Genomic DNA, 72,089 nt, shown 5'->3' with positions numbered 1-72,089 from the left:
TAGGTAGACTGCACAGCACCCATGTCCCAAAGGGCAAGGAATAATTGTTAGGAATGACCTTCAGGATTCCAGAACAGAAGGACTCATCTGGCAGTGATGCCACCTTTGGAGGTGAACTGGAGGTGACCTATACTAGGAAGGAAATGAGCTAAATTATGAGCTTAATCCTCCCTCAGAGACTGAGGTAGTATGGGGGAAATGGGAGGGGGTTGAGGAAAAGTTGTGCCTCCAAGGGGTTTTGGAAAATATTTCTATATTCTTGCTATGTCTCTGAAATAAACATCTTTGTAAAAGCCAAGTGATGTCAAGTGGTTAAAAGGAACTTGAGTGCTAGTCAATGGACCCCTAAAATAAGGGGAACATACCAGGTAAAGGCTTGAGCTAATGGCAAAGGATAGAACCCCCTCAGTCCAAAAGAGTATCTAAGAACCTTGAGGGGGAAATGTATCAGACCTATCCCCGAGAGAATGGGGCCAGTGCATACGTTACAATTGGATCTCAGAATTTTCCCCCATTCCTTAGAAAACATCCAATAACTAGGGACCAGACTGTGGGGCTAGCTTGCGTTTTTGATCAGTTCTGTAGCCCTTCACAGTACAACTGCTCCCAAAGCTCCAGGAGAGTCCTTTACAAACAGCAAGTACAGGAACCTGACCTCTCAGACTATCTCCTGACATTATGGCAAAAAAGGTGGAGGGGGGGGGCTCAGAAATAGATCTGATGGACCGCAGCCACAGGAAAATTCCAAGCAAGGGAAATTAACTGGCAATATGGTACAAAAGAATGTACTTATCCTTATTCCTCTTCAGGGAGTTCTTGCCTGTGTATCTTCATCTCACTTCTGACACCAAAACTGTTAAGGAAATAAATCCATAACATTGAATTTGTCAAGAACCAGCCTTTACTGTAATAACGCATGGAAGAAAGATCAGAGGCTATGCTTTAGACTAGACGGTCTCTCCCTAAAGAGGGAGGTTCACAGAGAAGTTTTTATACATTCCAAGAGAGTTGAAGGCTATCACTTAACACCATTAACAGTTTACAGAGAAAAACCAGAAACAACATAATTTAAAGAAAAGAAGAGACAACTGCAGTTAACTCCCTTAAATAGCATATGACATTGAAGATAAGCAACACTTGGAACATGTGATTAAAACAATGAAGCATCCTAAGTTTTAAATAATAGTCTAAGTTCCGTAAATCACCATGCCGTTTTCTCAAGGGGAGGCTTCCTGCTCGTTAAGAATGACAGCTTTTCATTTTTCTCTGAGTCTGAATGCAGCTTGAGATGGCAATGAGAGATATCACTCACTCTACTCCAAGGGAGACTGGAATTCCTGCCTCAAGGGGAGCAGAAGGATTACCAAATTGAGTGTGCTTTCCTCAAGTCCTCTGAAAGGGATACATGATGAGAGTCTGGAATTCTCTGTGTCCTCAGGAAGAAAAAGGAAAAGAAGGAAAAGCTCTCAACACAGGCACATAGCTTTTTGTTAGTATATTCTCCACCAAATCAGATGTCAAGCCTGTGCTTGACACAAGCACACAAAATACTCCTGGTTTGGAAAAGTCTGTAGGAAGATGCTGATGCAAATAGTAGGACGAGGAGGCTTGTCTGAGTTTTCTATTTCACGGAGAAGTTGTGTTTTCAGGAGTTACTGGGGCTGGAGGGAGGCTAGCAGAACTGAAAGAAGCTACAGGCTGAGCATGGGCCTGACCAGGTGAGCTACTCACTCCGATCACCTCATCATGGGTTTCATTCTACCAAGTCTCAGTGATATCTATGAGGTCCAATTTTTCCCTTTGCATTAGAGTCTCTAGCTCATCTTGTCCAGATCTAACACCCTGCCCAGGGTACCATACTAGAACCCAGGTCCAAGCAAAGAAAAAAATGTTTCCCATCATCCTAGGTTTCCCTTTCAATCTTTTGTTCAAGGAATTTTATAATTCAATCAGAAATGATTGGAGGTTTTCATGGAGAGTTTAGAAATGAAATAATTAGAATGATTACTACCAAGAGATGCTGTGCATCACGGTTTGCTATTCAATAAAAGCAAACCTCACAAGTCAGTCCAAAGCGTCATTCTTTGATCTAGAACAATGAGATAGTATCTATTATTTGGAAATGACTTCGGGCCCACACAAATGGTTTGGAGATCCAAGTGAAGGACACACACTGGAACTCCAAGTTTAACAAGGAAATGAAAGGTAGACATTTCAAGAATTTTTGCCATGCTTATGGCTCTGCCTGTCAGATGTCCTTTCAGAGTTAAGAAGATACATTATCTTTTCCTAGCTTTATTCCTCAGTGCTTTTAGGGCAAAACACCACTATTTTTTATTGCACTTCTCTCTTTCCATCCTTACAAGAGCTTCACTTCACTTCTCCCTCTAGAAAACTGCTCCAGATTAGAATACTAATCTGTTTTGCAAAGTTCAGTGGAAGTCACAGAAAAGTAGAATGTATATGTGCAACATAAAAATTCCTCATCATGTTGTGGCAGACTAGACACAGCCACAGACTAAAGCTGGACTGATGACATTTCATGCTCCTAAGGGCTTCCAGGAGCATTCATGTCATCTCTGAGGGAATTCGTCTGTGAGTTCAAGCTCCCAAAGTAACCTAGAATAAATGGTGGGCTCTCAGTGACCTAACAAACTCAGTTTAGCCTTGTCTAGACCTCCAGGCCTATCACCTCACATAACTAGGGGTGATCAAAATCAGAGAGGGGAGTCAATGTTTATGCCCTTATGTACGCTTAATTTACATTATACCAGACCTTGAAATACGTATTCTGGCTGGCATTTGCTGGATGCTAGGAGCTGGTTCGAAAGGAGAGAAACTCTTTGGGTATTTGAGTTTACAGGTGAGCAAACACCAGGATGGTCAAGACCTTCACTTTCAGTAGCCTTTTGTCCATTAGGGCTCCGGGTTTAGGAGTTTACCATTAGCAAGTCAATCAGCAGTAGTCAAAGATTTGCAATTTCTGTGCCATGGCTTCATGACTCCAAAGCCAGTCTTTGATGCTGATTGGCTAGGTGATTCTGGGTAGGTCACTTTCCCTCTGGGAGCTCAGTGGGGAACCCTCTAAAATGGATCTCCTAAACTCAGATAGGTTGCAATCTGTATGTGTGAAGTGAATTCCCACACCAAGGAAATCACAAATCCTTGACCAGTGAGAAAGAGAGGGAATGTTTCAAATAAGGAAAATCTTTCTTTGTTATTTAACACTACAGGGGGCTTTATAAATTAAAAGGCAGAAGAGTAGATAGTGCTAGATGTAGAGAATCACTTGAGATAATATTTGGAAGGTACTGTGAAAACCTTAAAGCATTTCAGACATTTACTAGTTGTGTGACCCTGGGCAAGCCACTTCACCTCTGTCTGCCTCAGTTTCCTCATCTATAAAATAAGGGGGTTAGCCATGAGGATTTTTAAGTTTCCTTCCAGTTCTAGTCTACGAACCTATGATAACTCATCTGTATGTAGGAAAATATTTCTACCAGCAATTTCAGGGGGTACAAAGAACTAGTAACAAAGACATGATAATGAGCGTTAACATGTATCTAGAGCTTGAAGATTTGCAAAACACTTTACCTATATTATCTCATTCTATTCCTACTCCAACTCTTATTCAGACCATTTTACAGAGAAAACTGAGGGTCAGAGAGTTTCAGGTGTAAAAGTGGGGATTTGAAGGCAGATCCTCCAGATTCTAAATCCAGCCCCCTAGACACAGGACCTCTCAATAGGTATCCATCCAATGAGACATGGCTCAACCAAACATGGCACATAAAAGTAATAGATGATCATGGAGTCACAGAAAGAATGAGTTTGGGAAATCCAGGGAGGCCTGGGGAAAAGTTGTATGAACTCTACAAAGTGAAGGAAGCAGAACCAGGAAAACCAGATACAGAACGATTGCAACTCTATAAATGGAAAGAACGACCAAAAAAAACCCAAAAACACCCAAACCTGTCAAGTTATAATGAGTAAGGTAGGCCCCGAAGAAGAGCTCTGCAAATGTTCCTCCTTTCCATCTTTGATGGTGATGGACACAGACTATTCTGCAGGATGTTTCCCCATCTTTTTTATTTTTTGGTATAAAGGATTGCTCTATGGATTGGACATGGGATGTAAAAACAGAAGAGATCAACAAATGTGGTTTTAAGGGACCTGCCAGGCATTCTTTTAGGAAGAGAGATGAGAAGTGAGGTAAAACAGGGCATTTCTCCCATAAACCTGGAGCTCACTTTTTAACAAATACTTATAACCTCAGAGGGCAGAGATCACATGTAAGGTGTACTCAGGAGTCTGCTGGAGTCAGCTCAGCTAGAGAGCTGATTGTTAAATTTGCATCAGGGCTTGACTGATTATCTTGTTGACTGTTTAGACTTAGGAAAGTGTCGGAGAAAATGTCGATAGAGCAGATTAAGCTTAAAAGTATGTCACATTTCTTTTCTTTTTTAGGTAATTACTAAACTGGTAGATCATGGTATTTTTGTTGATAAAATTTACTCAGGTATCATCAAAGCGTGAGAAATTTTCTTTTCTTTACTAGCTGATCACTTCACAAATCTGCATTTCTCTTTTAAAGTCCTTATCATGAATCATCCATCAGCGGTAGTGAAAAGAATAGACACCTGCGTCTTTAAAAAAAAAAAAAAAGTGTGTCACAGAGCTGATTATTAAACATTTACGTGCACACCCCTGAGCATGCTCCTGGTAACCAAGAGTGATCAGAACACTTTCATGAAGGGCACTACTCTGAAGAATCAATCTTTATAATGCCTTCTTATATCAGGATGGGGCAGCTAGGTGGTGCTGCAATGCAAGGACTGCTGGACCTTGAGTCAGGCAGACTTATCTTCTTGAGTTCAGATCCAACCTCCCACACAAATTAGCTTTGTGACCAGGGCAAGTCACTTCACCCTGTTTGCCTCTGTTTCCTCCTCTGTCAAATGAGCTGGAGAAGAAAATGGAAAACCATTCCAATATCTCTGCCAAGAAAACCCCAAATGGGGTCGCAAAGAACCAGAAATGACTGAAACAACTCCACAACAGCAATGCAGGCTAGCATTAGCCTCTATGGTTACTTGATAAGTGCATAGCATCCATCAAATGTCGCTATTATATTTTGATGGATTGGTTGTGCACAGTGTAATGACAAATCACATTTTAAGTCTGTATCTTACTAATAAATGGATTAGAAATAAACTACTAAGTGATATCCAAATTTCCCTCCCCTCCAGTTTTGAGCATACACCAATACATTCTCTAAGAGATTCTGAAATTCAATATTTAAAGACTTTCTCTTTAAATTATTAAGTTGATGTTGTGGAAGCTCATTTTTACTGAATAAAAGAGCTCTTCCAGAGGTTTCTCCAGAAGCACTGCAGTGGACACTCTTTGATGAATGTTATACTTGGTCCTTTGGCTATTTACCTAGGGCTTAACACTCCATTTTCAATCATTCTGATTTCCACTTTTGAAAGTTCCTGAATTCCCTTTTCTACCTTTAAACTATTTGTGTGGCACATTAAAACAAGTAAGATGTTCATACGAGACATGAACTTTAACATCAAGGTATTGTACCTTTCAAAGTAATAAAACGAATCACTGTTAAATATCTAGTACAAGTCATTTTATCACATTGGGCCTCAGTTTCCTTATCTGTTATGTGAGAGGGTTTAAATAAATCTCCCCCAGGATTCCTTCCAACTCGAACATTATTTGAGTTATTGGACCATATATTCATGATTAAGTATAGGAAAGGACCTTTGAGGTCATATAGTCTAGACCTTTTATTTTGTAGGTGAGAAAACTGAGGCCCAAAGGGGTTATTCTGTGCATAACTCTGTACAAATCAAGCTGATCTTGTATGTTACCATAGAAACATCATTAAATAAATGAATAGATTGGACTAGATAATTCAAAGTTTCCCTTGATCTCTGATTTCATAATCTTAGAATATCTTTGACCTGAGTCTTTGAAAAATAGAAAGATAATGTTCTTGAATTTTTTTTAAACATCTATATAGTGCTTACTGTGTGCCAGGCTGAGCAAGTTGCAATTCTTTTATCATTTGTTCCTTACAACAACCCTGTAAGGTAGATGCTGTCAGTATCCCCATTTTACAGATAAGGAAACTGAGGCAGACAGAGGTGAAGCGACTTGTGCAGGATCACAAAGCTAGCAAGTGTCTGAGGCTGGATTTGAACTCATCAGATCTTCCTAACATCAGGTTCAGTGCTCTATCCACTGCACTATCTAGTTACAATATTTTGTAGAAATATGCTCAGTGGATCATAGGTAGGAAGAAAGTTATGATAAATATGCATACCTTACATACATATATGTATGTCTGTATACCAAAATATTTATAGGAGCACTTTCTTTGGTTGTAGAAAACCGGAAACATGGCGTGTGTCCCTTGAGCAGGCAATCGACGCAAACACTGTGGTATATGAGTATGAATGTAATGGAGAGCAATAAGGGTCTGGTACATGGACGAGGTGTCTTAGGGGGCCCCTCCACATGGAAGACTCGGGGAACAGATAGGTTCTCTCTACATAGAGGACACCAGAGAACTGCCTTCAGAGTTGTAAGGAGGTTTAAGTTAAGTAAGTATTGTGACTATGACTGTGGAACATGTGTGGACGTTCAATGACCGACCAGCTGACCACATGGTGAGGGGAAGCTCTCTGATTGGTGATGTGGGATGGTGTCCAGTGAAAAACTATGCTATCAGGGGGAAGGCCTCAGGGTCGTCTTCCCCCTGTAAGGTCATATGGCCTTTGCAAAAGACCTTCTTGTCTTTTTTGTTACTCCTATTCCATTCTATGTACAGGAAATGAAGTCGATGTCTCTTGTGGCTGCCAGAACAAGCCACAGGAATCTGGCAGTCAGAATGCAAACTGGGTTTTGTAGTGGGAATCAATCTCCCTAAGAGGAAGGAGCAACCTTCAAGTGTGAGCTTTGGGACTCCAGCACAGTGGAAGGGTTCATCTGGCAATGATTCGGAGGGACCAATGCTATCTAGGAACTGAGCTAAATTGTAAGCCTATTACACAGACTGAAATGGTTTAGGGAGGAGTATGCCCTTCAGGTATTGGGGAAAACATATATTTATTCTTGCTATATCTTTAAAGGAAAAATCCCCTTATTATCTGGTTTAAAGTTGTTAAATGGAACCAGGGCACTAGTTACTGGCTCATTAACACAATGGAAGAATACACACAGTGGGAACTTGAGCCAAGGGAAATAGAAAAGAGAAAGCCTCTGTTACCCTGGAACCCTGAGGGATGGAGGGAGCAGGCCTGCCAACGAGAGAGAGGCTCCGAGAGTAACTTGTTAGAGAACTCTTATTTATTGGGCCATAAAAATGGACAAATATGGGAAATTCAGAGAAATATAGGAAGTCCTGTATAAGCTGAAATAGCGTTAAGTAGAATCAGGAGTACACTCTCTACAGTGACTACAACAATGCAAATGGAAAGAAATTTTAAACAATTCAATGGACAAATTAGAGTGGTCGAATTTGACCCCAAAGAAAAGAGGAGAAAATGTTCTTCCTTCCCTTCTCTGCAGCTGTGGGGGTGAGAAATATTTTATGTATCTTCAGATTTGTTTGATATGTTGCCCAGATTTGCTCAAATCGTTTTCTCTTTTTTAATTCCTTCTTATAAAAGATGGTAAGGACTCAAAAGCCTCTCCACCCCACTGCTTGAAGAAGCCACCAGAGAGGCTCAAATCCTCTGGGTCATCCTGTCTAAGTAAGGCCTGGAAATCTCCCGTTCATGCCTGAGGGGACTATGAATCAAATAGCCATCGTTTCCCCAACTGTTCTCCTTCAGTTAGCACCAATTCCCAGGTCCAGCTCCCATCCCCTTCTCCCCAGTGTCTGGTCCTGGTCTCCCCAGACAAGAAGCCTATTACCCCCTACCCCACCCCCTCACTGTACTGGTTTCTGCAGGCTCAGTTTCACTCCCAAAAGTCCTCTTTCCGTCTTCTCCACTGTCCCCTTCAGATTGTATTTACCCTCAATAAAGCTGCCTGGCCTCCCTTTCTCTCTTCTGACTGTCTTGCTGGACTCCATGTCTCTTTGTACTGTACTTTGGGATCCCAAAGCAAGTGCCAAACTGCATTGAGAAAAGGATGGCACCTTAGGATGTGGAGGGATATGAAGGTAATACAAATAGAAAAGTTGTTAATAAAAATTTAAATAGAAGCTAAAGTTTAGCTTAAAAAATGGAGGCTGTCCCTTCCCTGGGATGAAATTCCCAGTCTTAGAAGCCTTGGACTTTTGCCCAAAATGTGTTTGTTCAAATCTTTCCTCTAATAGGACAAGAATATTCCCTTTTAGAATGACAGCAGTCCCTACCTTACTGAAAACTAAATATTGTAATTAAAATTTAGTCACCAGCTTCTCCTGCTCAACAACCATTAAAGGGAGGACATTATCATCGCAGAACACCTCTTTCAACACTAAGCTGCAACTCAATGGAAAGTAGCCAGGAACTCATCATTTCCAAAGGAGCCAAGCATTCCAAAGGGTCATGGTGCCTTGGGAGTCCCCTGGAATTTCCAGAGAGGCTCCAGTAGCCCCTATTGGTCAATGAAACTCTAATTCTCCAGGGAACGAGTGAACTGCAGATAGGAAGGACCAGGTGTAACAAGGTGAAAAGGAAAGAGATGAAATATCACATATGAAGAAAAGCCAGGGAGCCAATTTGACTAGAAAAGAGGGAGTTAAGAAGGAGTAATATGAAAAAATTCAGCAGAATGTAAACTCCTTAAGGAAAAGGACCGCTTAATTCTGTCTTTCTATCCACAGTGTCCAGCACACTGTTTGATCTCTAATAACTGTTTAATAATGTTTACTAGATTGAAATGAAATAAAAACAAAACTGAAGGGGTAGATGGGAGCCAGACTGTGAAAGGTTTTAAATGGCAGGCTGAGGATTTAGTATTTTAATACATTATTTCCTACATTGAAAAGGGGAGAGGAGCTGCCATGACTAAGGAAGCATTAGGTTGGGTGGGGGTTTTTGTTTGTTTTTAGAGATTGATGCAGTTTATGAAAAGAAATCTACACAAACATTGACATACAGACCATGAAATTACACTGATAGTTGAATTGTATAATGTTTAGAAAAATCTATAATTCCATGTCACTTGATTTGGTGGTGATGCGGTAGCTAAACAATCCTTTTTCTATCCCTTTCCAGTGTTGAAGGTATTCTAGCAGTTACAGGATAATAAAGTTCCCATTTGGATCATAGTCATCTCGTATTTATGGTTTTCCCAATGATATAATCTCACTTTCCATCACTGCCCAACAAATATTTGCTTGTGATATTTCCTAGCATTATGTCTTATGGATTACTATAAATAAGTCATATTTGAAAACACAGTATGAAGTCAACTTGAAATTACTGAAATTTACTAGAATAAAGCACACACATTAGCTGGCCAGCTGTATTTCCAAGTTCTCTCTGTCTGGTAAAAAGTCAACATTTTTAAATCTCAGGAAAAGCTGTGTGGCTCAGAATGCTTTACTATTCTGAGCAATAACTTGAAGGCTGCAGTCACAATGCTATTTGATTCTCCTGTGTTTGATATGTAGAGAATCCTTTTCATTTCCATTAAAAGTCCTGGTAGGCACAAAAAAGGTTACTATATAGTCATAATGAATGGCACTCCTTGGACTGGTAACAAGATTTCAAAGCATTTAAAGAATGACTTTTCCTCTCTGATTATCATCCCACATACGATCTACACATGTGTGGTGGGCCCAGTCAACACCGGCTCATGACTTTCTTCATATTCATTCAGCTGCACACGAATAGGAGCAAAAGTAGCAGACAGTGGGAGTAATTCAGGACTGATACTTGGTGGGGCAAAAGGCTAAGGGACCAAGAGACTCAAGAGAGGAGGAGAGCATAGAGTTGAACTAGTTTACAAAGAGGTCAAGATGAGGAAGAGAGGAGTATAGTAAGTGCAAGAGTAATAGCCTGGGAAAAAATGAGGGGGTGGAGGGATGAAGGTTGTGTTGAGGACAAAGAAAAGTTTTGGGTGTTGCAAAGCAGAAATCACAACAGACTATGATCAGAAAAGAATTTCAGAATTCATAAACATGGAAGGAGTACATTTGTGGATGATGGAAAAATCAAAAGTATAACTATTAAAGGTATGTAGCTGAGAGAGGGTGGAGGGGTAGGTCACAGGAAATGAGCAAACTGAAGAACTAGGAAGTCAAGGTGTTTAAAGGAACACACACACACACACACACACACACACACGTGTCCATTCATACAAGGGCAGTTCGGAGGAGGGAAAGACTGTGAACCAGGCACTTAAGTCATTGAGGAAGAAAAGAGACCATCATGGATATCAGCAGACAACAACCTCCAGAGTCTTTTTTGAATGAAAAATAGGGATTTAACAATTATCCAGGTTATCCAGCAACTCATAGCTACCCATGATAGGTGAGTTGGGAGCATTAGTGAAAATGTAACCCGTGCTGGGAAAGTTGGCCAGTGAGACTGTGTCATGAGGAGGGAGCTAGAGGTCAGGAAGAACCAGGGTTTGGATCCCTGCTCCTTTCTTGGCATTTGCCTCAAGTGAACCGCAGGGGGTGGGGGTATGTCTCTAAAATTCTTCTTCCTACTTTGTAGCTACTAGCACTTGACTTTGTTTTGAGTGAGGGAGGGCTGTGCAGGTCACCAGCCTCACTTCTCCTCCAGAGCCATCTGAATTCAGTGACCAGATACTCATCAGGATGACTGGAGATGACCCAGGATGAGGCAACTGGGGTTAACTTGCCCAATGTCACATAGCTAGTGAGTGTCAAGTGTCTGGGGTGAGATTTGAACTCAGGTCCTCCTGACTCCTGCACTCGTGCTCTATCCACTGCACCACCTAGCTGCTTCACTACTATATGTGGTATGTAACTTGATGAATGCACATAGACAGTTTTCCTTCTCTCCACCCTTTCCATTTAAAGTCTTGTTGACTGGATTCCTAAGATTCAGAGAAATATATTCCCAGTAGGTACACTCCATTCCTGTTTCAGCATCTGTCATTCATATACTGTAGGCTATGGTCTAGAAATCCAAATTCCCTCTTCACAACCAGATGTTTTAAATGTCCTTTTTTGCTTCATATCTCTGCATATGTGTCAAATGGGGACAAATCCAAGTTGGGTCTACCCCCGATTCCAATCTTCCCCATGGTTACAAAAGCAATTTATAAAAAAAAGGTATCTTTACTCCTCAGATGAGGTTTTCTGACCATCAAAGGTTGGAATGAAAAGTCCTGGGAGGAGCAGGACCTTGGAGGACAAACCTAGTAAAGATGCTAGTGATCAAGAGGAATTCATTTCCCCAGCTGCATCCTCATTTACTGCAAGGATACAGTACTATCATTTGATGTAGATGTACATGGAGGGTTTGTGGACAGATAAAACAGCTCTGTTTTCTTGCTTGGTCCCCTTGGGAATCTGGGGCATTCACATGTGCAATAGCTGGTCAAGGTTCAGGGTGGTGTCTGCAGTCATGGTACAGGCCTGGTTGGTTTCTTAGCACTTCCTCTACCCAACTACAAAGCACAAAGAATGGGGAGTTTTCAATTAAAAAAATGATAAGATATTGAAATTGTTTAAAATGTTATTAAACTATTTGGACCCTGTTTACTCTTTGAGGCTTAAAGATGTTAATCTCTCAGAGTTTCCATACTTTTCCCATTTGTCAAAAATTGATTTCCCCCTTGTTTTTGGAACCATAGTGTAATTCAGCATGACTGGTTTTGTTTAACAGGAGCAAATTCAATTTCTAGAATGTCTTATCTTCGAAAAACATCTTTGTGAGTGCCTTGACATCCTCAGTATACAGCTGACACCACTTTGGAAATGGTCACTTGTACGTTTGTTATGGCTGACTATGAAGAAGGAGAGTGTATAAGTTGCCATGGGTCAGCTTCATAATCCTTTGGGCCCTAGAGAAAAGTATTTTCACCTCTTTCTTTTAATTCAAGAACTGCAATTTAGAGTAAGAGGACCTGAGTTCCAATCCTGGTTAGCCACTTACTACATGTATGACTTCTTTGTCCCTCAGTTTCTTGATCTGTAAAAATGGAAGAAGAGTCTAAAGGAGGGATCCTTAACCTGGAATTCATGGATTATTTTCAGAGGGTCTGTGACCATGAATGATAAAAAAGAATTAGGGCCAGCTAGATGTCACAATGGATAGAACACTGGCTCTGGAGTCAGGAGGACCTGAGTTCAAGTCCTGCCTCAGACACTTGACACTTACTAGTTGTGTGATCCTGTCTGGGCAAGTCACTTAACCCTGATTGTCTCATCAAAAAAATAAAATAAAATTAGATCATTGTGTCCATTAATGTCTAACAGAAATTTACAATTTCCTTCAGTTGAAAATTTTGAAGATTCTGAGAAGGGGGCCATCAAACCAAAAAGGTTAAGAATGTTTGGATGAGAGGATTTCTATAGGTCCTAGCAGCCTCAAATATATGATCCTGTGATCATATAAAATCATGAATGAAATTGGGATGAGGAAAATAAGAATTGGAGCCCAAATTTGAGCACTTTAAGAGAGGAGTGAGTGTGTCACACACTTGACCACCCTTGATTTCCACTCCCCATGCCATCCTCTTTCTCCTATTTATAGAATACCATTGACTTTCTACCTGTTCTAGCACACGGGCTATGTTTGGTTCTCTTATCAAAGTTCAGGGTAACAACAAGTCCAGGTTTTCTTGCTTAAATTTTTAACTTTGAATTCTAAAAGAGAAATGCTATGGTATGATGCCAGATATGGTTCTAAGTGGGTCCAATCCATCAAATCAAGTCTTTTGAACCTGGAGTTATAGATGAAACCTTTATGTATACAAGCTATAAATGTCACCCAATAACTTCTAGATCAATACAGCTCAAATGATAATCTACTACTCTGCTGGTTTTTATCCTTTCTACCATGTGCATTTAAAATAGCGATGAATCTTCATGGCTATACATGTTGCTATTTCAGTATCTATTTTCCTTGAAGGTAGAAGCTTCACAACTTGTAAATAAGTACTCTTGAACCCCAGGAAGGGGCTATTTTATACAAAAGTCAAATAGGCAACTGCCTCCAGGTTGTGTGATCTGAGGGTCTACAGGCCCTCCACTCAAAAATTTCCCCTCATCCTTCCCATGGTTACTGCATACCTAAAATCATCATCTCATCTGAGCATATGCAAATGTGTTATCAGAGAAGGGTAACACATGAATTTATCATGTACATGTATCCTGCTACTGTTAGTGGTTATGGAGTTTTACAGTTTTTAAATCCATTTTATATCTTGTATCTCATTTTATCCACATAATCTTCCTCATGGAGATGTACAAAATGAAGAGAAAGTAGATTAGGAATGATGAAAAGGGGAGAGAGAGCCAATTAGGGAGGAGAAAAAGGATTGTCTTGTTATAATATGGGCCAAATTGAGATTAAATAACAATTTTCAGCATGGTTGTTTGCCTTATTTCAGTTTTCTTCAGAACCTCATGAGTAGGAGTAGAGAAGGCCCAATAGGATCAAGGGAGCAAGAGATTAAAAAATGGAGGATGGGTGAGGGTGTGCTGGTACATGTTTAACAATCAGTTCTTCAGAGGGAAAAATGTAAATAAGACACACTTTCAAGTTTAAACTTCATTCTTAACATTTACTCAGTCACTTTCTTAAATCTGTACAATCAACAAAACAATAAATCAAGTTTAGATATTTTAGATATTAGCTATTTTACATTTTCTTCTATCTTTTCATCCTTTACATTTTGTTTGACAGATTCTTGATGTCTCATGGAATCATTAGCTTCCACTTGTCCAATTCTTATTTCCATCAAATTGTTTTCCTCAGTTAACTTTTGCATCTCCTTTTCCATATGTCCAATTATTCCTTTTAAGGAATTATTTTCTCCAGTTAGTTTTTGTACTTCCTCTTCCATTTGTCCAATTTTTCCAGTTAAGTTTTATGCTTCCTTTTCCATTTGTTCAATTTTCCTTTTTAAAGATCCGTTCTCTTCAGTGAATTCTTTTTTCATACTTTTAGAATCATTGGCCATTTTTTCCTCTTTTTCCTTCTTCAGCTGTTCCAGGAATGCTCTCTGTGCATGTGAGCAGTTTATAGTCCCTTCTGAAGCTTCATATGGGAGCACAGTCTCAATACTGACCTCTTTGGTATTAGTTTTGGCCCTTGTACCCATAGAAAGATTCTATGGTCTTTCCCTTCCTCCTTTGCTTCTTGCTCATAATGGTGAGGCTTTGTGTGTTGTGGCCTCTGGTTCTATCAGCTAGACTCTAAAGAACTTGGGACTGAACTGACTGGTGGCAGAAAGCAAAGACAGGTAAAATCTGTTTGTATTTCCCTGGATTAGCCCTGGAGTTAGCTTGTTAAGTGCAGGGGAGGGATGGTCTGGTTACTGGACATCTCCTCAGCTGAGCTAAAGCAAAGGCAAGATCAGTGCTTGGTGATCCTAGCTATCTTCCCATTTCCCCTGGAGCACTTAGGCACACCTGGGTCCTAGTGCAAGGCTCCACACCTCTGGAGATCTGGCTGTCTGGGAGCTCTGTTCCTTAGCCACAGTAAGGGGAATATTCCTTTGTTATTTTCCTAACCTCACATGCAATGAGACTGTTTTTCCCTTCTGTTGATCCCACTGATCCAGGGTTTTTCTGGGGAAATATTTTATGGTTCTTTCAAGGTCAACAAGGGGAGGGGGAGAGAACATTTACTGATCACTCCACCATTTTGGCTCCCAGAAATTCAAGTAGGTGACTTATAGACATTTAATCTGCAGGCTGAAAGTCTCTGTACAGCTGCTGCAGATACCTGGTCCTCCTTCTGTGGCTCTCACTTGCTCAACTCTCCTTGACTCTTGCCCTGGGCTGCTATCCCACCATGCTGCTGCTTCCTCTGACTGACTCCAGGCTTTCCTGTTCAGCCGTGTCACAGCAGGGATGCTGTGCTGTGCACTGTATGCTCCTCCACCCTCATGGAATAGATTCTTCCCCCTCGATCTTCCAGTCTGTAGCGGACTGTGAAACTGCCACAGTCTGTCTCCTATTGGATTCTGCACCTCCAAAATTTGGTCAGATTCTCTTTTTAGAGGTATCTGATGGAGTTTGTCTAAGAGCTTAGGTGAGGAGTTGCTCTCACTTCTCCATCTTGTGAACATGATCACAAAATTTTAATCTTAGGCTGTGGGGTAATACCTCTGTTTTCTCTGAACACTGAGACCTTGACTAGTTTTAAAAATAATCTGAGATAATCAATTTATTTTATATTTAACTGACTTGTTTCTATAAGTTCTTGATGTCTTTGGTTTTTACATTGCAAATATCCCAGTGTCCCTCCACTTCCCACCCCTAACCCCAAGGGACCTCCCATATAACAAGGAATATGTTTGTAAAGAAACCCACCAGCCTCTCATTTTAAATCTGGCATTCTGTCTAAACATGTTTCCTATAGGTAATATATTCACTGAATTTGAGCTGAAAGAGACACTAAAGATAAATTCAATCTCTCATTTATGGCCCATATCACTCAAGCTAATTCTTGCTGGGAAGGTACATATATGATCAACAATTTTTGAAAGTCAATGCTACCATTTTTGGTAAAAAAAAAAATCATCCTTCTGATTACGACACTCCCAGGCTTATTATGATGTCATGAATTGTTAGGTAGACAAGTACATTGTTTGGTACATGAGTGAGTCGTATCCCTGGAGGGTATATCTAGAGGGTGTGTGCCTGGGGAAACCACAATCCTGTATTGAAAAGCCCAGGAGCTAGTGTATCAGCTCCCTTCTTAGTTGAGAGCCAACGGGTTTGTTTCAACAGGACGTTGACTTCATCATGTCATCTGATCAATTCCAATTTCAACAGAGCCATCATGGTGGTCATCCTGGAGACCATTCTATGCCATCAATTCACCTGACTCCAGTATGGACTGCTCCTGGAAGAACAACTCCAGGGAATAGTGTCTTACAGAATCATGAGGGACTTCTAGCACCTAAAAGAGTACAAGGATCCTATAGATTTCCATCCCAGTCATCTGAAATCTACACCTCTGATATTCATGATATAACAATCTCAAATCAGCACTGCAAAGTACCATCAACATCAAAGAATACCCAGAGTGGGTACTCTTCCAGCACTGGCTTCCTGGCAGAACACAGAAACATAGTGCAAGGTGCCAGGAATTATCGCTCTAAGATTATATGGATGCCATTGAATACCAAGTTCCAAAGCTTTGTGAAAGTTAAAAGGACTATCTTGTCTGATATCTAGGATAAGCTCTTGGGATTCAGGAATTAAAGAATCTTCTCATAGATTTTCCCACCTGAACATCTTTAACCTGGTCCTCTGTGCTCATATCATAAAATAAAGCAATTGAATGTAAAATAACCAAGATGACTGGTGTTTCTATTTTTTTTGATAAAGAAATAGAATAAATAATAAATATGATTTGTGTTAATTATGTTATAAAGTCTATTTTCTATGATGACATGAGGGTTTGTAATTGAGGGTTTTTTTTGCTATTTTTAATCATTATTTTATTTTTGCCTGGTTACAGGTAAAAATAATTTTTAACATTCATTGTAAAAATGTTGAGTTTCAGATTCTTTCCCTTCCTCCATCCCCACCTCCCCTCACTGAGAAGGCAAGCAATTCGATATAGATTACACATGTAGTCATGCAAAACATTACCTTAATAGTCATGTTGTGAAACAAAATATAGCCCTCCCAAAAGATAAAAACCTCAAGAAAAATAAAGCAAGTAAATTATGTTTCAATCTGTATTTAGATATCATTAGTTCTTTCTCTAGGGATGGATAACATTTTTTCTTCATAAGTCCTTCAGATGTCTTAGATCATTGTATTGTTGAGAATTGCTAAGTAATTCACAGTTGATCATCTTTCAATATTGCTGTTACTTTGTACACAATACATTTCACTTTGCATCAGCTCATATGTCTTTTTCTAGTTTTTTTCTGAGAGCATCCTCATCATTTCTTATAGCACAACAGTATTCCATCATAAGCATATACCATAATTTGTTCAGCCATTCTCCAATTGATGAACATCTTCTCAGTTTCCAATTCTTTGCCACTAGAAAAGAGCTGCTATACATATTTTTGTACATATAGGTCCTTTACCTTTGTTTATAATCTTTTTTGGGATACAGACCTAGTAGTGGCATTGCTAGGTCAAAGGGTATGCATGCTTTTATAGCCCTTTGGGCATAGTTCCAAATTGCTCTACAGAATGGTTGAATCAGTTCAAATCAGTTCACAACTGCACCAACAGTGCATTAATATCTCATTTTCTCCACATCCACTCCAACATTTGCCATTTTCCTTTTCTGTCCTATTAGCCAATCTAACAGGTAAGTAATACCTCAAAACCATTTTAATTTGCATTTCTCCTATCAAAAGTGAGTTAGAGCATTTTTCATATGGTTATAGATAGCTTCGATTACTTCATCTGAAAACTGTTCATGGGGTAACGGCTCTTTTTTTATAAATTTGACTCAATTCTTTCTATGTTGAAGAAATGAGGTCTTTATCAGAGAAACGTGCTTCAAAATTCTTTTCGCAGTTACTATTACTAACTGTATTTTCCTCCATCCTATTTCTCCTCCCCCATTTATTCTATTCTTTCTCCTTTCTTTTTTTAAAAAAATTATTTATTTATTTTAAGTTTTCAACATTCATTTCCATAAAATTCTGAGTTCCAAATTTTCTCCCCATCTCACCCCTCTCTTCACCCCAAAATGCCTTGCAATGTGCCCTCCATACTAACACCCCTCCCTTCCCTTATCCCCATCTTCTTTCTTGTCCTGTAGGGCAATATAAATTTCTATACCTCGTTACCTGTATTTCTTATTTCCCAGGTGTATGCAAAAACAATTCTCAACATTTGTTCCTAAAACTTTCAGTTCCACCTTCTCTTCCTTCCTCCCTCCCCACCCATCCCCACTGAGAAGGCAAGTATTTCAATATAAGTTATATATGTGTAGTTTTGCAAATGACTTCTATAATAATCATGTTGTATAAGACTAACTACATTTCCCTCTATCCTATCCTGCCCCTCATTTCTTCTATTCTGTTTTTTGACCTTGTCCCTCCTCAAGAGTGTTTACTTCTAATTGCTCCCTCCTCTCATTTGCCCTCCCTCCCATCATCCCCTCAACCCTGCTTATCCCCTTCTCCCCTACTTTCCTGTAGTGTAAGATAGATTTTCCTACCAAACTGAGTGTGCATATTATTACTTCCTTGAGCCAAATATGATGAAAGTAAGCTTCACTTTTTCACTCTCACCTCCCCCCTTTTTCCCTCTATTGGAAAAGTTTTCGTGCCTCTTCTATGGGAGATCATTTGCCCCATTCCATTTCTCCCTTTATCCTCCCAATATATTCCTCTCACACCCCTTAATTTTATTTATTTTTTGAGATATGATCCCTTCCTATTCAACTCACCCTGTGCTTTCTGTCTCTTTGTCTGTGTGTGTGTGTGTGTGTGTGTGTGTGTGTGTAATTCCTCTAACTACCCAGATATTGAGAAAAGATTCAAGAATTACAAATATTATCTTTCCATGTAGGAATGTAAACAGTTCAACTTTAGTAAGTCCCTTGTGATTTTTCTTTCCTGTTTACCTTTTCATGCTTCTCTTGATTCTTGTGTTTGAAAGTCGAATTTTCTTTTCAGCTCTGGTCTTTTCATCAAGAATGTTTGAAAGTCCTCTGTTTCATTGAATGACCATTTTCCCCTAAAGTATTATACTCAGTTTTGCTGGGTAGGTGATTCTTGGTTTTTAATCCCAGTTCCTTTGACTTGTCGAATATCATATTCCAAGCCCTTCCATCCCTTAATGTAGAAGCTGCTAGATCTTGTATTATCCTGATTGTATTTCCACAATACTAGATTTTTTTCTTTCTAGCTGCTTGCAATATTTTCTACTTGACCTGGGAACTCTGGAATTTGGCTACAATATTCCTAGGAGTTACTCTTTTTGGATCTCTTTCAGGAGGTGATCTGTGGATTCTTTCAATATTTATTTTACCCTCTGATTCTAAAATATCAGGACAGTTTTCCTTGATAATTTCATGAAAGATGATGTCTAGGCTCCTTTTTTATCATGACTTTCAAGTAGTTCCATAATTTTTAAATTGTCTCTCCTGGATCTATTTTCCAGGTCAGTTGTTTTTCCAATGAGATATTTCATGTTATCTTCTATTTTTTCATTCTTTTGGTTTTGTTTTGTAATTTCTTGGTTTCTCATAAAGTCATTAGCGTCCATCTGTCCCATTCTAATTTTGAAAGAACTATTTTCTTCAGTGAACTTTTGAATCTCCTTTTCCATTTGGCTAATTATGCTTTTTAAATCATTCCTCTCTTCGTTGGTTTTTTGGACCTCTTTTGCCAATTGAGTTAGCTTATTTTTAAAGGTGTTATTTTCTTCAGCGTTTTTTGGGCCTCCTTTAGCAAGCTATTGACTTGATTTTCATGATTTTCTTGCATCGCTCTCATTTCCCTTCCCAATTTTTCCTCCACCTCTCTTACTTGATTTTCAAAGTCCTTTTTTAGCTCTTCCATGACCTGGGACCATTGCATATTTATTTTGGAGGTTATGGATGCAGAAGCCTTGATTTTTATGTCTTCCCCTGATGGTAAACATTGTTCTTCCTCATCTGAAAGGATAGGAGAGAATACCTGTTCACCAAGAAAGTAACCTTCTATAGTCTTATTTTTGTCCCTTTTATGGGCATTTTCTCAACCAGTTACTTGACTTTTGGGTCCTTTGTCAAGAGGAAGGTATACTCTGGGGACCTGTAAGTTTCCAGTTCCTCCAAGGTGGCGCAATGAAGGAAAAGGAGTTTACTCCTTGGCCAGGCTTGTGGCTGAGATTCAGATCAGCTGCTCAGTTTCCCCAGGGGCTTTAAGCTGAGTGCTTCAACAATGGAACAATGGATGTCAGCTGCTTCCTGCCATGACCACTGACCACCAATGCAACTGCGACAACCTACTGACCACTGCCTGGGGCCAGGGCTAGGGGAGGACCCTGCTCTCTTGTCAGGGAGATGAAAAAGCTCACTCATTAACCTTTGCAGTGTCTTTGTTACCTGTGGCTTGAGGGATCTATGAACTGCCCTGCTGCTGGGGATTTCGCCTGAGGTCTACTCTGGCCCTCCTTGTCCCAGCACTGCGTGGCCAAGGCTGGGCCATGCTCTGCTCCGCATCTGGTGCAACAGATCTTTCCTGTTGGCCTTCTAGGTCACCCTGGGCTGGAAATCTCTTCCACTCTGTTGTTCTGTGGCTTCTGTTGCTCTAGAACTTATTGAGAATCTTTCTTTACAGGTATTTTATGGGTTGTAGGGAAAGAGCTACAGTATGTGTGTCTTTCTACTCTTCCATCTTGGCCCCACCCCCATTCTTTCTCCTTTCACCCTATCCCTTCTCAAAAGTGTTTTGCTTATGACTACCCCCTCTCCCAATATGCCCTCCCTTCTATCACTCCCCCCTTCTCTTATCCCCTTCCCTTTCTACTTTCCTGTAGAGCAAGATTAAGTGTGTATGTTTTTCCCTCTTCGAGTCAAATCTGATGAGAGTAAGGTTCACTCACTCTCCCTTATCTTCTCCTTGTTCCCTTCCACTATAAAAGCTTTTTTGTGCCTCTTTTATGTGAGATAATTTACCCCATTCTACCTATCCCTTTCCCTTTCTCCCAGTACATTCCTCTCTCACACCTTATTTTTATTTTTTTTAGAAATAATCCCCTCATATTCAACTCACACCTGTGTCCCCCATCCATATATAGTCCTACCCTAATAATGAGAAAGTTCTTATGAGTTACAAGCATCATCTCCTCATGGAGGAATGCAAACAGCTTAACCTTATTAAGCCCCTTATGATTTCCCTTTCTTGTTTACCTTTATGTGCTTCTCTTGTACTTGAAAGTCAAATTTTCTATTCAGCTCTGGTGTTTTCATCGAGAATGTTTGAAAGTCCTCTATTTCACTGAATGTTCATTTTTCCCTTGAAGGATTATACTCAGTTTTGCTGGGTAGGTGATTCTTGGATGTAATCCTACCTCCTTTGCCCTCTGGAACATCATATTCCAAGCCCTCCAATCCTTTAATGTAGTAGCTGCTAAATCTTGTGCTATCCTGATTATGGATTCCACAATACTTGAATTGTTTCTTTCTGACTGCTAACAATATTTTCTCCTTGACTTGGGAGTTCTCACCTTGGAATCTCTTTCAGGAGGTGATCAGTGGATTCTTTCAATTTCTATTTTAGAGGGTTTGTAATTTTTAATGTATTAGGATGGGCAGGCCCATTCTTGTCTCCATCTAGTCCCTACCTACACAATCAAACACCTCACCTGTTTCACCAGGTAATCAATGAGATGATAAAGGCATTGGGCTTTCTTAATTAAAGCCCAAATGACCCAGTGTCCCATACTTTTGCCCCAGGAATCAGAGATACTATCATCATCTACTTTACTCCATCAAATTTTTATTCTAATACCATAGAGAGGTGAACTTGTAATTCTTCAACACTCTAAGCTGAAAGATTTTGAGGGTGGCCAAGCCACCAAGATGATAAATTTCTTTGGTGACAGTACTCTAAAACTAAGAAGTACTGGTCATGAAAGGGTTCTGCATTACCAATGTAACTACCACACAGATAGAATCAGGGACCCAAAACATCACATGATAGGAAAGGGTCTAGTCAAAAGATTTCTTATATAACATCTCTAGCTTATCACTGAGATTCTGATTCTGAATAATTCTCACCTCACCATCTGAGGATCCATGAGAGCTAGAGACTCTGAAATCAGTCTTCATCTTGGAAGAACTATGATTTTAAATCATTGATATGAGTGATGTAGCCAAAAAAACTAATCAATTTGCATCCAACTTGGTGAAAGAGGTTTTTGGCCACAACAACTTCTCAATATCAGTGAACTCATTTAGTGGCTGGGTTTCAGACAAATCTTGGATGGAGTAAAAACAATGCTATACATTTTTGACTGCAAAGTCTAGTCTTCACAAGCAAATTGAGGTCTGAGTTGGATTTGTTTGACTTGTGTGTGATTGGGCAATTACCCCTCTGGACCTCAGTATCCTCATCTGTGAAACTAAGGAGGTTATTGAGGGTTTGCAGCCCATAAAACTATCAGCTTGCTAGATGAGCCTCTGAATGAAGGAATGAAGCACAGTTCTCAGACATAAGTTAGGGCTATCACAAATATTTGCTTTGTCTGTGCCAACTATGTGATTGTTTCTCAAATCTATTTAATTCCCTCTGTTTGGAAAGACAATTTTCATTTTTGTTTTTACCTCTAACCTTTGGTTGATTTCTCTTGATGATCCACCACTACCAGACGGATTCCTCAGGATTCTCTCCAGCACACATCTCATGTATCCACTTTTTGGTAGCTTGAATTTTTAGGAATTTTTCCTCTTACATTGAAGTCTAGTTATTCGTCTCTGATTTTAGGGGGAGCCTCCAGTTCTGCATTAGATCTAGCAAAAGCAACATAAGGGACAAATTCAATTCTTTAAGCAATGAAATTAAAAAAGACTTTGGCCGTACTAAAAATCTTCTCAGTTTGGTAAGACTATGATGTCATGAAGAGCTTGTGCTCACAATCCACCCTCTCTTATTTACAAGACTTGAGGAGAGCAGGAATAGAGAGGAGGGGCATCTCAGCTCTCACCCAGCATAGAATCATGCTATGTTGTGTTGAGACAGGGTCCCCCAACTGGAAAGAAAAATAGAGCTGATGATCAAGCAGACAAAACTGAGCATGAAGACAGTTGTGGAAAGTCAGAGAAGGAAACATGATTGAGCAAACTAGACCAGCAGCTATTGACTTTAATTAAAGGAATGTACTTTTGGCATTCAGGGAAAAGATTTTGGAAAGCTATCAGAAACAGGGAAAGTCAAACACATTTACTGCAAGCAAAGATTCTTTTTGAAAAAGGAATAGTTAACTGAAGATTTCATCCAGTAACTTTGCTAGCATTACTGAATTCTCAGTCCTGCCCACTGTATTTCTGTAACATTGATTTTTTATATACTTCAGTCTTCATCATCTAGATTTTGGACCATATTTCTATAATCCAGCTTGGTTGGTAGCTCTGGGTGGGGCAGCTTCTAGGATCCTGGCCATTCTGGTCTGGTATTTTCTGGGCCAACAAGATCTTGCTTCTTTGTACTATGTCCTATGGAAGGAGAAAATTTAGCCAAGTGATGATCTTCAAACTGCTTCTTGAAACAAAAACAAAAACTCATCCTTTCTGAAACTAAGTCACATGTGTGTTTCCTCATTTTTAATGGAACTGATCAGTGTGTGTGGTATAGAGTGGAGGTCTCAAATATATACAGCATTTATTACCCTATACTGAGCAGGAAACAAATCATTTTCAGCATCCACTGTACTTGAGCTTTCTAAATGACTTTCCAAATAAGGGTAAGAAAAACGAGACTAGAAAACAATCCAAGGGGTTTACAATGTTGAAGAAGACAGAAGTCTAACATGGTCCTCTTTGTGTTTCTACCATCAAATACAGTGGTTGAGTGTGAAATGGCTCACAGATTCCCAGTGTCTTTATTTGTCAGTGAGAAGACAGAGGACAAAGAATACATAGTGCTAATTATAGAAGTAACAACCTCAATCATTCTGTACAGCATACAAAAGACCCTCTCTGAAAGGGCTATTTCTGATAGCAGGGCTTATAGGAATGTCATTCTGATATAAAGATCATGGGAAAACCTTTGGTTTTTCAGACACAAACAGGCCTTAGGGTTTGACTAGACCTGCAAGAAGGACATCAGAGGCTATTTATTGAGTCAAAAGCCCCTTCACTGGAGTAATTAGGCTGGCAATGACATTCATTTCAAAAATAAACATAAATCTTAGGGATGAAGAGTCCGTCTCCTAGGTCACCATGGAAGAAAGAGAGAGCTTACTGGAAGTTTTCCTTTTTCCTTTCAGGAAAGCATATTTTCATGTAAATTATACAATACAATATTGCCATCTAGTGAAAGGGACACCAGTAATTGTTCAAAAGCAAAAAAAACCCAAAAAAAACCAAAAACAAAAAACCAAGAAGTAACTTCTGTGGTTCACTCCCATTTTCTGTCATTGTTCAATGATTTCAGGTATTAACATGGCCTACAAGAAAACTCAAGTGCAATGTAATTCACTTCAAAAATAAACTGCTAGCCTGTGTAGAATAATAATAATATGTGACTGACTCTCCTTGGCTTTAAGGCTTTGCCAAAGTACTTTACACATACATTATCTCCATCTCCGAAGCCTGTGACAGCATGTGCTTATCCTCATTCTACAGATAAGAAACCTGAGGTCAGAGATAGAGGAAAAGGCTTCAAACAAAGTCTCATCTGCAATCACATGAACATCCCAAGACCATACTGGCAAATTTCTCTATTTTTGAACAGTTAACTTCTTTCTCTCCTATTTGATGATTGTTGAAATCACAATGAAAAAGAAACACATCTAAGGAATTAAAATAGCTTTTGTAAACACCAAAAAAAAAAAGAAAACTGATGGCTCTAAGACAGTAGAGCAAAGGGAATGCAGCATTACCCAGGGACAATCACACGGTGCATTCAATGAGTTTGTAGCAAAGGACAAACCCAGACTCTTTACCACTGACTCAAAGTAGCACTGCTTGTAGTTATACTGACACAAATCAGAGAAGAAACTTATAACCACAGTCCAGTTTTATTTTCTATTGTGATGTTCATTCCTCCTTTGTTAGAGGAAGAAAGTTTCTGCCTCCAGTGGTATGGATGAGAATAATGACCCCAAGCAGAGGCCCCCTGTCACCAAGTCATCAAGAGGAACTGGCAGGAGTGGAAAGGAGGGAGGAGGATGTCACAGGGTGTATTGTAATCATTACTAGTCCAGAAGAGAAGCAAATTAAGGTGATGGCCACATAGAGAAGGGGAGGAGCATGCAAGAGATGTTGTTGGAGGCAGAATCTCTCTGATGAGGAAGGAGAAGGAAGACGATGACTGATGCTGCAAACGTGGGTTACTAGAGGAGAAAGGCTTAAGAAGGGTGGCACTCTGCAAAGAGACTAGAAATCCCAGATGATGAGAAAACATTTGCCTCTACCAATGAAACTTGCGACAAAAAGAGATGCCTAGAGCCCTGGGAGTTTTTCCTGAACTTAATTCAGATCTTTGCAACTTTCGTACTCCACGAGATGTTTTCACAAAAACTGTCTGCTTGGAACAAATGTCAGGAGGATGCTGATTTGGGATTTTCTGATGGAGGAAGCTATTAGAGAAGGAAATTTAGCATCTTCCTTCTTTGTGCCAACTTATAACACACAAACATCATTAAATCAGATTAAATAAGGAGAGGGTCTAGCCAGAACGACAATAATCTCATTTATAAGTAACTCATTACTTTCATGTTAGGAAGACAGCCTGAAATATATTGGAAGGAGCATAGAACCTGTGGTTAGGAGAGGATCTGAGTGCAAATTCCAGTTCCACCTTATAAGCTTTTCTGTGATTTCGGGTAAATAATAATAATAAATCAGTCTGAATTTCCTTATTGGAGATAATAATAGCAACTCTATAAAATGAGATTAATCTATATGAAGTGCTCAAGAAAAAACCGTTTTGGTTGAAGTGTGATGTTTTTATATTGTCAGCTAGGAAAATGAGTACTTTTCTAATTGAGGTCTCTAACTTGTAATGAATGGCTAAGAACGATCTGACATTGAACAGCTGAGGTTTAGATGACCTCAAAGTCTGAGTTTTTCTCTCTATTAAAAAATATTCTTCCTTACTCACTCTTATTGTGCAGTCCCAATGCTGGGGGCAAGGAAGCAAGGAGGAGGAGGAAGAGGAGAGCCAGGGAGCCAGCTCTGCCCAATCTTTAAAAGATTGCCTGATCCCAAAACAGTTGAGGGAGAAGGGGACAAAAAAAGAGAAAAAAATAACTGAAAATCAATTTGGAAAAAGAGAGGATGCTATTGTGAGCAGTGGAAAAGTTCCAGAGGCCCCAGATCTGTACCCTGTACCACATCCTAAGCCAGGATGGAGCCAAGGCAGCCACCGCCACACAGGCAGCCACTGCCACCCGGGTTCGCCCAGCGGCCCATGGCAGGCAGCCAAAGGCCCCCACATCTGTGCAGCGCCTCTCCAACAGCCCTTGGGAATGGCAGCTCTTCTCTAGCACCAAAAGCTAAAGCCTCAACCTGATCACGCTCAGTAAGCAGCTGACAGAACTACCTCCTCCACCAGTCACATACCTGAATAGAAAAATGAGTCAGAAATTGGGGGTGTTTTTTTTTTAAACATATCGTGACACAATAAACATAAAAGCTAGAAAGGCTGAATGTTCCTCAGAAACACAAGGAGTCAGTTACTCTTGATGGATCAGACACTGAGAGGTGGAGAGATCTCGGGGCGGGGGGGGGGGGGAGGGCTCTTCAAATCTAGATCGAGACAAACTGGAAGGAAGAGCAAAGAGTGAAGCAAACTGGACAAGATTTGTTGAAAATGTAATAAACATATTCTGAGAATGAAAGAAGATTGATTCCAGTTTTTAAAAACATTCAGCAAATAGATAATTTTATATTATAATAAACATACCAAAATAATTTAAGGAAATTTCAGTTGGTTTTTTGTTTGTTTTTGAACCAGGATCATCAGGAAGATTACAAAGTGACTAAAAATATCCAGGAAAAATATTAAAGCAAAGATGAATAGAAAACAAAAATAAAATTGAACAAGCCAGAAAGCACACACTCCATAGTACATACTACATAAACACCCACATCATGCACATACTACACACCACACACACATACACACACCACACACACATACTGCACCCCACACATTCACACACTACAATACACTACAATACACCTCACACACATAAACACTATACAGACATTATATATATATATATATATATATATATATACACACACATATATACATATCATACACACACATACATATCACACACAAACACAAAAATACCAGATACATATAACACATCCCACAATACACATATGCTATACACATATACACATATATACACATCCCACACATATACACACACTAAACAAGGTAGCCCACATACATATATATTATATATACATATATGCACACATATGTATACGTACACATATCACACATGCCACACACATATACCACAAACAGACATTGGCACAAACCATAGGCATACGACAGATACAGAGACACAGATACACAACATACACAAATACCACATACCCCACATATATACACACTCTCTATATATAATACACTCCACAATACACATATACTATACATACAAATATGTAACACACATAAATACACATACTACAACCCTACACATGCACACACACAAATATATCACACACCAAACCAGATACACATACCACACACTCCATATTCCCACACACATATCACACCCATACACACATACAACATACCCCACATATGTGCACATTATACACAGACCACACATATATACACCAAATATACACCACACACACAAAATACCACAGATACACATAACACAATATAACACAATCTACAATACATACATGCTACACACATATACACATTTTCCACATACACATGCTATACCAGACATCTCACACATATACACATGTCACATATTGCACATATACATACTATACACATCATACATACCACACACAGACACAGGTACAAGCCATATACACACATGTACACCACACACAACCCATATACCACAGAAACAGATATACAACATACGCAAATACCCCACACATACACTATACGCAAAACACCCACCTATACATATACACCACACACATATATACATACCACACACTACACAATATACACATCCACACCACACATATACATACACATACCGCAACCCTATAACATACCTTCATATACACACCACACACAAACACACACAAAACACAACAGTTGCACATAACACAACCTGCACAAATACACACACCCTCATACGCATATACTACACACAAATACATACAACACACTATCATATACACTACACTCACACATATATATTCTTAAAACTCTATATACCCCATACATACAACATACATACACACATATACTACCTACCCCCTATACACAGACTCCCCACACCTCCATACCTACACACATTTGATAAACAAAACACCTCCCTACACATGTAACATACTCTTCAATACACACAAAATATACACACCACACATATGCAACATACCACAGAAAAAAAACACAATTTTGTATGTTCAACACACAGTACACACAGCTCCACAAACCACATGCTCCACATGTATACACATACCACACCCCATACATACACACAACACACATATACATACTCCATAAGCACACACCCCACAAACATAATATACTCCCACACATGCGATATACACAAATACACTCACCATAATCTCATTCACCCCATACATACACATACTACAAACAAGCACCACACCCCATACATACACACAACACACATATACACACCACATCACCCACATGCCACAATACCATACATGCACACTACACACTCACACATATATGCACACTACATAAACACTCCCCACATATACCCCACACTCCACACAAACACATTACACCAGACACCTCCCCACATACCACACCTCACAATACACACAACAGACACATATATACACCAGACACATATATCCCACATCCCATACATGCATATACTACATGCATAACCCCCACACACATACTCCATAAGCACCCAACCACATATACATGCACTGTACATACTGCACATGCACACACACATACCCCACACACCCCATGCATGTACACACAACACTCTCCACATACACACACTGACACACACACTACATACACCACAGCAGACACACCAAAATATATATACATATCACACACCTCGTACATACACACAAAACACATGCTACACACATCATAATACAGAAATTATACATATCACATACTTAACACACACCACATATATACACACACCCTGCACATAACCTCCTACAGATAACACATACAACACAATGTACTCTCCCATACACACAGACACATAAAACACACACATCACACAGTACAACACACAATACACTTTTCCCAAGTCATCCACAACAAATACACTCACACCACATACATACACCAAACATACAGACTCCACTCTACATATACACACATCGCATACATACTGCATCACATCCTTATAGATTAAACACACCTTTAACATTCCACATGTATACACATCTCACACACAATACATACACAAAATTATACACCCACCATTTTCCACCCACTGCACACATTTACACACACATGCATACATCACCCAGCACAATACACTATACACATACATACTATACACAGACACACATTACACACAATACACCCTCAACACATCACACACACATGCATCAACCATAGCAATATACCACCCATACAAACTACATATACACACCTTATAGCACATATCACACATACACAATACAATATGCACACACCTTACATAAAAGTACCACACACATACATACCCCATGCACATCCCTTCATGTAAACACATCATAGACACACATAATCTCATATATATATATATATGTGTGTGTGTGTGTGTACATATGTGTATGTATTTGTGTGTATGTGTATGTGCGCGCATGTATGCATGTGTCTATATGTGTGCATGCATATGCATACATGCACATATACACATCACACATTAAAACACATCGCACCACAATATGTTTATAGTGTATGTATATACCACAAACACCACACATATACACACAACCCCCCTCCCACATACAGAAGATATCACTCATACCTTTATACACAAATACTACATCTCCTACTATACCCCCTCAAATGTACAACACTTCACACTTACACACTGCACATACAAACACACACTCTACCCATACCATACACTATAGAACCACACACACACCACAACCCCTACACAAAATACCACACATGCCATACATATGCACATCACAAATACCACATATATATGTGATATACACATGCTACACAACTCCTATAGAAACTACACATAAAACCACACATACATATGCACTCCATACACATACCACACACTCACACACTACAGACACCCATACACATACCACACACATATATACCATACTCGACATACATACACATATATACTTCACAACCCACGCACAGATACACATATTCACTACACACACATACAATATCACACAATAAACACAACACACTCACACAGCATGCATATACACATACCACACACTGCATATACATATACTTTACTCATAAAGGCACAGCTATCCACATATACACAACACACACATACACCACAAATACACAAACCCCGCATCCTACACTTACACAAACCCCGCACATACATACATATCACACAAAATCTGACCTACAAACACCACATACAAATATACCCACACACAAATACTATACAACCCATTATAGAAACTACACACACATACATGATCCATACATACCATACACACATATCACACATATCCATACGTGTCACATCCTTCACAATATTCACAAACACTCCCCCACATACATACACCATACACATAAACATACCATAAAACACAAAACACACCATATCTATATCCCCACACCCAATACATATACATACTGCATACAAACATCACATACATATGCAAACCACATGTATATCTATTATACACACACCACACAGACATAGACCCCCTCATATATGAGACAGAACCCCCAGACACAAACTACACATGCATGCAGATTTCATACACATTACACACAAACACCTCAGATACACACACAATAAATCCTACACATACACACTGCATACATGCCATACCCTACACTTAAGTACACCAAAAATAAACTACACATAAACATAGCACACACAACACATATCATAGATATACATACCTCACACAGTATACACATACCATATACTACAGATATATACACACTTACTGCACACACACACACACCCACTACCAAATCATGCAAACCACATGCACACCAGACAGAAACACAAATCACATATATGCAACCCATACACCACACACACACCCCTAAACACAAATAGTATATACTCCACACATTTACATACTATGCAAACATACATAAACACATAGACTCCTAACATATACATACCACATGCATATCACTAACTACATACTACACAAAAACATGCCACACCACATACTATACACATTACATATAGACATACCACACATACATACAATACACACACACAAACCACACAAATCACATATATATGCTTTATTCACAAAGACCCACAGCCACCCACCCATATACACACTACACACTCACCACATACTGCAAATATAATCACATATATCACACCCCTAACATCACATGCACATACATACCATATACACACCTCACACATATACCACATACCACAATCCAATACTACATATAAACACCACCCATGTATGCCAACACATATAAACCTAACCTTCAAACATTACACACACATATCCCCATACAAATATTACACACATGTGCATACTTCATACATATCACAATACACCATAAACATACATACATACCATATATGTATACCATATACTTTACACATAAAAACACATACCAAACGTCTCTCCACACTACACCCAAATACAAACATACCACATGCCACATATATACACACAATAAATACCACACACACCACATAACACACACCACACAAGAAACATATTACAAGACATAAAACACACAGATACATATTATATATGTACCCCATACACCTCACCCCATACATTCATACACTATACACAAACACCACAATATACTATCATACATACACTAACACAATACTTCACACACGTACAATACAGTCCCCACAACAAACTACACACACAACCACACATATACAAACTGTAAACACATCACACAGACACACACCACAGATACTACAAACCATACACAGATCCACTACACACTTCACACCTGGGCAAACCAAAACTCACATACTACACACACACACACACACACACACACACACACACACACACACATAATGTGCTCATACCATAATCACACATTTATAGACATACATACATATGTATGTATACATACATATGTGTACATATCCTACATTCCACATCTATATACTTTACTCACAATCACCACATACACAATACCACAAGTCACAAAACAAAGATATACACACCATATCTGCACTCCGCCCCATACACATTCACACATTATACACATCCATCATACGTCCACCACACACAAGTATACCCCTACATATTTATAAGACAAACTACACAGATATACAGACTATACACATCTCACAATGCACCACACATGCATACCACAAATCCCATCCATACACATACATATTATATTCCAAAACGTATACAACCCATACCGATACACTATACACACAAACATGCCACACATACACACAGATGCCATGAATCACACAAATGCTTAGACATCACATACCTCACAATACACTTTACTCATAAACACTCCCCACACATACATAATACAACAATACATAAAACACAGATATACACCATATCTACATATCATACACTACACAAAAAATACCACAATACACCCACAGTAACACATCACACATATATAATATACACCCATGCATATATAACATAACTCCTCTACACATATAGACTCCATACACATCTTTCACATACACCCCACACAAACATACCACACACACATGATACTGCAATACACAACATACCATACATATGTATACATATACACTCACATACATACATACATATACACATATACACACATACCTATACCTACACACATATTTATACATATGTATGAACACATATATACATAAATGCCATACCCCCTTGCACTTTACTTACAAACACCCCACACATATCACAAACACACAACACATCACACAACACCATCACAGATATCCACCATACACTTATATCACATACACACATCCATACAGAAACCACACATTACACAAACAACACACAGAAACAAATAATATACACACAACCCATACACAACACCACACACATACCCCTAAGCACAAATACAGCATATATACATACTACATACAGGCTCCCAACATACATACCACACTCATACCACTTACTCCACAAATACAAACACTACACACACAAACATACCACACACATACATACTCCACACACAAACATACCATAAATATAACACATAACATAACCACACATATACATACATATTACCCTCCACAAACACCCACACCTACACACTGCACAACTCTTCTTACAGACACAGACCACACACACATATGCACACACCAAATATGTGTGTATATGCACAATTACTGCACATACACTCACACCTACATACCACACAATCCCCATGTGTAAACTATAGAGACACACATATACTTCATACACATCACACATAGATACCACATACATAAACACATACCACACACCCCACACATACATATACTTTACTCATAAAGACCCACAGTCATCCATACATATCCCTGTCAAACACATATCACCTACTGTACATATACACACATACTGCAACCCCCCACAAACATCCATACACTGCACAACCCTCCCTATAGACACACACTATATATATACACCATAAATACTGCACATACACTCACACTCACGTACCACACAATCTCCATGTATAAATTGCACATACACACACACACACTCCACACAGGTCACACACTCACATCATACATTTCACACATATCACACAACCCACAAGACACATACTTTACTCACAGACCCCTAGAAATTCATACACATACAAACCACACATACAACACATACTACACATATACACATACCACACCCTCCAAATACACAATAGTACAAACTTACAATACCACACACAACACATATCCACACACTATATCACCTGCTTAACAGAATAGATTACAAGCACACACCACATTATACACATATATATTACACAAAATACTACATACATACTCATACCACACATTCACCTGGCATATATATATACCACACAAACATACACCCATACATGCATACATAAAGCATACAGAAACACCTACATATATATGTATATGTACACCATACTTGTAAATATACCACACACCAAATATAAATACACATATTTCACACACTGCACACAAAACATATCACATATACACACCACACACATCGCATATCACACCCCCACACATATACCACAAAACACATACCACAAACAAGATATAACAAATCACATATTCACATACTACACAACACCCCCCATATACAGACATAGACATATCACACACACAGAAACCAGAGATACAAACCATAAACATATAACTAATATACTACACATACCCCTAACACACAAATACACACTCTACATACTCACACCACACTTCACACAAACATAACACAAACATAACACATATACACCTACCATATATGTGTGTGTGTGTATCATCCATACTACACACCACACATATATACATACACATACCATACACCCCCATACCTCTCTATACTCCATATACTACCTCTCACATATCACACAATATGCTACACACACAAATATCACAATGACACCCCTCCTAAAAATATACACCACACAACCCACATAAACACACCATACTTATACATATCACACACACATAGACACACTTCACAGACTCACAACCCACATATACACACACATACCATATACCCCACATACAAATTACAAACATAATTCTCACACACAAGATACATACCATATGTTCACACCCATTTTCAAATGCACACTCCACATGGCACATCCCACACATCCACATCCTACACATACATATTCACACACAAACAAATACCTACATGCCCATGGGGCAGTTGGATGGTACAGTGAATAGAGCACCAGTGCAGGAGTCAAGAGGACCTGAGTTCAAATCTCACCTTAGACACTTGACACTCACTAGCTGTGTGACCTTGGGCAAGTCACTTAACCACAATTGCCTCATCCTGGGTCATCTCCAGTCATCCTGATGAATATCTGGTCACCGGATTCAGAAGGCTCTGGAGGAGAAGTGAGGCTGCTGACCTGCACAGCCCTTAGTCACTCAAAACAAAGCCAAGTGCAAGTCATGTCATCATTTCTCTGATGTCATGGTCTTCTTCAGCAACGAAGGAAGAACACACATACCCATCACACGTAAACATACAACACACCTCCTAGATATATAAACCACAAGCACACACAAACATACCATACCCCAAACACATACATATTCCTACATTACCTCCTCATACACTCCACACATGTACACACACATGCGCATATGTCCCATATCTTACAATGTACATATACACCTCACACAGATACATATGCACACACTTCTCATAAACACCATACACTATATACATATGCCACACACTTTCCACACCACACACATATCACAAACACGTACAACACACACACACAAAATCCACAAACCTTCCTCACACATACCACATACTGTACACTATACATATGTACACAGACATATACACCACACAAATACTGCATACATACTCCACACATATATCACATATACATACCATGCATGCATATACACATAGCCCTCATAGTCATACCACACACCACATATACACACAAACATATCCCCCTACATACCATACACTCCACAATATACAGTACAAACACAGCTCTCATACTCACCACAAACACACATACCATATTTACCCCTTCAATTAAAATATCTCCCCCACATTTGCACACATAAATCTCTCATACAGACATCCCACACACATCACCCACATACCACATTGCCCCACACAAACACACAGCACGCACTTCATGCATACATATACTCTACCCCCCATTTACCATACACACACATTCTCACCCATACCCCATACACACATATATACCTCACAGAGATACATACACATTCCACACATATTTCACATACACTCTCCCCAGCATGTACCATACTCCACATAGCATACACATATAGGACACATACTCCTCACACCACACACACACACACACACACACACACACACAAACACCACTAGAGACACATACACCACTCATGCTCCACTCCCCATACCACGCATATTCCATATACCACACTCACACTCCATACCCCGCATATGAACACACACTTACCAGAAATACATACAAACACCACACACCCATAAACCATATTCATATTCCATTCATACTCCCCTCCATGTCACACATATTCAATATTGCATACATACACCAGACACATACAACTTGCCCCACACTACACATTTCCTACATACTCCCCCTGGTGTTTACCATGTGTGTGTGTGTATACATATATATATATGTATACACACACACACTTACATACACACACATACACACATATAATACATACTCCCCACAACACATAGACACATATGCTGCATATATCACAAATATTCCTCTGCGTACCACACACACACATACTCCTATTATACACAGTCACATACACCTCCTACTCCTCCATTCCATACATCAAACATATATAGACCACATACACTCTCTTCACCCCACACAAGACACATATGCCATAATAGACACATATCTACACATACATCTCCCACATATCCCCCAAACCACACATGCAAACTATACTAAACACCACACAGGTACACATCACATACTTTCGCACCACACACAGACACATATATTGCAAATACTACGTCTTCACCTACTACAGACACACTCCACATACCACACACAGATAAGCAGAGACCACATATATATAACCATACATATATTCAACACATACTTCACACCCCACATACTGACACATACATTACCTACAGTCGCATACCCAGTCCTCCCTCTCTCACTACAACATACAACATATACACCATATCATATGCATGCCACACATAATGCATACTACACACATTCCATATACCACACATAGTACACATAAACATATACCAGAGACATACACCATACACTTATAGCACACACCTTCCCAAACCATATATACACTCCATATGCAAAAATGCACTCTCCTACCACACCCAGACACACCACATATAATCCCTCACCACAAACACACTATACACTCTATGTACATACACCCACACACCATACTATATATATGTGTGTGTGTGTACCCAAATACAACACACATTCTCCCACATATACCATACATACTCCACACATATACTCCATACCACAGATATTCCATATGCACCACACACATTCCACACACACACAGACTATGAGCACCATTCACACTGCATACACACAACACACTCCCACACCATACACATTCCCCACACCACAAATACACACATTATACACATACCACACTCCCAATACCACATATAAACACATACTTCCCCATAATACATTATACACATTCCATACACACAAATCTACGACACATACTATACTCACAGACCATACATAATCCTTCTCATACTACAATACATAACACAGCTACTGTAGCACATATACTTCATATACAGTACACATTTACCATGCCCACTCCCCACACCCAATGCATACTCCATAAACACACACATATACCACACACTCTCCCCACTTCCTATACCACACACTCTCCCCACTTCCTATACCACACACACTCTCTCTCCTTCTCAGACATTCCCCCTCCATATCATGTATTCCATAAACAACACACAGAGACATACACTTCCTACACCACACATATATATATATATATATACACAAAGATACATGCCTCATGCCATACACATATACAGAACATACATTCTCTGCACAAAATACATGCCACACACATTCCCCACACCATACACGTACAGCACACACACCAACATTCCTCAAACACAGCACATACTGATACACACACACAGTATACACACACTCTACCTCTATAGTATACCAATCAATCAATCAACATTTATTAAGTGCCTTCTATGTACCAGGCACTGTGCTAAGTGCTGGGGAGACAAAAGACAGTCCCTGCCCTCAAAAAGCTCCCAATGTAATGGAGGAGACAATAGTAAACAAACAGAAAGAGCAAGCTATACATAGGATAAATAGGAAATAATTAACAGAGGGAAGGCACTGGAATTAAGAGGGTTTAGGGAAAGTGTTCTGGGGAAGAAGGGATTTTAGTTGAGATTTAAAGGAGGCCAGGGAAACCAGTATGTGAAGATGAGGAGGAAGAGAAATGGAGGACAACCAGAGAGAATATCCAGGGCAGAGAGATGGAGTTTTTTGATCATGCAACAGCCAGAAGGCCAGTGTCACAGAATTAAAGAGTACATGTTGGGGAATAAGGTGTAAGAAGACTGGAAAGGTAGGAGGAGGCTAGGTTAGGAGAGGCTTATGAAAGGCAGAGAATTTTCTATTTGCTTGTGGAGTCAAGAGAAAACCCCTGGAGTTTGAGCTGGGGTGGGGGGGAGGCAGGAGTGGGGAGGGCAGTATGTGACATGACCAGATCTGCACTTTAGTGGCTGACTGGAGTGAGATTTGAGGCAGGCAGACCCACCTGCAGCTATTGCAGTAATCAAGGCATGAGGTGATGAGAGCCTCCACTAGAGTGTGGGCAGTGTTGGAGGAGAGATGTTGGAAAGGTAACATTGATAAGCACTGGCAAGAGCTTGGATATGGGGGCTGAGAGTGTGTGAGGAATCTAGGATGACTCCTAGGTTGTGAGCATGAGGGACTGGGAGGGTGGTGTTGTCCTCTATAGTAATAGGGAAGGTAGGAGGTAGGGAGGATTTAGGGGAAAAGATGACATGTCAAGTTTAAGACAAGTACTGGAGATCCATTTCCAGATATCTGAAGGGTAGTTGACTATGAGAGACCAGAGGTGAGCAGAGAGGCTGGGGCAGGATAAGTAGATCTGACAAGCATCAGCATAGAAATGGCAATTGAATAAATCCATAGGAGCTGATGAGAGAAGAGGGCCTAGGACAAACCCCTGAGGGACACCTACCGTTAGAGGGTGTGGTCTGAATGAAGATCCAGCAAAGGAGCCGAGAAGGAACATCTGACTGATAGGAGGATAACTAGAAAAGAGGGGTATCCCCAAAAGCTAGAGAGAAGAGAATATCCAGAAAGAGCGATCAGCAGTGTCAAAGGCTACAAAGAGGTTGAAGAGGACTAGAACTGAGAAAAAACCATTCGATTTGGTAGCTAAGAGATCACTAGTAACTTTGGAGAGAGCAGCTTTAACGGAATGAAAAGGTGGGGAACCAGATAGGAAGGGGTTAAGGTGAGAATGAGAGAAAAGAAAGTGGAAGCGCTTACTGCAGACTCCTTTTTGAGAAGTATAGTCCTTAAGGACAGAAGTGATACAAAATGATAGACAGCAGAGGGAGAAGGATAAAGTGTGTTGTTTTTTTGTTTTTTGTTTTTTTCAGGAGAGGAGAGACATGGACTTTTTGTAAGTATTGGAAAGGGATGAGTGGGCATGTGTGTGCTGCATGTGTGTTGTGAGGAGGTCTGAGTGAGAAGGGGGTGAGTGTGGATGTGGATGTGTGTGTGCTGTGTGTCTACGCGGTGCGGAGTGCGTGAAGAGTAGGGAACTTAAAGATTGTGTGTGCGTGTCTGTGTGCTGTATGTCTGCACGTGAAAATGCGCCTATACACAGAGAGAGATTAAAAATAAATGAGAGTGGGATGACAGAGGGGGCAGTTTGTTGGAGGAGGTGGGATGTAACGAAGTTGTTTGAACAGGTAGAGAGGTGAGCCTTGTTAGAGATTAAGGTCACTTCATCACGTGAAACAGGGGCAAAGAAGCAGAGAGTGGCAGAAGGCACCTGAGTGATACGAGTTGAGGAATGTGAGAGAAGACTGATCTCGCTCCCCAAATCACACACACACACACACTTATCCCTCCCTTCCCCGCCCCCCAACATTCCCAGCGTCTCAGCAGCAGGTGCCCGGCATCTTTCTGAGCTCCTCAACCCCCACTCCCCGGGGAAGAGGGGAGGGAGGGAAGAGATGGGGAGGGGGAAGAGAGAAAGAGCGCGCGCGCGCGAGCGCAAGCCGCGGTTGCCTAGCAACCGGAGGTCGCGGACAATAAAGCCCTTTGTGCGTGCGTGCCTACGTCCGCGCGGACTGCCCAGAGTCTTCGCCGCCGCCGCCGCAACGGCAGCAACTGGCACTGCAGCAAGCGCTGCAGTCGCAAGCCGGGGCTCCTCCTCCGCCGTGCCGCCGCCGCCTCAGCAGCCGCCGCTTAGCCTACTTCGCCTCGCGCTCCTGCCTTCGGTCCGCGCTCCGAAAAGCCGCGGCGGTCTTTGGCCAAAGCCGGGCCACAGCGACACCCGCTGGGCCCGGGCTGCAGTGACCACGAGTAAGTAGAGACCCCCCCCCCCCCCCCCCGGCTGCCCCGCCAAACTTGGGGACCTTGGACAGCGATCCTCGGAAGTCTCACGCTAGGGCCCAGGTGCTGGCCACGTGGCCCTTCGTGGGGCCAGAGCAACCATGGCCAAGCAACCCTCTAAGGTGCACGGTTTGCGAACCGAGGACTCTCTCATCGAAGGAGTCAGTGACCAGGTGCTCGTGGCTGTGCTGCTTGGCTTTGCCTTCCTGGCTGTCGTGGGCTATGCCCTTCTAAGAAGTGCTCAGCAGAACATCCATCCCAACAACCAGGAGCTCGTCAGGGTACTGAGAGAACAACTACACAGGGAGCAAGATCCTCCGGCCCCTCGACCTCAGTTCTACACGGACCTGTCCTGTCCCATCTGTTTACATCATGCCTCTCTTCCCATTGAAACCAACTGTGGCCACCTCTTCTGCGGCAACTGCCTCATTGCCTACTGGCGTTATGGTTCATGGCTCGGGATGGTCAGTTGTCCAATCTGTCGACAAACAGTGACTTTGCTATTTCCTGTGTTTGGTGAAGATGTCCATTCTGTCGATGCCCGGCGTTTACATCAAGATATTCATGACTACAACCGAAGGTTCTCAGGGCAGCCCCGGTCTATTATGGACAGACTTCTGGATCTCCCCACTCTGCTAAGGCATGCATTCCGGGAACTGTTTTCGGTGGGTGGACTTTTCTGGATGTTTCGCATCAGGATTGTCCTCTGTTTAGTGGGAGCCTTTTTCTACCTGATATCACCTTTGGATTTGGTTCCTGAAGGCTTGTTTGGGATTCTGGGGTTTCTGGATGATTTCTTTGTCATCTTTCTCTTGCTTATTTACATCTCTATCATGTATAGGGAGGTAATAACGCAAAGGCTGAACAGATGAAATAAAGGTTGGAGAACATTGTTTGTTGTTGTCATATGTGTCCTTAGAAAGAACCACTTGAATATCATTTAACAGGTTCACAATACTAATGTTATTAGTTGGTATTTGTATCGATGTTGAATGTTTGGAAAGTGTTTTGTAAATGTTATCTCATTTGATCCTCACAAAATCCTTGGGAAATAGGTGCTATTGTTATTGTCCCCATTTTACAGATGAGAAAATTAAGGCAGGCAGAGGTGAAGTCACACAGCAAGGAAGTGTCTGAGACCAGATTTAAACTTAGGACTTCCTGACTCCAGGTCTGGTACTCACCATATTAATAATGATGGCTATATTGCTTTAAGGTTTGCAAAGTGCTTTATATATGTATTTTATCTTTTGATCCTCACAACAACCCTGAAAAGTCGGTGCTATCATAATCTCCATTTTGCAAAGAGCAAACTGAAAGAAAGGTTAGGTAACTTACCTAGAATTACAGAACTAGGAAGTGTTTGCAGTTGGATTTGAAATCAAGTTTTCCTGACTTCAAGTTCAGCACTCTATCCCCTATGCTACCAAATTGGATAAACATGCAGTAAAACACAATGGGAATTATATTTAACATGTTGATGGCTCCAATACTAATGTTAGATTAATAACTACAGTTAGGTGTATTTGTTCACTGGTTACAAAGCAGTCTTCTCTGAAATGGTGAGATTAAAGAAAAAGGGATGCTTTGATGGTATCATGATTTTACCTGTCTTCCAAAACTGCTCCAATTAGCAAGATTATAGGATTATGAGTGGTGGAAAGGGACCTGAGAAGTCATTAGTTCAAATGACTCATTTAACAGATGTGGAAATAGACCATGAGGGAAAACTTTCTCAAGGTCACACAGGTGGGAGGTGGCACAGCCTGGGCTCAAATCCAAATCCAACATGATTTTACTGTAAAATTATATCAGTTATCCACTACTTAATGTGTTTATGTCTCTTCAGTGGAAACCTATGTGATGTGTAGATATTGTGTAAAATATTGTTATTAAAGTGAAATGCTGCATGAAATTTAAAGACTCAGTTTGTTTTTTTGGTACTGGCTAAGTACCTGGAACAACATTTTCCTTCTCTAATGCAACATGATTCTTTTTTTTTTTAACAGTTGGAGCTAAAAGCAGCAACCTCCACTTAGAGAATTCATTTGAGTTGTACTTTGGTTTTCATAAAGCACTGTATAATCAATTCCAAATTTCGCAATCTAGCACAGTGTATAACAAATATTACATATTCAATAAGTGCTTGCTGAATTAAAATGCATACATTTCTTCCCAACCAAGAGAAGATTCACCTGTATCCTGGAAATGACAATCCAAATGACTCTACTTGGGATAAATCAGGAGCTAATAAGTGAGTATCCAGTTCCCCTTGATGACTTTGAACCAACAGGCACAAATGAACTACACCCTTAGGTCCTGAAAGAACTGGCAGATAGGAGGGCTAAGCCCCAATCAGTGATATCTGAAAGATTATGGAAAATGAGAGAAGTACCACAAGGTTAAAGAAGGGCAAATTTAATCCCATTTTTCAAAAATGGAAGGACAACCAAGTCTGCACACTGCAGGCCAATTAAGTTTTACTATGATTCCTGGAGAAATACTAGAATAGATCATTAAAGAATTGACTAGCAAACATCTAGAAAGGGAAATGGTGATTACAATGAACCAGGACAGTTTCATCAAGAAGAGACCAGCTCAGACCACCTGCATTTCCTTTTTTAACAGGATTGCTAAATTAGTATATGAGGGAAATGCTGTGGATGCAGTCTACCTAGGTCATAGCAAAGCTTTTGATAAAATATTTCCTACTATTCTTTTGTAGAAAATGGATACATATGGATTAGACAATAATGTAATCAGACAAATTTGAAACTGGTCGGATAGCCAAATGCAAAGTGTAGTTAATGCTTCCATGTCAGTATCGGCAGGAGGTCTCCAGTGAAGATACCTCAGGGATCTATCCTTGGCCCTGGGCTATTTAATATTTTTATCAATGATTTGCATAAAAGCAAAGCTGATCACATTTTCAGCCAAATCTCATTCAAAGCTGGCAGGGCCAGCTACCATAGTGGATGAGAGAGTCAGGATTCAAAGCTGTAGCTATAGCTTTGGGCTGCAGTTCAATAGAGATATATGTAAAGTCTGCACTCGGGTACAATAAAATCAATGTTCCAAGTGTAAGGCATGGATAGCAGTTCTAAAAAAGATCTGGAGACTTAGTGGACTACAGGTTCAACAGGAATCAACAGTGGGATATGTGAGCCCAAGAAGCTAATGTGATCTTGGGCTATATTAACAAAGGCATGGCTTCTGGAAATTGGGTGGTGATAGTTCAACTGTACTCTGCCCTTGTCAAAACTCATTTGGAGTATCACTTTCAGTTGTGGGCAGTACAGTTTAAGGATATTGATATGCTGGATTGGTCCAGAGGAACACAACCAGGATGGTCTAGGGACTTGAGTCCGTGATATATGGGGATAGGTGGAAGAAATTGGGCATGTTCAGTCTGGAAAAGAGAAGTCTCAGGGGAGATATCATGAAAACTGTCTTTAAATATTTGAAAGACTGTTACACAGGTGACAGACTAGCTTCGTTCTAACTGGCCCCAGAAGGCAGTACCAGCAGCAGTGGGGGGAAGTTGCAAAAATATAAATTTAGGCTTGATATCAGGAATAACTTCCTAGAAATTAGGTCTGTCCAAAAACTGACTGAGCTGCTAGAGAGGTAGGTTCTCCATCCTTGGAGGTCTTCAAGCAGAAGGAAGAAAATTACTTACTGATTTTGATACACTGGGGATTCCTTTCATGTGTGGCTTGGGCTAGATGGCTGTGAAGGTTCCTTGCAATTCTCAAATGATCCAATTCTGTGACTTCTTTTGACTTTAGTTCACAAATGACACAAATGAAGATGGCACAGCAGGAGGTCATGCACAGCCACCAGTGATGACAGAGCATAAAACATCACTTATTGTGTTCCCTTGCACAGACAGTGATAGCTTTGGTACTAAGAGGACACAAACAGAAAAACACAATTCTCTACCTTAATGTTCTTCTAATTCAATTAGAGAGGGGTATCAGCTGGGTCCCCATGTGAAAATGTCAATAACAATTCTATTATTTCAATGTCTGAGTGACTGAGGATTTCTGAGGTCCCCTATAGTAGAACAAAACAAAGGTAGTGAAAGCCAAAGCGTATAATGTTATATCCCATTTTAGTGGGAGGGATCTGGGGATAGTATAGATTATTAGTTGAGGAGGGCAGGCTGGAATGAATCTCCTCTGGAAGCCTTCTATTTCCATGAGATGGTTTAAATGAGTTATGCCCCAAGCAGAAAACGGGCTATGTGACATCTTAATATTGTTGCTATATCCTTAATTCTAAGTCCCCAACCCAGTCTGATGTGTGGATGAAATATTTTTCATAGAAACCCTATAGCTGCAGGCACTCATCAGATAAGGAAAATGGAAACTGTGCTGATATATTCTACTCCTATGTTTATCAAACTGTAAAGGGATGCTTAAGGAAGCAAAAGGAAGGTAGACTGGGTTACATTTTCAATGTCTCTGAACTATTCCAACAATTATAATTCAGGTGCAAATGATAACTTAATTTAAAAATTTTTGAAATCCCTGCTGATTTCTTTGTTAAGGTAAACATTTATCATGTTATAATATTATGGTTTGAGTTAGACTTAGATTAAAACATATTGAAATGGGGACACACTGACATCTTGGAATTTCCAGACCTGCTTATACACACTGCATTCATTTGGAGGAGGAGTTCTTAAGATCTGAGGGGTCATAGACTCATTTGGCAGTCTGATGAAAAAACTTTGGACCCCTTCTCGGAATAATGTTTTTAAATGCAAAAAATAAACTACAAAGGAATACAAAAGAAATAAATGACAATAAGTACGGTTTACAAAACTAAAACCAAAACAAAAGCTCTGTGACCCTGAGTTAAGACTTCTTGATTTAAAGAGATTTCTAATTCACCATATCAAGTATTTATCAACTTGTTTAATTCAGTATTTGAAATCAGAGTAATATGTTCTCTAGGAGGCACTATGGTATGATGAAAAGAACACTTGCTCTTGAGTCAGAGGATCAGGGGTTGAAATCTTATCTCTGATAACCTTGCATAAATCATTTAACTTAATAATAATAGCTATCATTTATGTTGTACACGCCTACTACGTATCAGGTACCATGCTAAGCACTTTACAAATATCTCACTTTATCCTCACAGCTCTGAGAGATCAGTGGTATTATGTTCCTCATTTTACATATGAAGAAACTGAGAGAAACGGAGGTTAAGTGACTTGGCCAGGGTCACTCAGCCAGGGAGCACCTGAGGTCCCATTTGAACTCATGGATGCAGGTAGATGGAGCAGTAGATAGAATGCCAGGCCTACAATCAGAAAGACTTAATCTTCCTGGGTTCGAATGCAGCCTCAGAAATTTACTAGCTGAATGACCTCGGGCAAGTAGCTTAATGCTATTTGTCTCAATTTCCTCATCTGTAAACTGAGCTGGAAAAACAAATGGCAAACCATTCCAGTATCTTTGCCGAGAAAACTCCAGGTGGGGACATGACTAAAATGACTGAACAGCAATAACTTCCAGATTCCAAGTTTTAGTTACTGCACCTAATCTACCTAATCTCCCTGGCCATCAGTTCCCTCATCTGTCAAGTAAGAGGTTTGAATTAGATGGTCTTTGAAGTTCCTTTCCAGATTTATGATTCATAGTAACCTCAAAGGAATCAGTAAATCTTCATTACTGGAGCAAGAGAACAAAAAGTACTCTATCTGACCAGTTAGGGTGAGGTGGCTTCCTCCCACCTGACAGATGGTAGTTGACCTTGAATTTGAGATTTCAAGGTTTGTCAGGTAAGCTCCCTCCAATAGAGAAAAACAATAGAAAGAAGGGATTTCACCGTAATACAATAAAAAATATCTGCCTTAAATCAAGAGCCAAAATATTGTGCAGTGGAGAAACATTTGGAGCACTCTCCCTAAAAAGTGTCACAAGAATGCCTGCTGTAATAATTTCTAATAATCATTGCCCTGGAAATTATAATAATTGCAAAAAAAAGAAAGAAAGAAAGGAAAAAAAGATTACTCTCTGCTTAGGGATTAACAGAAATAAAAAGGTCAAAATATCATTATTTACAAATAGATAATCCAACTATCAATGAAAAACTGAGACAAAAATAAGTTATCCAGGTAAAAGGCTAATCCCTCCCTCCCCAATCAGGTATACTTTTATTTACCAGTAATCTTTATTTAAAAAAGTAAACTCCATTTAAAAATCATTACTGTGGGAATTAACTAGCCTAGAAATTCACATAACAACTAAAAGACGACCTAAATAATTGTTTGAACATTCACTGTTCATGTATGGGTCTTATCAGTGCAGCAAAAAAGACAATACTCTAAAATTTAATTTACACATTTATAAAAATCATATATTTCATAGGAAATACAAAAATATAAAAATATTCATATAAATCATATATCCTATATTTCATCATCTGAATAGGAAGCTTGCAGAAAGCAGGGAGTCACCAAGTCACAAATTATACCCTGAGAGTTATCTGGGGCACTTGGAGGTTAGTTAGTTAGCCAGTATGTGATTGTGGCAGTAGCAAGATTTGAAGTCACTTGCTCTTGACTCCAAAGACACTGTCTCTCATATTTGTCAAGTATGAAAGAGAATTAATAACTTGTTATTTAAAATATGTCACCAAAACATTTACAGAGACATATACTAGTCCCAAAAGGTTTTAAAAATGGTAGTGCTGATGTGAAAATATGTTTAATATGAATGTATATATAGAGTCTATATCAGATTGCATGCTATCTTGGGATGGGGGAGGGGAAGGAGAGGGAGAAAATTTGGAACTCAAAATTTTAAGGAAGTGAATGCTGAAAACTCAAAATTAACTATTTTTTTTAAAAAAAGGTAGTGTCTTTGGGGATGAATCCCACAAGCCCCTGTCCTCTTCCCCTACTAGTCAATCACATTCAATACCAACATAGCCTTTAAAAAAATGAGAAATCATTAATTTACATATATCATGGAAAACAATTACAGATACATTTGTACATTATATGTGAGGACTCAGGCACTAGCCAATCCCTTTTTCAGTCTGCACAAAGATCCTGGGTGGATTTCCTCCCATCCCTGAGCCTATATCTGCTAACCATTATTAAAACTGTCCCCAAGGATAGCTCTGAACAGCAGCAGCAGCAACCCAATGATCTCCCATGTACTGGGTTGCTTCTTGGTCTTCTATACTTAAGAATTATTATAATATATTGATATATAAATACACAATATATATTAATATATTATTGACAATAATTAATGAAAAGAAATTCTGGGTGAGGAAAGAGGAAAGCCAAGATAATGGAGTAAAGGCAGAGACTCATCTGAACTCTCCCAAATTCTCCTCTGAACAAGATTAAAATAACACCTCAAAACAAATTCTGGAGCCCAGAACCCACAGAAGAATGGGGGTGAAACAATTTTCAATCCAGGACACCTTAGAAGGTCAGCAGAAAGTGTCTGTCTCATTGGGATGAAGGTAGAATGAAGGCTATCCTCTAGCAAGCCAGCAGCAAGTCTTGGAGGACATCAAATCCGTGGTGGTGGCTTCTAAACCTCTCATAGTAGGTAAGGGGGGTCAGACAACTGGTCAGAAGGAGATTACAGGAGACCCTTTGCTGGCACTGGCTGCAGGACATATAACCTGGGAACTGCATGAATACAATTACAAAACAATTTTCACACAAATGAATTCAGATCTAAACAATTGGGAAAATATTTATTGCTCATAGGTAGGTTAAATCCATATAATAAAAATGACAATCCTAGTTTAATTTACTTATTCAGTGCCATACCAAACTACCAAAAATTATTTTCTAGAACTAGAAAAAAATAGCTAAATTCTTCTTGAAGAACAAAAGGTTAGCAATATCAAGGGAATCAATGTAAAAAAATATGAAGGAATGTGGCCTAGATGTACCAGATCATAAACTGTACTACAAAGCAGTGATCATCGAAACAATCTGTTACTGGCTGAGAAACTGGAACAGATTAGGCACACAATACACAGTAGTAAATGACCCCAGTAATGTAATGTTTGATAAAGTCAAAGAGCAATTAGGCAAACAGGTTTAAGTGACTTGTTCAGTTTTATGCAGCTAGTAAGTTTCTGACACCAGATTTGAACTGAGGAAGATGAATATTCCTGACTTCAGGCCCAGCAGTGTGTCACCTAATTGCCCAAAAGCAAAAATTGAATTTGCTGCTGTGAAGGAAAACCTCAGTTGTTTTGATTTACAGTTTTCATATTATTAGTGACTTAGGGAGTTCTTTCAAGTAGTTATTAAAAGTTTGCAATTCTTTTGAGAATTGTTTGTATATATATCCTTGGATGAATGCTTTATTGAGAAATGGCTTCTGGTGAGTGTGTGTGTGTGTATTTTAGTTCTTTATATAGCTTAGACACTAAAACTTGTCTTAGAAATTTTTTTATTATATATATATATGTATATGTTTTACTGTTCTACTATTTCTTTTCTTACCCTGGTACATTAATTTTGCTCATGTAGAAGATTTTCAGTTTAGGTAATTAAAATGATCTATTTTCTTATTTGTAATGAACCCTATGTCTCATTTGCTTAAGAATACATATCCAACCCATAGCTGTGAGAAGTGTATGATCTGTCTCTCTCCTACTCTTTAAAAATGGTATAATCTTTAATATCAAGATTACATACCCATTTAGAACTGGCAAGTAAAAAGGTATAAGGCTGTCATCTAAGTCTACTTTTGACCACATTGCTTCCTCACTTTCCTAACAGTTTTTTAAAATCAAATAGTAAGTTCCTTCCTAAGTAATATATGCATTTTGGTTTCTCAAACACTGGATCATTTGCATCCAATATTTCTGATTCTCCCTTGTCGAGACTGTTGAATTGAACTATATCTGTAGTTTCTAACCATGCTCAAATGTATTTGCTGACTGCTGATTTATATATACTTTCAGGCTTGAAAATGCTATTTTTCCTGCATCCCCTAACTTTTTTCATTGTCTTTCCTGAAATTCTAGCTCTTTTCTTTCTTTTATCTAATGAATTGTTATTATTATATCAAGTTCTATAGGGTATCCCTTTGAACTTTGGACAGAAAGATGTCAAGGGAGAATATCACCAGCCTCCCAGGAAGGGGGGGGGGGGTGGGCAGTAAGTTTCTCAGGATGAGAAGTGGGTCTGAGATCTAGAATAGGAAGGGATCTCAGGGCACACTGTGTCCAGCCCTCTTACTTAGCAGATAAGGAAACCATGGCCCAGGGAGATTAGCTCCAGAAGGCCTAACCTTTCAATGAATAAGAAAATATGGTTGATACGAAAGATTTTCTTTTTCTTGTCTGTGCAATGTTCTTTAAATACAAATAATTCCAAGTAGATAATACAACTTTACTTTGAAAAAAAGATTTTCCTCCACCTACTTCTATTTGCAATTTAGGAATAAAAACATTCCCTGTGTCAACTGACCTAGCTTGGTCCATTTCAAGGCATTATGAAATTCTTTCTTCCTGAGGCTGAGGGGAGAAGTGACTGTCTCCTCCTTCCCTGTGTCCCTGGGACACTGAGTAACTTCGACCCTCCGCTGACAAGCTTAGTGTCATAGCTGGCTCCCTCGGCAGGGCAGAGCCTCAGGGTACGTCTCAGGGAGCCCAAGGACACTGTCAGGCAGCAGGCACAAAGGGAGGCTTCTCCACCTCCAATTCCATCCCCGTTACACAATGAACTAGAAGGCTGCATTTGGAGGCACAAGCAGGACACCATCCAGCTCTTGGGTACTACCCCCAAGACCCCTTTGCAAGGCTTAGCTCAGGGGCTGCCTCTTCAGTGGCCTTTACAGATCTCCCAGCTGGAAGCGTTCTCTCTCCTTCCTCAAAGGACCCTCCCACATAGGCTTAACCTCTCCTTTGCCCCCATGCCTCCCCCCAGCTTCTCTTAGACATTTGCCTCTGCACTAATCCTTTGAAAATGGTTCTTGGGGCAGACGCTGGGCCCAGGACCAAGGGACAGCTTCTGCACCTTCTCAGAAGTTTTCTCAAAACGGCTACTGCCCACTGCTCCCTGTAACCTTGATGTGCCTGCGTGGAGAAGACTGTCCAGGAGAAATCAATTCAACTTAAATCAATTCAACAAGAGCTTACTATATGGCAGACAGGCAACTCAGTGGCTATCAGTGCATAGAGAGCTAGGCCTGGAACGAGGAACTCCAGCCTTAGACCCTTGCTAGCTATGTGACCCTGGGCAAGTCGCTTAACTTCTGTTTGCCTTGATTTATCAGAAAAGCGAATGGCAAACCACTCCAGTATCTTTGCCAAGAAAAACCCATGAACAGAATTGGCATGCTATGGTCCACGGGGTCATGAATAGCTGTGTATGAATGAACAACAGAAGCATATGCCAGACACTAGGAGCTGGGAAGAAGGCAACAACTGTCCCAGCCCTCAAGGAGCTTAATAAGTGCTTGTTGGTTTCTGGACTTGGACAGTGAAAGTTAGAAGGTTCAAACCTGAGCTATCCCTGAGATATTACAGGAAACAAAACAGTAAATACTTGAAGAAAGCAGCAGCAGGATCCAAGAGAGGTTCAGATATTCCCTACCTAAGTGCTCAGAACTTGGCCCAAACACAAAGTCTAAAGTTGGGAAACAAAGCTGGAAGAATGAGGTTTTTTTTTAAAAGAATCCTACCATAAAGACCTATCATGGTGACAGATGCCCAAGACATAGAACCCCAAATAGAGAATGACTCCAAAAGATTCACAAGCAAAGCCTCAAAGAGAAATAAAAACTTAGTCATAAGTGCAACTAGAATTTCTGGATGTAGTGAAATAAACCATAAGCCTTACAAAAGAGTTTAAAATAACTGTATAAATGAAATGATAGTACTAAGAAAATGAACTGGAAAGAAATGAGGGTTGGAGTAACAATTTAAAAGAAAATTAACAAATTGACACAAGAGGTACAAAATCTTGCCTAAACTATAGAGTCTCTGAAAATTAGTATGGACTAAACAAAAATTAATGATTCCATGAGACAAAAAGAAATATGAAAACAGTGAAAAGATTGAAAAGAAATATTAATATTTACAGGAATGGACCTGGGAAAGATCAAGAAGAGAGAATTTAAAAATCACTGAGCTTCAGGGGGGGAGAGAGAGATAGAATCTTATTTCAAGGAATCTTCAAATGCCTCTTTGAACCATAAGAATAAAGGTCAAATAGTTCATCTTGCTCTGAATCTCATCATAGTAAGAGTGAAGTTTCTGTTTGAGAACTCTGTGTACCATCTTTGATTTGTTCCCCATACCAGGGTATTGCATGACTGTTTTTGATCTGTATATAATTACCCCTTTGTCTTTAATGTTTCAAATCAAGATAAGCTTTTTATGTGCATCTTTGGTAAAGGGCTGCTACTGCAGCCCTTGCATTGAAAATCAAAGAAGAGAGGACACAATCTTGCTATTTCTTGGGATGGTTCACCTTCCAGCTAGGCTGTGCCATCTTTTGCTTCCCACTACTACTTTTCTTGACATCACAAACCTTGGCAGGTGACCATTGGCTGTTTCTCAGCGTCATGATGTCATCACATCCTCCACAGGAGCCAATCAAGGTCATGGAATGTCTCCCTGGACAATGGGAAACTACCATCAGGCCAGCAGGGATAAGTGGCCTCCTGAGCATCCTTGGGGAAGCTTCCTCCTACCCCACCCACCACTTTTCCCTCCCTTCTCCTCTAAGGGGGAGGGTACAGTTGTGTGTGTGTGACATTGAGAGGGAGGAGGGGAGAGCTGCAGTAGCACCACCACTAGCAGCAGCAGCCTATAAATAGTAGAGGTGCTGTCAGAGGAGGAGGAGGAGGAGGAAGAGAGGAAAGGGAGAACAGACCATTCATTCTGTGGTGGGCAGAGCCAAATCCCTTCCACTCTCCAGATCAGCTCAAGTATGTGTGTGTAGTTACCTTAGCCTCAGTCTCAGCAGGTGGCCAGTGTGTGCCCCAAAAAGGGGCACCAGCCCAGGGGGCCCACACCCCTTTGTCTGCCAGCCCCTCACAGAGGACAGATGGACCTGGAGCCTCTGGGAAGGCAAAGCTAAGGACCTCTGGAGATGAGAGGGCAGGGACCTTCTCCCTAAAGCCACAAGGGAGCTGGGAATAGGATCCCCTTTTTTCTTCCCTCCCTACCTGCATGGCACCCCCCCCCCCCCCCCCCCCCCCCCCGCACTCCCAGAAAGAGGGTGTCTAGACTGGTCCTCCCCTCTGTCATTGCCCTTGGCCTGGGCCCCAGGAGAAGCTTGAGGAGGAAGTGACCTTGACTATTCCTGAGAAGTAATAGAGGTCCCCCGACACTTGTCCTCACCCCTCCTTGTCCCCACTCCCTTCTCTGCCCAAAGGATGCAAGGGCCTTGTGATCCTGCAAAGGACATGTCCATGGACCTTACAGGGACAAATAGGGCTAGCTTACTTCCGATCTTACTGGGGGGGCGGAGGGGGGAGGGGGTCATACTTCTTTCGGGGAAGAGACTGCAGGGGATGGGAGGCCTGGGGTGGGATGGAGAGGAGGGTTTTTCAGAAGGTAGGGGACCTCAGTCCTGCACCACCACCCCAGCAGTCACCTCGACCTTGGTGAAGAGTAGGGCTGGGAGCCATTTTCCCAAAGACTGGGAGAAAGGGTGGGGAGGCAGGGGAGGGAAGAACTGCTGATTGGTCCTTTTGAAAGAATTTGAGAGCCTTTGGCCAAGAGCCGGCAGCTGATTGGCTGTTGGGAGGCACCCATTGAATGGAATCCTTCCCACCTAGTGGCCAGCCTGCCTCCCCCCCAAGCCCCAGAGCAACATGGGCCGCTCCCCATGGCTACTTGGTGAGGAAGGGGGAGGGGTCCGGACAGCTGCTCACCTCTTTTTTCCCTAACGCCCTCACATACAACCTTGGCCTGGACTGGGGGGCACCATGACCAGAAGTAAGAAGGAAAAAGGGGAGCTTCTCTGCTGTGGGGGTGGAAGAGATGACACCCGCATTTCTGTTGAGGGGGGAGGGGGGCATGAGGAGGGCCTTTTCTGAATGAGGGAGCAGATCCCCAGCAGGGAGTCCTCACGTTTGAGATTTGGGAAAGACAAGGGCTGGCCGCACGTGGCCGTCTTCCTAAGGGCTGGCCGCACGTGGCCGTCTTCCTAAGGGCTGGCCGCACGTGGCCGTCTTCCTAAGGGCTGGCCGCACGTGGCCGTCTTCCTAAGGGCTGGCCGCACGTGGCCGTCTTCCTAAGGGCTGGAGGATGAAGCCCATTGGTGGAGTATCACGTGAGACCTCCAAAGAGGAAGGCAGTGATTGGCTGGCACGGACCGAGGGGAGTCTGTGAGTCCTCTCTAGTCCTGGCCTGCCAGTGCCGGAAGAGACTGGAGCGTGGCGCCGCTGAGACCCTGGTACCTCTTTGCCCTGGCGTGAAGGCCTTCTCCTGTTAGTTCCTCCGCTCAGACGTGGCTACCGTCAGGGGACTCACCAGGTTCATGGGAGGTAGGGGACCCCTTTCCTAGAAGAGTTCAAGTGCCAGCCCCGCGTGGCTGTTATTTGGGAGGTGGGATGGGGTTTGGTACGCCTGCCATCCACCTGGCTAGGACTGTTCTGAACCATTCCTGGGATGGAGGGAGCGTTTTGTGACCAGGAAGGGAAGCAGTGGAAAAACCAACCTCTGCTTCATTCCAACCCCACCAAAAAAGACACCCCAGGAGATACTGGAAGTGAACTAGGGCCCCTGCTTCTCTGGGAGGAAAGGACGTGAGTGGCTGTGTGGTGGCACTTTCTCCAGACAGCTGCCAGGCTATGCCCAGGAGACTCTCAACAGCCCAGGGAATCGTATTCTTGCCCATATCAGTATTTTCACCCATGATGGATAAAATAATGATTTCTTGTGTCTTTTCTGCAAGCCCCCACATGTGCTGCCTGAAGATGTTTCCAATCATTTCCTGACTTGTTTTCCTTTGTATGTCTCCAGTGTGTCTTATGCAGAATGATCTCTGACTCTGTAAAGAGATGGGCCAAAGTCAGAGGCTAGAGAGAAGGCCTGGTCCCAGGCTTTCCAAGAAACTCAGAACCCATGGGGTTGGCACCTGCACCTAAAGGACAATGGCTGCTCCCATGCAGACTGAGCCCTCCTCTGACATCCCTGTGATGTCAGCTTCAAAGCAGCCACTGCCTGGACTGTTTGATCCTCACTCCCCTCTTCCACTGAGACCCTGAAGTGACTGTTGCCCTACAGGAGATGTGTATGTACTGGGCCCAGCCTAGACTGACTCTGTGGACCAGAGTCTGTTTCTGGTTCAGGGGAACGTACTTTAATCAAGGCCCCTGTTTGGAGGCTTGCTCCCCTGACCCACTCCCATCCCCCACTGCCAGACCACACTGTAAAGACAATGGCCTTCTGGTGCCTTCCACCCTATGGAGTAGAGCAAAGAAACTGACTTGGACACCGCCTCCACCTCCACCCCCCCATCCCCTACAGGTGCCCATACCAGATTCCTGACATCACCATGATGTCTCTTTGAAATCAGTTAGACTCCAGATTCTTGATCAACCTCAATTATGCCAGGTGAGACTGGCTGGAGCCTGGCCTCATGAATTCCCCCACCCCCTGTGAGATAAAGGACAGAATCCTCACCAGGGCCCTAATTCTCTAGGAATACCATGTTCCTGCCATCTTCCTGATAATCTCTGTCCAATGAGAATACTTGTATGTGAAAAATTGCTCACCTCCCCCTGCACCCCACTCCTTTTCCATTGCCAGATCAAGATGAAAAGTGACTGCTTTATTAGATCCCTCCCCCTTTTGAAGTCTATAACTTGAGCACCTCATTGGCAGTACTCCCTATATTGCTACCATCTCCGTGATGTTGACTTCTCCTCTCGGGTGGCATTGGGTCTGATATGTACCCTTCCCAAACCTCTCCTCAGGGCCAGGCAAGAAGATAAACTGACCATCTTCATCCTCAATGCTGAGTTACGTACAGCTATAGCTGTTGCTGAGGCTTCTGATCTCTCTGGCTGCTGACCAAGGCAAGTTTGGGGTAGGGACTGGGCACTGTGGGCTGGGGACTGAAGGGGCCAAGATGAGAATTAGTAGGGAGGACTGAGATCTTTGCATCCTTCCCTCTCCAGGCCTGTTCTCACCTCTATGGCCTGGCTGCTCCCCAGAAGCACAATGGGGGCTTTGTGACACTCCCACCCCCTGGCTTCTGCCAGGGAAGGAGGGCTCCAGAGCAAGAGATAGAAAGTCCATTATCTGTAAGGGCTGTGCTGGCTGCTGAAGATGCCCCTTATCCACAGATGAGCTCCACAGGACTCTTTATGAGGAATGACTTCTTTGAATAATAAAACCCAATGTGATACAGAAGTAAAACATTCCTCTCTAAAGAATGAGAACTTCTCTTTATTGAGGTGGTCTGGTGCTTGTGCCCAGAAAAAGACTCTGGGTTCCATGGTCTGCACACTATGAGAGGTATCAGGACAATCTGGTCATTTCTGTTCACTTGGAGATGCCTGGTCAAGGTTCCTGCCTACCCAAGGGTGATCACCCTAATGTGTTAAGGAGTCCTGTGGGATAGGGCCTCCCTCATCCTTCCAGAGAGACCCCACTCTCACACCATCCCAGTTAGAGTGTGTTTGTGGATGAAGAGCAGCCCGGCCCCTATGCATTATGGTGTCTATAACTTGGCAAATACTGACTCTAGAGGGATATATAAATATTTCAAAATAGCAGTGACTGCTTTATAAGGAATTTAGTTCATATTTTTAAAATCATTTTTTTAAAAGATACTGGACATAGGGAGTAATTAGAAGTAAACACTTTAGGGGAGGGACAAGGTGAAAAGAGAGAACAGAATAAATGGGAGGCAGGATAGGATGGAGGGAAATATAATTAGTCTTTCACAACATGACTATTACAGAAGTCTTTTGCAAGACTACACATTTATAGCCTATATTGAATTGCTTGCCTTCTCTGTGGGGATGGGTGGGGAAGGAGGAAGGAAGACAAGTTGGAACTCAAAGTTTTAGGAACAAATGTTGAGAATTGTTTTTGCATACAACTGGGAAATAAGAAATACAAGTAATGGGGTATAGAAATCTATCTTGCCCTACGAGAAAATAGAGAAGATGAGGATAAGAGAAGGGAGGGGTGTGATACAAGGGAGGGCAGATTGGGGGAGGGGTAATCAGAATGCGTGGTGTTTCAGGGTGGGGAGGGGAGAGATGGGGAGAAAATTTGGAACTCAAAATCTTATGGAAATGAATGTTGAAAACTAAAAATAAATAAATGTAAAATAAAGAAATAAATGGAAACAAAAAAAAAATTTACATTATAACCCCCTCCACCCCCACTCCCCAAAAGACACTGGACATTTTGAGCAGTAGCTTTTGCTCCTAAATATGATGCCCAGACAGCCATAAACTATTTAGGACCATTTGTGAGTGCTTTTGAAGTTTTCTTGGTCTTGTTTGTCTGTCTTACATTAAAACCACTCTCATTGAACAGTAATCCACATTTTTGCTGGACACAGGATGGTTTCTTTTTTCATAAATTGTTTGGTGCTTTTTTATTGTCGAACGAGTCACGTGTCAAGTGCATGGTGATAATTAAGTGGTCTTAGTTTGGATATTCAGAAAGTGAATGTGTTTGGAGAACTCAGAACACATAAAAACTACAAGACGGCATAGATTGACTAGAACTCGTGTGTTAGTGTTTTTGCTTGTTTTGTATAATTCCTTGCAGAAGGAGTAGAGGAAAAGGAATACAGCAAGGGAAGCCATGCATCATAAAAGCTCATTCCTGTTTTATGGCCCCAGAAAATGAGACCTCAAATGAAGGTAAACTGATAAGGAAAAGTGAGAGGCTACTTCCTTAATCCACTCTTCAGGACATTACAGGTATGCTAGTGTTATATGAATGTTTCATATGGGGAAAAAAGAATAGTAGATGTCCTTTGCCATGCACGCTGTTCAGTGTTCACACAGAAATTCACACTTTACAACATTATGGTATGAGCCTAGAACCAGATTTAGATAGGAGATCCTAGATTCAGAGGAGTAAGGAAGGACCCCAGAGTTCACCAAGCCCCCTCTCCTCATTTCAAAGGTGAGGAAACAGACCTAAAGAAATGAAGAGGCTTGCCCAAGGTCATATAGCAAGTTAAATTGCAAAGAGATTGCTTTTCCTGACTCTAAATCCTTAGCTAACCAAGTCAAGAGACTTGTTGAAAAATGAGTGATTTTGTTGAGATCAGTGATCTCAGTGATACCTCATTTTATGGCTGAGTAGTCATCATCCAACCCCCCCCCCCCCAACCCCCAGTGACGATCCCTTTCCTTGGCCTAGATACTGAGTTCCCTCCTAATTCTAAAATTCTGTGACTGAGTTTTCTCCCTTCACTTTTCTTCTAATTGGATTTTCACCTCTTTGTCCTCAATTTCTTCAATGTGAAATGAAATGGTTGGCCAGGAGTATGTTGGCACCGGCTGATACCCCTTTAGCCAATTGTTTAATTTTCATTGTGAGCACTAAAACTTTCAAAATTGCCAAATCGTACAGATCAGGACATGATTTGTTTTATTGAATGTCTAGATTTGAGAAAGTGATGAAAAAATCTTAATTATGCTGATTAAACCTAAAAGTATGACTTTGTGTACATTTATCCCATCCCATCCCCCCAGCTTGTTCCTAAACACTAACCAGTCAGTACACCCCTTCAGCTATATGGTCTCCAAGGACCCATTCGGCTCTGAGTGTTGGATCATAATTCCAGCAATTTTTAGTTCTATGATTATGGAATCACGATGTCTTATATTTGGAGGGAGCCTTCAGGCATAACACACCACTGCTCACAACATTCCTAGGAAGGATGTAGTGGGGGCTGTAGGTGTACCTGACACTTGCATTCATTTTATGTTATTCCACTCTTCCTTCTTTCCTGTCCCCAATCAAACGAAGCTTTTCTCTTTCCTCAATTTTATAAGAACCTGGCAGTGAGCCATTGTTTGGAGAACTAGGTTGATTAATTAGTAGGATATTTGGAACCATTTGTTTTCTTTCCCTTTCTGGATGAAAAAAATAAATATAATTCTATATGAATTGTTGCTCCCAACAGCTGAGCAGTGTGCACAGATTTTAAAAATAAGTAAGTACTACTCTTAAAACATTTAGAGGAATTTTAGGTCGCTTGTGCTTTTTAAGTGACATATATATGACCAGGAGTAATACTTTGAGCTATATTTTCCAAAGCAACCCTCCCATTTGTATTTCCATTGGGAATCAAGTTACATATAATTAATTGAAATCAGTATTGATACCTGAGGAAAAGGTTAAGTGATCACAGGATTTAAACCTTTTTTGTTGTTTTATATTTCAAATACTGCCTTTTCTATGCTGAAACCATTGGCTCTGAACCTTTTAAAAAGCAAATCCCCCAGGGGCTCCCTATTGTGCAGGTGTAGCAAGTGCTCTGGCAGCTTAGGATATTCACACCACCCACTAAAAATTGGATTAAGTACAGTATCTACTGAGTTATAAGGAGTATGCGTAAAGCAAGCATCTGGGTGTCAACAGAAAACCCAAAGCTTCAGGTTACTCAGTAGTGCAGTAGATAGAGCCCTGCACCCAGAATCTAGCCTCATACACTTATTAGCTGTGTAACCCTGGTCAAGTCACTTAACATCTGTCTGCCTCAGTTTCCTCACTTGTGAAATGGGGATAATAATAGTACCTATCTCCCTGGGTTGTTATGAGAATCAAAGGAGATGATATTTGCAAAAAGTGTTTCATTCAGCCCTTGGTACATAATGCTCATTCCCTTCCCTCTTACAGTACTTTTGCTAAATAATTACCATGTGTGCCAGCGTTTGGGGGAATCAGGAAAACATTTTCACAGAAGGTAGAAATAAGGGACTAGCAGGCAGGAGTGAAGAGAGAGCATTCCAGATATAAGGGACCAGTATGGAAGCAATAGATGGAGTTCTGTGTTTGAGGGTCCACAAGAAAGCCAGTAGGACCCAGGGTGAGGAACCTGCGGCCTCAAGGCCACATATTGCCCTCTAGGTCCTCAAGTGCAGCTCTTTCACTGAATCCAAATTTCACAGAGCAAATCCCCTTAATCAAAGGACTTGGTCTGTAAAACTTGGACTTGGTCAGAAGGGCGCACCTGAGGATGTAGAAGGCCACAGGTGGCCTTGAGGCCGCAGGCTCCCCACCCCTGGACTAGACCGTGAAGTTCAGGAAGGGCTGTAATGTAGAAGAAGACTGGACAAGTAGGTTGGGGGTTGATTGTGAAAGGCTTTAAAAGCCAAACAAGGAGTGTGTTTTATCTCCTAGAGGAGGGTTCCCAACTTTGTTGTTCTGCCAACCCCTTTCAACAAAAAATGTGTGGCAAACCCCCAGGGTAATTTAATACAGTACTCATAATATCTTTTTAGATTTATTCATTAATTGCTTTTAATAACTTCAATAATAAATTTTTTGTCCCCAAAAGGTCTAAATTAAAATCTGTGTTACAGAATTACAAGATATAAAGCTGATTCTACCTACAATTATAAAAACTCCATAGATAAAATGATTGAACTCTAATTATAAAATAATCATGGGTATTTTATATGTATCATACTTCATATTTTGTTATAGTTATATTCTATTCTATTATGTTATGCTTGCATTTTACGTTTTATGAGTATTATATCTTAGATTTAATTTCTGTTGGAATTCAAAGAATTAATCTAGCAATACCTTATATGCTCACTACTATATGCAAAACTTCACAGTAAATTTATTTTTATAAATTTTGTTGAATATAAATAATATTTAATGAAATAAGTTACATCTTGGAAGAGGTTTAACACAAACTAACACATACAATACATATATATATGCATGTATATGTATGTGTATATGTATGTGTGTATACATATACACACATATGTGTGCATATATATATAATTTTGATGTTAAGCTTTTTTATTTGAACAAAGGTTTGCAATATTTGGTTCAACACAAGACAAACACATTCTTTAATCTGTTTCCATATTGAGTTTATTTCTGTTTTTTGAGTTAAAATAAGAATAAAGTAAAAATGCTTGCTTACACAAATATGTGGAAGAAAATGGTAGAAGAATTTTAAAACTCTCTTTCACAGAGATGGAAATTCATTTTTAAAAATTAACCACCTAAATTGACAGAGATGTCTAGCTAGATACAGTATAAAATATTTACTTTTTACTGGCTAATGACAAGTATTGTATGTAATAATAACTATTTAAAGTTCAGTGGCAGATATGGCTTTATTTTTAACCTTTATAAGGAAAGAATCTCTTCAGATCTGACTTTCTCCTCTTCTACTTCTGGCAACTGGGGCTATCTCTTATACAAACATTAATGAACAACTATCCAATTCATTTGAAAATCCATCAGAAGAATAGTAAAAGGAGCAGAGGACGAGTTTAAACTGGAAAACAAGCTTACTACTTCACTTACAGGCAAAGTAAGGTTTATTTCTGCAGAACATTTGTTGGTTTCCCACACATGATGTTTTTAAGATGCCTAGTAATGTTCATGACAGTGTCAGAAATGAGCCCAAATAACAAGCCCCCAACTGTGAGAAACATGCTCGCCTTAAAAAAAGAGCAATACCTGTTATGAAATCAGGGAAGCTTTTATTAATCTTTACGTCCTGAATGGACAAGGTAGCTTTCTTTCCCAGTAAGGTTATAAGACTACTACAACATGTTCAGAAAAAATGGAAGCTTTTTTATACTGTTTTGGATCTCCCGCGACACCATCCCCTGACCATGTGACTTTATGTTCTCCTCTCTGATAGGCTTTCCCTCCAACAGCTCATCAAGCCTGTGCAGAAGTTGCTGTCCTTCACCTGAACATATTAGGTCACGACTCTGTGGAAACAGAACTTCCTTGTTTCCCACAACAGTGATCATGGTTTTCAAAAGTCTATCATTTGCACTGTAAGTAAGCAAATGTTCGTAACATCTTGATCATGTGATTATATGGCTGATGAGGTATGATTACAGGAAAGCAGAGTAGAAGGAGGGAGCTACTGTGGTGTAGTATGCAGAATGCAAATGAAGATATATACATCTATTGGGAATTGCTCTTTAGAAATATTTTACCTACAGCAGCAATACAAGAAAAATAAAGGAATAAGCATAGGCAAAGAGGAAACAAAATTATCTCTGGCAGATGATAGGATAGTCTATCTAACAATTCATAAGAATCATCTAGAAATTTTAATCAGACAATCATTTTAGCAAAGTCGCAGGAAGGTAAATCTACATAAGTCATGAACACTTCGGTATAGTATTCAAAAAATTCCATCTGAAATAGATAAAAAGAGAAATTCCACTCAGAACAGCTACCAAATGGGTAAAATGCCTGGGTGTCTACCTGCCCAAACAAATACCAGAAATGTTTGAATATAACCACAAAATATTATTTACAGAAATAATGGATGAAAAATTCTCTGAGAACTACTGATTTGTTTGTGAGCAAGCCACGTCAATATAATAAAAATGACTATGCTAGCTAAATTAACTTGTACACAGTCAAGCTACCCAAGGGTTAGATTATAGAGCTAGAAAAAATAATAATGAAATTCATCTGCAGGAGCAAAAGGTCAAGAATCTTGAGGGAAATAATGCAAAAAAGGGGAAAGAAGTGGACCTAGAAGGACAAGATCTCAAACCATATTTCAAAGCAGTTGAAAATATAGAGGACAATCAGTGAAACAGATCAGGTACAAGAGAGGCTGTAGGATAGCATCAGAGTAGCATAGTGTTTGATAAATTCAAAGAGCCCACCTACTAAGGAAAAACTCAAAATTCAACCAAAACTTTTAAGAAAACTAAAAACAATCTAGTAGAAATTAAACATATAGCAATATCTCATGTCATATACCAATACACACTAAAAATGAATTCATGACAAATGGAAGAGGGGAAATCAAAAATAAATTAGAGGAGCAAGGAAAGAATTACCTCTGATCTAAGGGTGGAAAAATAGGTCATGACCAAACAAGGGACAGAAAGAATCACAGATGATAAAATGATTATATAAAATTTAAAAAGGGTTTTCTATTAAAAAAAAACAACTTTAAAAGGGAAAGAGGTAATTGGGGAAAATATTTATAGTACCTTTCTCTGGTAAAGTCCTCATATACAAGATATAGAAGGAACTGATTCAAATTTACAATAAGAAGAACCATTATCTGATAGGTAAATGGTCCAAGAATATGAACAGGTAGATTTCAAAGGAAGAGATTCAAGCTGTCAGCAGCCATAAGAAAAAAATGCCCCAAATCATTAATCATTAGAGAAATGAACATTAAAACTACCCTTATATTCTACTTCATTCACATCAAATTGGCCCATGGCAAAATGATCCAGATATTCTGGAAAGCAATTTTAAATCATGGTCAAAAAGTCAATTCCTTCAAATTCTCACTAAAATCCCACCTTCTACAGAAAGCTTTTCTCAACCCCTCTTAATTCTAGTGTCTTTGCTTTTTAAATTATTTCCTATTTATCCATCATACAGCTTGTTTATACATTATTTGTCTGCTTATTGTCCCCGCAATTAGATTGTGAGCTTCTCAAAGGCAGAAACTGTCTTTTGTCCCTTTTTGTATCCTCAACACTCAGCACAGTGACTGACACGTAGTAGATGCTTAATAACTGACTGAATTACACTGGACATACCTTTCCTAGATATACCCCGCAGCATTAAAGAAAAAAGACTCATATGTACAAAAAAAATTATAGCTACTCTTTTTATTGTAGAATAGAACTATGAAGAAAGTGGGAGGTGTCCATCAATTGGAGAATGGGTAATAAATAATGGTGTGTGAATATAAAGGAATAATGCACTATAATACAACATTTCAGAGTAATCTGGAAATACTCATATGAAGTGCTGCAGGGTATGCTGAGTTCAACCAGGATAATTTATATAATAAATATAATATTATAAAATTAAACTAGTCTGAAAAACTTAAATATTCTGGCAGTTACAAACTATGGCAAGAGAGGTGATAGGTACAAGATGCAGAATAGTTACCCATTTTAGGACATCTCCAACATAGGAATTTGTTTTCCCTGACTACATGTCCCCTCTTGCTCTGCAGGGTTACCTTTAAAAGCTGGAGGAGGAGATATAGCCAGTCTGATCCTGGAAACCTAACTGTCGTATGAGATGGAATTTGTTGTAAAGGCAAGGAGGACTTAAATGGCCCATCTAGAAAGAGAATTCAAGAGAAAGACTTGCCCTCACTGTTTAAATCTTAGCATAGATTGTATGAAAATGATGATCAAACTTATGGTAACTAATAAAATCATGGAGAGCAACTGTAGAAGAAAAAAGAAAGCCCAGAACAGAGCCTTGGGTTACACCTACAAATAGAAGATAGGATATGTATGATAATCCATTACAAGTGGTTGAAGAGGAAGAGTCAGACAGTGAGTAGCAATAGATGAATCCAGGGAAGACAAAGAGTGGCTCAGAGGTAGGGGAGCCCAGTGGTTTCAGGGACCACAGAAAGATCAAGAAAGATGAAATCTGAGACAAGGACATAGCAATTAAAAGGTCATTGAGGATCTTGCAAAGAGGAAGTTGAGCTCAATGAAAATACCAGAAGCCCAAAGGCAAAATTTCAAGTGTTTAAGCAATGAGTAGGTAGTAAAAATATGGAGGTGATCAGTTTAGAAAACTTGTTATAGTTTTTCTGTGAAAGTGAGAAGAGACTGATGATTGGATTTTAAGGAGATGGTAAGGTCTAGTGAAGAAATTTTTCTCTTGTTTTAGGGAAAGGGAGATCAGAGGATGCTTGTAAGCAATTGAGAAGAAACTTGTGGACACAGATTAAAAATAAGACATTGACAAGGAAGGGAGCCACCTTCTCTAAGACTTGTGCAAAGAAGGAGAAAGTAGATTGAATGGTGCTGAGGTGCATTGAAGGGTAGAACTAGTCAGAAGAGGGAGCTCATGACAGATGAGCCCCGTTTTTTCAGTGACATATGGAGACAGGGTCATCTGCTGAGATGACCTCCTGCTCCCTTACAATCTGGCTTGCACATGTACCACTTGATTGAAGCTATCCTCTCCAAAACTACCAACTTACTGTTTCTTTTTTAAAAGGTAAAAAAATCACATTTTTTTCAGCTAACAAACATTTATATTTTTCTCTGTCTTCTACCATTTTTCTTCCTTTTTTGGGGGGAGACAATCAGGGTTAAGTAGCTTGCCCAGGACCACACAGCTAATAGGTGCCAAGTGTCTGAGGCCCGATTTGAACTCAGGTCCTCCTGACTCCAGGGCCAGTGCTCTCTCCACTGCACACCTAGCTGCTCTTCGTCATTTTCACCTTGGGAAAAATCACACATCTATCTGCTAACTTTAATGTCATTTCCTAGTTCTTTACTCTGTTTGACTTTTCTGTAGGGCATGAGACTGTCCTAAAGTGGGTCTTCCTAGATGCTCTTTTTTGCCTTGACTTCCAAGAAAAAAAACAAGTCAAGGCAACAAGCATGTATTAAGTACATGTTCTGTGGCAGGTACTCAGCTCTCAGGGTTCTGCTCCTTTCAGTCAAACCACCCTTTCTTAGTTGCCTTTGACAAATTATCATATTCAATGGTGGCTTAACCATAGGGATTACCCAGTGACCTGTCCTGTGTGTTCTGCTCTATTCCTGCACTCCTTCGGTGGTGTCCTCAGCTTCTGTATCTTTCATTATCCAGCAGATGACTCGCAGTCTGTATATCTAGTCAGTATTTCTTGCCAGAATTGCCTGTTGGTCATGTCTATCTGGAAGTCTGGCCAGCACCTTAAACACAGCATGTCCAGAAGGAATTAAGTATATCTTTGAACAAACTTGCTTTATGTTGAAGGCAATACCATCCAAGATCCACCTAATGAAGGCATTATGTGGAGGGTGTGGCTGATGTTGATGTGAGTACTGAGATGTACTGATGATTCTTTTGTTTTTATGGAGACCCTCCATCAGTTTGGATAATTATTGCGTTCACCTTCTGGTGAAGTGTAATTAAGTTCTGATGGTGTCAGTGGTGGTGAGAGGCTGGTTTTGTATAAATGGAATTGCAGGAACAGGTAGAGAAATTCCAGAGTTATAATGGTGAGGAGGAGGAGGAGGTTATTGTCCCAATAACCACCACCAAAAGGTTTCTTTGTGAGTTTGAGTTAAAGCCCTAAGGAGATGAGCCTTCTCCTGGATTGTAGACCCACCAGGAAAGGGGTAGGTTGGAGGAGGAGCTGGCCAGGCCAGAGCATGAATGAGAGGTCTGGGTTCTGGAAGGGTGAAAAATCCCAGACTTCTCCACCCAGGGGTAGCAACTGTCAAGCAAAAAATATTCATGTATAGATTTGAGCCTGCCAAGAACCTTGGGATGGCAAGAGCAAAAATGAGGCTATGATGCCTACTTTGTGGATGAGCAAAGTAAGGCTCAGGCAGATTCAGGGACAAGACAGGTGCCTTCCAGAATCTACAACAACAGTGCACAGGGGCTGGGGGGAAAAGGAAGGTGAGAAGGAAGTGAGAGTGTGGATAGGAGTGCCTGTGGAGGAGGGGGTTCCTTGAACAAAGGCAGAGCTTCCTTTCCCAGGCAATTTTTGGGGTATTTTTTTCCCCGAAATGGGAGCAACGCAGGGCCAAGTAGCCTCTACCTATAAGGGAAAGTAGTGAAGGTATGTATGTGGAGGAGGAAATTTGGGGAGGACGAAGGGTTTGGGGAGTGAGGGGAGGTGTTGGGAGGGGGAAGAGCTGAGGCTCTAAGGTTTCAGAGAGGGAGCAGAGCTATGCTGCAGAAGCAGTCCCGAGGCAGCAGGGGGCACTTTATGGGACAGAGGAGGAGGGGAGACTGTCTGTCTAGCTCCTCAGATGGGGAGGGCCTTGGCTCCTCCAGCTTCCCTCTCTACTAGAGGGGCGGGGCCTCCGCTTTTGTCTCATTCTCCTGGGTGTCCTCCTGAGGGGGCGTGCCAGGCAGCCGTAGGAGGGGCCCCCAGGGGGCAGCCCACCGCCAGAGGTTCCAGTCTTACCCAATTTATCCCTCCTTCAACCACTCCCATTCTTTCCGCAGCCCCCCATGCCAGACCTCAGAAGGACGATGTATTGACAGGAGGCCAAAAGGCTTCACAGCAGCAGTGGCTTGCCCATCTGGAGGTAATTAGTAAAGGCTTTACAGCCTCAACCCCCCCTTCCCCACCCCAAAGTCCTTCCTTGCTCCCCTTTCCCATATGTCTTCCTGGGAGGGGGTAGGGGAGAGCCAGGGTTGTCCATCACCTCTTGCCTCCACTAACCCTGAAGAAAGGGTAGGGGGTTGGACAGAATGAGCCCACTTGAGTGTCCCCTTCTTCACAAGGTCACCTCCAGGGTTGTGAAACGGCAGCCGCAACGGCAGCCATCTTGCTAAGAAGAGTGAAAGGGGAGGGAAAGCCGCCTATTGGCCCATTTCAAACGACTCTGTGAGCCCATTGGCTGAGAGTGGGTCACGTGACAGGTCCAGAAAGAAGGCCCCACAGAATGGGTGGGGTGGCACACGTCTTTTCTCAGCTGGTTTCTCATTAACTCCCAGGACTGCTCGGGAAAGGCTGGAGACCCTGGGCCTGGGGCCTGATGCCCCTGCCTGGACGGGTACCCTCTTTGCCTGTGCATGGTGCCTCTCATGGAAGCGGCAACCCGGGGTCCTGGCTGGGGGTGGGGGGAGAGGCATCTGACCTTTCGATCAGCCGGGCCCCTGTGGTCACGTTTTAAGTCTGGCTGGGGGGGGGTTATGTGTAACAGCATCTATCCACGCAGGCCGAGGGCTCAACCCAGGGCACCTCTGGGTGCCCATCCTTGCTGCTCTTGCAGCCGAGGGTGCATTGTCTGAGCAGTTCCTGAGGGTGGAGGTGTGCGAACGGGAGTTTCAAGTAGCAGAGGGAAACCCCAGCCCCTGAAGCTCCCGCCCCTCCCCTCAAAAAAGAACAAATCCCCTGAGGGAAAACTTGGCTCTCCACATCCCTGATAGTAAGGTACGTGATTCCCTATTTGGGTGAAGGCTCCTCTGTGCCTCTACAGGGCTGTGCCTGGCAGTCTCTGAACACTCCAGGGAATTGAATTTTTACCAATATCGCATTTTCCACCTAATTTCTCATGTCTTTGATGAGAATTCAGTCAAATCTCTTGCTTAAAGATATGTCCATCCTTTCTTGGCTTGTTCTCCTTTGTATCTCTGCAGTGTCTCTCTGGAATGGGTCCAGCCTCTGGCAGGAGGTTGGGGCACTGCTGGAGGCCACAAGCCCTGGGCCAGAGGCAGGGCTCCATCACCTTCTCAATTAGGAGCTCAGAATTGATGGTGTTAGCTTGGGGTCCTACAGGACAATGGCCCTTGCTCAGGTTGAACCTGCCTCAATTCATAGAAGTCATTCCATGATTCCCTAAAATCCTCATTCTCATGATTCCTTATCACAAATTGGTAATCCAGTGTATTAGTATATCGTAATCCATTTCCTGATAATGGGCATCTCCTTAGTTTCTAGATCCTGTGGAAAATGTGTCAGTAGAAAAACAATAACATTTTAACTGCTAGCTTCAATGACCTTCTCTAGTTCTTTATTCTACTTGACCTCCCTGTAGCTTGTGACATGTTCACAATTTTCTGGATACTCTTTCTGCCTTGGCTTCCATGCCAACACAATATTTTTCTGCTGTTTTGAGGATGCTCATTCTTAATTCCTTTCTCAAGGTCATCATCCCACAACGATGACCTAACCCTGAGTTATCACCCACAGCCCTGTGCTGAGAACCACCTCCTCTGTTTCCTCTATACTCTCTCAAGGATGTCATCATCTCTCACAATTTCAGTTATGATACTGACTCTTGGAATACAGGTGTAGCTCTCATTGCTTGAACTTTACACCGCATCACAACTGCATATTGAACATTTTTTTATTAAATTATTTTATTTATTTTCAGTGTTCTGCAATCACTTCCATATATCTTAGATCTTTTTCTTCTACCTCTCCCTCCTTCCTCTCTCCCTCCCCACTCTCTCCCTGAGACGGTGTACAATCTTACATAGATTCTACACATACATTCCTGTTAAATACATTTTCACCTTAGTCATGTTACATAGAAGAATTAAAATGAATGGGAGAAACCATAAAACAAAACAAAAGAAAACAAAACATAATACAAAAGTAAATGGTCTGCTTCATTCTGTGATCCAATTCCATGGTTCTTTGGATGTAGAAAGTGTTTTGTCTCACAAGTGTATTGGGGATTTTTTAGGTCCTTGCTTTGCTATGGAGGACTAAGTCTACCAGAAAAATTCCTTGCACATTTTTGTTGTTGCTGTGCACAAAGTGCTCCTGGTTCTGCTCCTTTCATTCAGCATCAGATCATATAAGTCCTTCCAGGCCTCTCTGAAGTCTTCCTGTTCATCATTTCTTACAGCACAATAGTATTCCATTACATTCATATACCACAATTTATTCAGCCATTCTCCAATGGATGGGCATCCCCTTCATTTCCAGTTTTTGGCCACCACAAAGAATGCTGCTATAAGTATTTTTGTACATGTGAGACCCTTTCCCATTTTTATGATCTCTTGGGGATATAGTCCTAGTAGCGATATTGCTGGGTCAAAGGGTATGCACATTTTTGTAACCCTTTGGGCATAGTTCCAAATTGCTCTCCAGAATGGTTGGATGCGCTCACAGCTCCACCAACAATGAATTAGTGTTCCAACTCTCCCACATCTCCTCCAACATTTATCATCTTCGTGTTTTGTCATATTAGTCAATTTGATAGGTGTGATGTGGTACCTCAGAGTTGTTTTGATTTGCATCTCTCTAATCAATAGTGATTTAGACCATAGCTTTAATTTCTTCTTCTGAAAACTGCCTGTTCATGTCCTTTGACCATTTATCAATTGGGGAATGACTTGAATTCTTTTACATTTGACTCAGTTCTCTATATATTTTAGCAGTGAGGCCTTTATCACAGACACTAGTCGCAAAAATTCTTTCCCAGTTTTCTGCTTCTCTCCTAATCTTGGTTGCATTGGGTATGTTTGTGCAAAAAATTTCAATTTATTGTAATCAAAATTATCCATTTTGCACTTCATAATGTTTTCTATCTCTTGTTTAGTCAAGAATTTATCCATTCTCCATAAACCTGATAAAAGCACTATTCCTTGCTCCACTAATTTGTTTATAGTATCAATCTTTATACCTACATCTTGCACCCATTTGGACTTTATTCTTGTGGACAGTGTCAGGCATTGGTCTATGCCCAGTTTCTGCCACACCGTTATCCAGTTTTCCAAGTAATTTTTGTCAAACAGTGAGTTCTTATCCCAGAAGCTTGATCCTTGGGCTTATCAAACAGAAGATTGGTATATTCATTGACTACTGTGTTTTGAGTACCTAATCTTTTCCACTGTTATACCCCTGTGTTTCTTAGCCAGTACCAAGTGGTTTTGATAATTGCTGCTTTATAATACAATTTGAGATCTAGTAGAGCTGGGCCACCTTCCCTAGCATTGCTTTTCGTCAGTTCCCTTGATATTGTGGACCTTTTGCTGTTCCAGATGAATTCTGGTATTATTTTTTTCTAGCTCTAGAAAATAATTGGCTGATTGCTTGATTGGTATGATACTGAATAAGTAAATTAATTTAGGTAGAATTGTCATTTTTATTATATTAGCTCGGCTACCCACGAGCAACTGATGTTTTTTCACTTACTTAGATCTGACTTTATTTGTGCAGAAAGTATTTTGTAGTTGTATTCATATACTGCCTGAGTTTGTTTTGGCAGGTAGAATACCAGATATTTTATGGTGTCTACTGTAGCTTTAAATGAGATTTTTCTTTCTACGTCTTGCTGTTGAGCTTTGTTAGTTATATAGAAATGCAGATGATTTGTGTGGGTTTATTTTGTAACCTGCAACTTTGCCAAAATTGTTTATTATTTCAAGTAGTTTTTTTACTTGATTCCCTGGAATTCTCTAAGTATATCATCATATCATCAGCAAAGAGTGATAACTTAGTTTCATCTTTGCCTGTTTTCATCCCTTCAATTTCTTTTTCTTCTCTTATTGCTACAGCTAGCATTTCCAATACCATATTGAATAACGGTGGTGATAATGGACATGCTTGTTTCACATCTGATCTTATTGGAAATGCATCTAGCTTATTCCCATTGCATATAATGCTTGCTGAAGGCTTTAGGTAGATACTGCTTATTATTTTATGAAAAGTTCCATTTATTCCTATGGTCTCGTATTGGACATTTCTACCCTGATATCATGTTGACCACTGAAATGCAACATTCTAAGTGGGAACCTGTCTTACCGCCTAAGAAAAACTTATGTACAAATGCCCTTCCTATTGAGGTCAACACTATTCACAAATACTGAGTTCATCATCTGGAAACGAATTTTTTTTTTAAGAATGAAATAAACATATTTCAGCACTGATTTTTATTGAGGCCCTGTAATTTGTTATTATTTTTGCTCTCTATTTAAGTAAGTATACATGATTAAGAGCATATGGTATCATCATGGTAAAAAGCCAATTTTGTATAAAAGAGATTAGTGACAGGTAGAGATTCCAGAGGTACATTGGTGAGGAGGGTGGGTTTATTCTCTGTCACAAGAGCATTTTCCTATAGGAAGCCTGCTGTCTTCATATCTTAAAACTCTGAAGTACTGGAGTTGGAAAAACTAAGTCTGGGTAGATAGTATATTTTCTCCTTCTTCAGTGGGGTAGGAGCATGAGTGTGTGTGTGTGTGTGTATGTGTGTATGTTTCTGTGTGTGTGTATGTGTGTATGTTTCTGTGTGTGTATGTGTGTATGTTTCTCTGTGTGTGTATGTGTGTATGTTTGTGCGTATGTGTGTATGTTTCTGTGTGTGTATGTGTGTATGTTTCTGTGTGTATGTGTGTATGTTTCTGTGTGTGTATGTGTGTATGTTTCTGTGTGTGTATGTGTATGTTTCTGTGTGTGTGTATGTGTGTATGTTTCTGTGTGTGTGTATGTTTCTGTGTATGTGTGTATGTTTCTGTGTGTGTATGTGTGTATGTTTCTGTGTGTGTGTATGTGTGTATGTTTCTCTCTGTGTGTATGTTTGTGTGTATGTGTGTATGTTTCTGTGTGTGTGTGTATGTGTGTATGTTTCTGTGTGTATGTGTGTATGTTTCTGTGTGTGTGTATGTGTGTATGTTTCTGTGTGTGTGTATGTGTGTATGTTTCTGTGTGTGTGTATGTGTGTATGTTTCTGTGTGTGTGTGTGTATGTGTGTATGTTTCTGTGTGTGTGTGTGTGCTTGGGATTTACAAGTTTATTATAATAATGGTTGAGTTGTTTTGTGGAGATATTTAACTATCGCTTGTAAAATATTATGTAAATGTTTAAGTTGGTTTGAAGATGCAGCCTCCCTGATAAACAATGTGCAGTGAAGTAGCATCTTTGAATCAGCTTGTAAGAAGAAGCCTCAGATTCAGAATTTCACTCTTGCTGTAAGGGTGAATGGCCAATAGAGATTGGAGATGCTTACAGTAGCCAGTAATCTTCTGGGGGGGTTTAAGTCAGCTGTTGGTGAGGTGGGCGGGTTTATTCTGTCAGAAGAATATTACCCCATAGGAAGCCTGCT

General features: G+C 40.6%; 1 pseudogene; it reads left to right on the top strand.

Annotated features, from left to right (window-relative positions):
- The first annotated feature begins 40,176 nt into the window (after positions 1–40,176).
- Positions 40,177–42,325, top strand: LOC140516230 (E3 ubiquitin-protein ligase RNF170 pseudogene; annotated as a pseudogene).
- The last annotated feature ends 29,764 nt before the right edge of the window (positions 42,326–72,089 follow it).

Source organism: Notamacropus eugenii, chromosome X (assembly GCF_028372415.1).
Source record: "Notamacropus eugenii isolate mMacEug1 chromosome X, mMacEug1.pri_v2, whole genome shotgun sequence".
NCBI classification, from domain to species: Eukaryota; Metazoa; Chordata; class Mammalia; order Diprotodontia; family Macropodidae; genus Notamacropus; species Notamacropus eugenii.
The sequence above is the reverse complement of the archived record's forward strand: the minus strand, read 5'-3'. Positions and strand labels throughout refer to the sequence as shown.